General features: G+C 39.4%; 2 long non-coding RNA genes across 2 annotated transcripts; both read right to left on the minus strand.

The window, feature by feature from the left end:
• Window positions 1-14,907: 14,907 nt before the first annotated feature.
• On the minus strand, window positions 14,908-15,732 carry LOC131402719 (uncharacterized). The gene is made up of 2 exons (XR_009218922.1): window positions 15,668-15,732; window positions 14,908-15,355 (listed from the first exon to the last, which is right to left on the minus strand). It is a non-coding gene; the product is annotated as an uncharacterized LOC131402719 (long non-coding RNA).
• A 1,390-nt stretch (window positions 15,733-17,122) lies between these two features.
• Window positions 17,123-43,246, minus strand: LOC131402717 (uncharacterized). Its single transcript, XR_009218921.1, has 3 exons — window positions 43,147-43,246; window positions 31,125-31,220; window positions 17,123-17,431 (listed from the first exon to the last, which is right to left on the minus strand). It is a non-coding gene; the product is annotated as an uncharacterized LOC131402717 (long non-coding RNA).
• Between the last annotated feature and the right edge of the window lie 28,843 nt (window positions 43,247-72,089).

Raw genomic sequence — 72,089 nt, forward strand, 5'->3', positions numbered from 1 at the left:
TTTATCTACTTTTGGCTTTTCGTAACAGGAAAACTAAAAGGTGTTTTGGGTCTATTGGTAAACGTGTGTCTTATTAAAAGATTGTACTATAAAGTAACATATTTCTAGAAGTTATGATGTCTTTATAAATTTTCCTAGCCACAAGATCCTAGTGTAAAAGAAAGTTTATAATTGTTTACTTTGTTTTTACTTACAAATTGGGCTTTCTAAGAGTTAAAATTTCTAATTAGTATATGTGAATGAAGCTACAAAATATTAAGAAAATTATGTCTGTGTACAAGGAAAGTAAGATGTATAAAGAAGGAACAAAGAATGGAGATATTTTATTTGATTGATTAAGAAAGATAAATTTGTCTTCAAGTAGTAGGAGGGAAAAGAAAGACATGGGACAAATTCTGAATGTAAAAAGAAAGTTATAGGTTTGTGGAAGAGGAATTCTGGAAAAGGTGTTTTTGTATGGTCAAGTTGGCTCAGATTGAAATGAATTTAATTAAGTAAATGAGTTTTAATATCAGAAGGAAGCAGGTACAAAATTATAATATGGTCTTATTTCTCTTAAAACGATAATTCTCTTGAACTTGATAAAGAGGTTATAAAACATTTTTCGTTACGTTTGTGTAAGTCTACCTAAAAGACAGAAAAAAAAAACTGTTAAAATAATTTCCTGTATTCAAAAGACTGAGGTCTCTCTATCAAGGTTTTTGGACTGTCAATGCTCTCTTTGCTTTAACATTTTATATTTTTGACAAGCTCCCCAAAATTCATATAAATAAAGTCTTTTTTTTTACTTTTTTTTCTTTGAGAATTTTCAAAGGGTCCTGGAACTTCTCAAAGAAATTTGCTCTCTTCCTATAAGGGGAAAGATAGTAAATTTATTAGGCTTATTCAGTATGTTAAATTACATGGAAAGCATTGTCAGACAAGTGATGATAAGTCTGCTTAGGTGCTGTTATGTGGGCAAATGTTATTGACATAGGTGTTTTAAAATTGTATAACATTACTGAAGTTCTGATCTGTCCTGATTGTCAGTCATATTTCTGGTTATTATTATTTTAAAGTGTTGTATGTCACAAAATTAACCAAATTTCTCTGTCCATTGCCATTTTGAGGTCTTGTTGTTTACAGACTTATTTCTGTGCTCTAATGCTTTTCAAAATGTTTCCACTTCAGAAAAAATCATAGAAAGTACTCTGACATTTACGCTGGAGTACAGGTTTCTGACAAACTTTCTGATCATAAAACTGAACTTAGTAAGAAATTACAGAAATCTGATGGAAAGACTGATAACTTCATGAAGCTGCTAACAAAAAGATTGGGATCAAGAATGGATTACACAGGACTGAATGAACTGATAAGGATAATTATAATTTTTATGATTTTTCGTTTGAAGTATTACTGAATTTTTAATGTTTTTTTTTTTAGATTTAAGGAAAACTTTTTCTCTTTTCTCCTGAGCTAGCTATAACTTATAACAATTTGGTAAATGATATTTTTGTAAGTAAAATTGAAGTATTTTTCTTTCTCTATCTGATCCCTCGAATTTGGAATCTCTTAGTAAGTGAGTATTGTTTTCATGGCAATATAGTTATTTGCATAAGTTCAATAAGCATCTGTTCTCCTTATAACAGGACACAATTGGAAACACTGGTTATATTACCAAGGTTGTGACTGGAACATCATATTTGCGATATAACCATACAGCTTTTGAGGAATGAAGATTGGACTTTATGGAATAAAGCCACGTGGAAATATTGGCCTGGTACCTTATGTTCCAAGCAGCACTTACCAGGATAAGTAAAGAATGTCACTTATCTGGCAAACACAAGGAACCTCGAAATATTTTGGGGGAACCTCGGAGGAGAGGAAGTCACCTAAATCTGTAGGTATTACAGGCAAATTCTGATAACAAAATCCTTGGCTTGGCTTTCCTGGCCTGGAGAGGCCTTTAAAGTTCAATCTGAGATTCCTTATAAAAAGTTCCAGCAAATCAGATTTAAAAGAGCCTATGTGATCAATTGCTACTCTTGCTGTACTTATGTAAATAATTGTGCCAACTCTATTGGAACTAGACTTATTTTGCAAACTACTTAGTTTTAATTTGTCTATCTTTGATAAAAATGCGGGTGATTTTAGAAAGAAAAATTATATTTCAGTAAAAACTATAGTGTACATTTGCGGATATTAGATCCTAGTTTTGTTAATTGTATTTTAACGTTTTTGTTTTATATTGTTGACTCTACTGGACCCTGATTTCTTCTAGTCTCCTCAAATATCTGGCTACACATGTCCAAACTAACGTTTTTCATTTTTTCCATCATTTTCATTTCGAATCACTGAAAACTGAACCTGCCCTTTTTCCTGAAACCTTACAAACAGAAGCTGATGGACTTCATATAAACTTAAGAGATTACCCGATGACATCATCAGAGACATTTTAAACTCAAAAGCTGCTTTGACGTTGACATCTAAAAATCTTATCTGGCTGTCCTCTAAACTCAGAAACTGCTTTACAACTTGCTTCAACCATTAACCTTGTTTTTCTTTTGTTTACATAGAAATGTTTCCATTAAATACTTGATTTCTTGCCTCCACAATATAGGTGTAACCTTGAGAACCCACCTGCATCACCACCTTTTGAAATGTACGTAATTGAACTATCTATTATCAGAACTAAGAAATGTGCTCAGTGAGATGAAACAATCTACCAACTCATCTTATGGACTATGAAACTTCTTTAATTTTCAAAAGGACTGTGAAACTTCTAGGGAAGTTTCAGGGGAAGGAACTGACGGTGCTCCAGGCAAGTTACCCCAGGAGGCACCACTCTGGTATGCAGATTATTTCAAGATAAAGACAATAAGGAATCAGAGAACTCAGGAAGAATATTTGAGTTTCCCCTTCCAAACTGCCTAAAGAATTTAAAACAAAAGATCTGTTTCAGGAAGGAGTTATTATCATGATGGCTGTAAAGATAACATAGGATAGAGGTTACAACAGGAAAGACACCAAGCCCCTTATATCAAAAACTCTATCTCTCCCTGACCACATTATCTATAGATGACCCTGAGAGGAGTTGTCAGGCAAACATTTGCATTTCTATCTCCATGTGAGTTGCCTCTTGCTCTCTGAGGTCCCAGACCACTACCCACACCCAACACGTTCCTCGCCTTTAACTGCAATACTTAAGTAGGCAGCTTAGACAGAGGGATGAGTTGCTCATTTCTGAGTTTCTCCCATGTATACCTGTTATTAAACATGGTTTTATTTTCTCCTGCTAACCTGTCTTGTTAATTATTTGGCCTGCCATAAGAACCTTAAGGGAAAGGGCAGAGGGAGATTCTCCCTCTTCCCCCAACAACAAGATTATCTGATTCCCAGAAAAAGAAAACATTACTATAAGATTAAGGCTACAACTGTCAAAATGAATCCAAGATACACTCAAGTCAAGCTTTTGCTCAAAAGTTAATTGGCTCCTCTTTGAAACTTTATCATGTTTATTATGTAAGCATAATATAGAGCCTAGAATATAGAAAGTGCTTATTGGTAAGTTAACATTGTGATCATTTATTTTGTAAATGTTAGTATGAGAGATGTAATTTATTTTCTAGTCTATTCAGATTTTCAAGTTCTGCTAAACCTAAAGCCACATTACTGGCAAGTGGGATACCTCTAGCCATCTGAAAAATATGAATCCTAAACAGAAGCATATAAATTCTCTAGTCATCAGGTTTTAAGTTCTAAAACATTCTAAAGTTTTGGAACAAATCAATGGCATTCCAAATTACAGTAAGGCTACATGTGCCACACAGGATCCTACAGGAAGAGAAATCCAGATTTTAAATAGAGGAGATTATGCACAAAAATAAAGTAGGTTTTCAAGTCTGAAAGGGGATTTCAAGAAAGAAGAGACTCTCAGAACATGTGGGAAGTGGTAAATAACTTACCACGGGCTCTCTAAAGGACAACATATTGTGGACAAAAGAGCTTCACACCAGAGAGCTAAAATGGCATCTCAGGAATCCTTCCGATGAAACAGATGCTGAACTACTATTTCCTGAAAATTAAAATGCACCTTGGCAGGCCCCGTGGCTTATAGTTTAAGTGTGCACGCTCCGCTACCTGCGGCCCGGGTTCGGATCCCGGGCGCACACTGACCCACCGCTTCTCTGGCCATGCTGAGGCCACATCCCACATACAGCAACTAGAAGGATGTGCAACTATGACAAACAACTATCTACTGGGGCTTTGGGGGAAAATAAAAGGAGGAGGATTGGCAGTGGATGTTAGCTCAGAGCTGGTCTTCCACAGCAAAATGAGGGGGATTAGCGTGGATGTTAGCTCAGGGCTGATCTTCCTCACAAAAAAAAAAAAATAAAATGTATCTTATCCTCCAAACAAATACCACCTCCCTGCCTTGCAGCTTACGTGGACATAGTGATGTGTTGGAATCGTTTTTCTAATTCATTGGTTATTTTTTTTTTTTTTGAAGAGGATTGGCAGATGTTAGCACAGGGCTGATCTCCTCACAAAATTAAAAAAGATAGGTCTTGGCTCAAGCACAGAGTCTGCAGGTGGAGGAGGCCAGGAGGTGGGAAGCAATGCTGGGTTCCTGCAGGAGGAAACTGAGATGCCTCTCAGTCACAGGAAGACTGTGCCTGTCATGGCCCCCCCACCCCCATGCCCAAATATCATGTTCCTTTCTACTTCTATACCTTTCCTCTCTTCTCCCATTTGAAATCCTCACTCTTTCTTCCCTCCACCTGCTCAAAAGTGGTCCCTTTGAGGACTTGATCTAGTCCACATCTCCTTAGAAGCTGTCCTTAATTACAATTTTTCGATAACTTTCTCATTTTTTTAAGGTTCTGTAATACAACATACACTAAATACCTTGAGAGAATCAAATTATATCTTGCAAACAATTTCATGTATGTGGAGGAGCTTGGAACCTTATAATTCGTTATATTTCCTTCAATACCTATCACAAATAACTTGCACATAGAGGTCAATGGATGTCCAGTAAAGTTAAATAGAGTTGAAGCACACTTTATAAGCTAAAACTTTTATGAGTTCAGTTATTTCTTTAGATCAGCTGCTTGAACCATTTGTTTTTCTCCACAGGTCAACAGTGTTGCCTAGCACAAATGAATTTTACACCTTCTCAAACTCAATAGAGCAAAGATGGAACTTCATTCCCCTTGCAAGCCTTACTGCCCCAGAGAAAAGCAAAAACATGTGACGTCTAATACTTTCTTCACATTCTCATCTCAAATTGTAACTGTTTCCCAGTTGCTAATTGGTGTTCATTATTAAAACTGACAAAAAAGAGTGAAGTTAGCATCACGGCGGAGTGAGCTTTCCTGTGAACTCTTCCCCCGACAAGATACAACAAAAGCAACAGCCACAGACCAACAATGGAATCCCAGACAGTGAAAACCTAGAACGGAGTTATTCACACTGCCGCACATCTGAGAGCAGAACGTGCTGGGCCCCCGGAGGAAGTGGAGAGAGGTAAGGAGAACTCCGCTCCCTCCCCATCAGATCAGTGATCCCGGTCCGTGCGGCTCCCAGAGAGGGGGGAGGGGCGGCCCTCGACGGGGAAACCGTGGCTCTTCAGACTCTCTCAGCCAGTGGGAAACTCCCGCACAGAGGACTCAGAGGAGCCACAAGGCTACCATCAACATCTGAGCACCCCAGAGAGCGGATAAAGTGGGACAAGCGAGAAGCCTCCCACGTCAGGAACCCAGAGGGCAATAGAGAGAGCTCCCCCCTCCCCACAACCCGGAGTCTGCAGCTTGACCAGACCAGACCTAGCGATCCGAGACAGACCTGATCAAGCGACTGGACCCGTGGATCGCAGCGGGAAAAAAAAAACAAAACTGTGGATCACAGCAGAAAAACCGGAGCAGAGTGCAGGAGGCTTAGACTACACAGCCCTTTACCACCAGACAGTGGCGGCAGGTAGAAATTGCAACCAGAGACTTCCAGGATGAGGAAAAACAAAACCAACACAGGAACCGCAATGCAAAAATATATGAAATCACCAGACCAGAAACAAAATGACAAGCACCCAGAAATCAACCCCGAAGACACAGAAATCCATAAACTAAATGACAGAGATTTCAAAATAGCTATCATAAAAACACTCAACGAAATACGAGACAACACAGACAAACAATTCAATGAGATTAGGAATTTCTTCACAAAAGAGATTGAAATCATAAAGAAAAACCAATCAGTGCTGATGGAGATGAAGAACACAATGGAGGAGATAAAGGAGAATCTGGAATCTTTAAAGAACAGAGCTGACAATATGGAGGAAAGAATTAGTACTTTAGAGGATAGGAATACAGATATACTCCAGATGGAAGAAGAGAGAGAACTAAGACTAAAAAGAAATGAAGAAAGACTCCGAGAAATATCAGACTCTATTAGAAAATGTAACATAAGAATTATAGGTTTTCCTGAGGGAGAGGAGAGGGAAAGAGGAACAGAGAGCCTATTCAAGGAAATAATAGCTGAAAATTTCCCAAATCTGGGGAAGGAGCAGGAAAAACCAGTAAGCGAAGCCAACAGGACACCTATATATATTAACAGACAAAGGCCTTCACCACGACACCTAGTGGTAAGGTTAGCCAGGGTCAACGACAGAGAAACAATATTAAGGGCAGCTAGACAAAAACAAAAAATAACGTACAAAGGAACTCCCATCAGGCTCACAGCGGATTTCACAACAGAAACTTTTCAGGCTAGAAGAGACTGGAATGATATATTCAAAATACTGAAAGACAAAAACTTTCAGCCAAGAATACTCTATCCAGCAAAAATATCTTTCAAATATGGTGGAGAAACAGTAACTCTCCCAGATAAACAAAAGCTAAGGGAGTTCATGGCCACGAGACCTCCACTACAAGAAATACTCAAGAAGGCCCTCAGGCCTGAAAAAAAAGAAGAGAAAGGGAACACAAAGCTTGAGGAAAGAGAAAAGTAGGTAGACAAAATCAGAGAAATAGTAGATCTTTACCGGAATAGGTTAGCAACCACTTAAATACTAAACTCAAAGATCAAAGGAAGAAATTCACCAAAAATAAATTTAACCTCATCACTGTAAACACACAGCCACAACACAAGATAGAATAAGGTATAACAAGAGCAACTTAGAAGGGGAAGAGGAAAGTGACTGAAGTGACTTAGTATAAGGAAATAGGACGCTATCAGATAATGGACTATCTCATACACAAGATTTTTTGCCCAAACCTCAAGGTAACCACTAAACAAATAATCAAAGCAAAACCACATATGATAAACAAAGAGAAAACTAGAAGAATCATAAGACAGAACAACCAAACTGAATTGGCAGTCCAAAACAAATGGGACAAGAAACAAAGGAAATGCAAAAGAACCAGAAAATAAGTGACAAAACAGCAACATTAAGCCCGCATATATCAATAATTACCCTAAATGAAAATGGATTGAACTCTCCAATCAAAAGATACAGAGTGGCAGGATGGATTAAAAAGCAAGACCCAACAATATGCTGCCTTCAGGAAACACATCTTAGCACTAAAGACAAGCACAGGCTCAGAGTGAAAGGATGGAAGACAATACTCCAAGCTAATGGCAAACAAAAGAAAGCAGGTGTTGCCATACTCATATCAGACAAAGTAGACTTCAAGATAAAACAGGTTAAGAAGACAAAGAAGGGAAATATATAATGATAAAAGGGACATTACATCAAGAAGACACATCACTTATAAATATATATGCACCCAACATAGGAGCACCAATGTACATAAAGCAACTATTAACAAACCTAAAAGGAAAAATCAACAACACAATAATAGTAGGGGATCTTAACATCCCACTTACAGCAATGGATAGATCATTCAGACAAAAAGTTAATAAAGAAATATTAGACTTAAATGAAAAACTGGACGAAATGGACCTAGTAGACATATACAGAGCACTCCATCCAAAAACAGCTGACTACACATTCTTCTCAAGCACGCATGGAACATTCTCTAGGATAGACCATATGTTGGGAAACAAAGCAAACCTCAATAAATTTAAGAAGATTGAAATCATAACAAGCATCTTTTCAGACCATAAGGCTATGAAACTGGAAATGAACCATGAAAACCAATCTGGGAAAGTGACAAAAATGTGGAGATTAAACAACATGCTACTGAACAACCAATGGATCATTGATGAAATTAAAGGAGAAATCAAAAACTATCTGGAAACAAACAAAAATGATAACATGCCATATCAAACCATATGGGATGCAGCAAAAGCGGTCCTGAGAGGGAAACTCATAGCGATACAAACCCACCTTAACAAACAAGAAAAAGCCCTAATAGGCAACCTTAAATTACACCTAACAGAACCAGAAAAAGAAGAACAAACAAAGCCCAAAGCCAGCAGAAGGAGAGAAATAATAAAAATCGGAGCAGAAATAAATGATATTGAGACCAAAAATCAGTAGAAAGGATTAATGAAACAAAGAGTTGGTTCTTCGAGAAGATAAACAAAATAGACAAACCCTTAGCCAGGCTTACTAAGAAAAACAGAGAAAAGTCTCAAGTAAATAAAATTAGAAATGAAAGAGGAGAAATTACAACGGATACCATGGAAATACAGAGGATTATAAGAGAATACTATGAGAAATTATATGCCAACAAATTGGACAATCTAGAAGAAATGGATAAATTCATAGACTTATACAACCTCCCAAAATTGAACCAAGAAGAAATGGAGAATCTGAATAGACCAATCACAAGTAAAGAGATTGAAATAGTAATCAAAAACCTCCCAAAAAATAAAAGTCCAGGACCAGATGGCTTCCCCAGTGAATTTTACCAAACATTCAAAGATGATTTAATACCCATCCTCCTCAAACTAGTCCAAAAAATAGAAGAAGATGGAACACTTCCTAAATCATTCTATGAGGCCAACATCACCTTGATACCACACCAGACAAAGACAATACAAAGAAAGAAAATTACAGGCCAATATCGCTGATGAACATTGATGCAAAAATCCTCAACAAAATATTGGCAAACCGAATACAACAATACATTAAAAAGATCATACACCATGATGAAGTGGGATTTATACCAGAGACACAGGGATGGTCCAACATCCGCAAATCAATCAACGTGATACATCACATCAACAAAACAAAGAATAAAAACCACATGATCATCTCAATAGATGCAGAGAAGGCATTTGACAAGATACAACATTCATTTATGGAAAAAACTCTCAATAAAATGGGAATAGAAGGAAAGTACCTCAACATAATAAAGGCCATATATGACAAACCCACAGCTAACATCATACTCAACGGAGAAAGACTTAAAGCCATTCTTCTGAGAACAGGAACGAGGCAGGGCTGCCCACTCTCACCACTCCTGTTCAACATAGTACTGGAGGTTTTGGCCAGAGCAATTAGGCAAGAAAAAGGAATAAAAGGATTCCAAATAGGTAACGAAGAATTGAAACTCTCACTATTTGCAGATGACATGATTGTATATATAGAAAACCCTAAAGAATCTGTTGGAAAACTATTAGAAACAATCAACAACTACAGCAAATTTGCAGGGTACAAAATCAATCTACAAAAATCAGTTGCATTTCTATATGCTAATAATGAACTAACAGAAAGAGAGCTCAAAAAGATAATACCATTTACAATTGCATCAAAAAGAATAAAATACCTAGGAATAAATCTTACCAAGGAGGTGAAGGACCTATACAATGAGAACTACAAGACATTATTGAGGGAAATCCACGATGACATAAAGAAATGGAAAGATATCCCATGCACGTGGATTGGAAGAATAAACATAGTTAAAATGTCTATATTACCTAAAGCAATCTACAGATTCAATGCAATCCCAATCAGAATCCCAATGACATTCTTCACAGAAATAGAAAAAAGAATACTAAAATTTATATGGGGCAACAAAAGACCCCGAATAGCTAAAGAAATCCTAAAGAAAAAGAACAAAGCAGGAGGCATCACAATTCCTGACTTCAAAACATACTACAAAGCAATAGTAATCAAAACAGCATGGTACTGGTACAAAAACAGACACACAGATCAATGGAACAGAATTGAAAGCCAAGAAATAAAACCACACAAATACGGACAGCTAATTTTCAACAAAGGTGCTAAGAACATGCAATGGAGAAAGGAAAGTCTCTTCAACAAATGGTGTTTTGAAAACTGGACAGCCACATGCAAAAGAATGAAAGTGGACCATGTGCTATCGACATACACAAAAATTAACTCAAAATGGATCAAAGACCTGAAGGTGAGACCTAAAACTATAAAACTCATAGAAGAAAATATTGGCAAGACACTATTTGACATTGGTTTTAAAGGAATATTTTCGGATGACATGCCTACCCAGACTAGAGAAACTAAAGAAAAAATAAACAAGGGGGACTTTATCAGGTTAAAGAGCTTTTATAAGACAAATGAAACCAGAATCAAGATGAACAGACAACCCACCAGCTGGGAGAGAATATTTGCAAAATATACATCTGCCAAGGGGTTGATCTCCATATTATATAAAGAACTCACACAATTGACAACAACAAACAAACAACCTGATCAAAAAATGGGCAGAGGAAATGAACAGACACTTCTCCAAGGAGATATACAGATGGCCAATAGGCACATGAAAAGATGCTCAACATCACTAATCATCAGGGAAATGCAAATCAAAACAACACTAAGATACCACCTCACGCCTGTTAGAATGGCTATAATCACCAAGACAAAAAACAACAAATGTTGGAGAGGATGTGGAGAAACAGGAACCCTCATACACAGCTGGTGGGAATGCAAATTGGTGCAGCCTCTATGGAAAACGGTATGGAGATTCCTTAAAGAATTAAAACTAGAGATGCCCTATGATCCAGCCATCTCACTACTGGGAATCTATCCAACGCACCTGAAATCAACAATCCAAAGAGGCTTATGCACTCCTATGTTCATTGCAGCATTATTCACCATAGCCAAGAAGTGGAAGCAACCTAAGTGTCCCTCGACTGACGATTGGATTAAGAAAATGTGGTATATATATACAATGGAATACTACTCAGCCATAAAAAAAAGACAAAATCGTCCCATTTGCAACAAGATGGATGGGCCTGGAGTGTATTATGTTAAGTGAAATAAGCCAGAAAGAGAAAGACAAACACTGTATGATCTCACTCATATGTGGAATATAAACAAACACATGGACAGAGAAAACTGGACTGTGGTTACCAAGGCAGTGGGGGTGGGGGGTGGGCACAAGGGGTGAAGGGAGTCATATATGTGGTGATGGACAAACAAAAATGTACAACCCACAATTTCACAATGTTAGAAAACATTAAAACATCAATAAAAAAAACTGACAAAAAAGTTTCTCATTATTTCTTTCATTCTTTTTTTGTTTTATGAGAAAGATCAGCCTTGAGCTAACTTACAATGCCAATCCTCCTCTTTTTGCTGAGGAAGATTGGTCCTGGGCTAACAATTGTGCCCATCTTCCTCTACATTATATGGGATGCCACCACAACATGGCTCGACAAGCGGTGCATTGGTGTGCGCCCGGGATCCAAACCTCTGAACCCAGGGCTGCTGTAGCGGAGTGTGCTCACTTAACTGCTGCACCACTGGGCTGGCCCCTCTCTCTATTTCTAAAGCTAAAATGTCTAAATCTTTCTCTGGGCTAGTTGGAGTTTCCATAAAATGAAAATGTACATTCCAGAAAAATCCTTAACTTTTCCAGAATAATCTTTAATATGATAAACACCTTGGCAAAAATGTCACTGATTTTCAATGTCAGTGCCTCCACAAGGGTATCCTTGCATTGTCTCCCCTCCCAACCACCTCTCACTTTGGCCCTCCCAGCCTCATGGGATCAAACTGTTTACTGAGCACTAAGAATGATCAGAGTCTTAGGGAGACTTCACGGATGACTAAGCCATGGTTTCTGACCCCAACAATCACTCTCCATCTCTGCTTTAACCTCTATTTTTCTTACTCTGGTTTCTACTTTAGTTGTTTACTTGTCTTGTGAATTGTTGTTTTGTGGTTTATAATTACCATGTAAATTCATATTACTTGTTGCCTTAGAATTTAGAAAGAACTTACATTAAACAATATTTTTTTCCCAGCCCTTTGATGTGTCTAATACCTTTCAATGAAATTCAAGTGGCTTCTTGTTTTTACGTCTCCATCATTATTTAGAATTATGTTCACCCCACATTTTTTAACTGACCAATGCTGCTTTACTCTTTAAACTTTTCTATGACAAGACTCACGTGAGGAATCCCTGAAGCACCATCAGCTAGGCATCCCCACATTCCTCACATCTGATTCCTTGATTTGTTCCTAACTAAAGGTGTTTCTGAAACTAATACTGAATTGTACCAAGTGGTCATTGCATAAAAAGCACTATCACAGATACCTTAAAGAGAACAAATGGAAAAGAATATTCAATTCCTCAGATAAGTTTACAATCAAATGAGGCATTGAGGGGACCTGGGGGCACTGATCAGAGCAGGAATCTAAGAGAAGAGTTTTAAGTCAATTTCAAATGAGGTTAAAACTGGAATGAGATAGTATTTTAACAGTTATCTGAAATCATAAACATTTTTCTGACCTTTGAGAATTTATTTGCATATAAACTGTACGTGTGGGGTAAGAGAGTGCTGATATTGTTTAATTTCTTTTTATTATTCACCACTTTGTAATAGATGTGGCTATTCACAATTAATAAATATCATAAAGTAGAGAGACCCTACTGCCTCTTGTTATCAATTCTTACACAAAGCTAAAGTTTTAAAGATCAAACTTCATTCTAGTTACCTTTCCACTAGTCTATTTATATCAGAAAGATGCTGAGTTTTAGGAAAATACTTCAAAACACAAATTTTATATGTAATTTCAAAAGCAAAATATGAGTTAAAAATTGGTGGTAACTAATTTTGCTGCTATATATTAATCTTTAACATGGGAGCAGACATTTTTAGAGAATATAATTGATATTTGCCTATTTATATATTGTAGAATGTTAAAGGATTTACAGTTTTAATAGTATTTCAAATACCGGAGAATAAAAAACAGAACTGTTTCAGTTTTATGAAATAGCTTTTAGACATAGCAGATTTTCAGAGCATATTACTTGAAAATAAAACAATCAGTTAGTGAGGTTTAAGACATGTGGTTTTATTTTAAACATGCTCATTCCATAGGAGCATCAATAAAAGCCCTCCAGCAGTAGCTGATGCTCTTTCCTTCCACCTGAGCACCAGCTGTATTTTCTTTAAGCACCAAACTCCCGGGCAACACCATAGCCCTCAACTCTGTTTAGTTGAGAAAAGACTTTATGTGTCATGTGTTTTTTCTAGTGGTATGGTGCTCCCAGACTTATTAAATACAGGGAGAGAGTAAGAGTCTGAACACATTCAATAAACTCCAATGTGCTCAGGTGAGAAGACAGGTGCCTGAACTGACATCTGAAGAACTTAGAGGATGCATTCTGACTCTGCTTTGTGCCTCTGACTAAGCAGTCCTGGACATCCCCGTTACAGCCACAAATAACACAGGCAGCCTTGATGGACCAGAAGTCCTCCTATGTGCATCATTTGTACAGAGCAAACTGGCTTAAGACATTTCATTTCCTGCTGAAGTGGTAATTTACAGAGATACAGAACTGCCCTCTAGTGACTAAGAGAGCAGCAAAATGCTTTACATGAAAAGTGAAATTCTGAGTTTTATAAAATAGAACAGTGAAGCACTAAAGTTGGTAAAGTTGACACAATGTGGCACACGAAAGTTATAGTAAACCTGAAAAAATGTGTAGGTGAACTAATAAGTTGCTCTCTATGCCTCTAAAACATGTCTTGACATCCGACTCATAAATAGTAGAGTTTAAATATTATAGAATAACTTTGGAAACAAACTTCTCATCTCATCTCATCCAATGCTGTCGGCAGGAGCCGATATTAAATAGCCAGATGGTGAGTACCCATGTTGAAGCACCATTTTTATCACAGTGGAGAGAATATGAGGCATAAGACCAATGGACTGATGTTCAGATCTTCCCTCTTACCCTTGATCAATTTTGTAAACATGGTTTTCTTTATCAGTTAAACATGAATTAACAGTTACTTTAAAGGATTACTGTAAGAATTGCATAAGGGAATACAGTAAAGGAACTGGCGCACAGTAGATTGAGTTAATTCTCCTTCCCTGTCTCTCTTCTAAGAAACATACTGAAATAATCTAAGAATAGAACCCGTGTATAAAGTAAACTTATAACAAAGAGTCAATTGCTCCTGGAGTAAGGGACATCATTGTTGAGTGCTTAACCTCAACTGCCTCCAAATACTGTTAACTCTCAATTAATTTTATGTGTTTTCTGTTTTCCAGACACTTCACTGGCTACAAGGAAAGGAGAAGTGTGAAATTAATTTCACCCTTGAATGGCCTAGCTGTAACAACAGGTGTTTTAAATCACCTAGTTCTTCAGGTTTTCTGCTTATTACTATATAGTTTAACATGGTTCACAGCTGGAGAAAATAAGAAAATCATTATAATTTTACACACACGAATACGTCGACTACTACAGCTGAATTCTTAATATATAGAGCAATGTTGTGCATGTTTTGTGCTTGTTGATAGTACAGAATACTTTTCTCCAGGTTTTCTTTAATTTTACAGAAAGGAATACTACATTCCAGAGAGCCTAAGTACGTTGTCACACACTAACCAGAAACAGACCTGGGCTTAGAACTCAGGTCTGAGTCACCTGACTTCTACTGGACCACACTTAAGGGAGCACACCCTCTTCTTACTGGTAATTTCTAATACTAAGCTATTTTCAAAAGCACAGTTGAGAGAAATTGTAAATAAATAAAACATGATTTTATATAAAATTAAAAGCTGTGACCCACAATTTCTATTCCATATGAGTGTTTCCTTTCTTGTAGGTTTCTTGTTTTTAATACTAAGTCCATTTTGGTAACAAAAAAAAAGACATAATGTTTAGTTTCTTTAGTAACATAAAAAAAGCTTCTGTGGAAATTAAAAAGACACTAGCTAATGTCTCGTCTACTAAAGCAACTGAAGAATATTATTTGATTTTAGGAAAGCTCTGAGAGATTTTTTTAAAAATCATATCCACGTGACTATTAGTCCAGCCAGGCACATCTCCACATGACATCTCCTAGAGTGTCCAGTTTTCTGCTGGATCCAGCTATTGTCAGGCCCAATGCTCTGGCTGAGTAGAGAATGATGCCGCTTCTGAAAAGCATGTACTCAGTTCCACTTCAACGCTGATTGATGGAGACACTAGGAAAGGAAAAGATGAAAATATTACCCTAACCAATGATGTAAAACACAAGCTATGAACAACCGTTAAAAGAATTTTCTATGAAATTGATCAATTCTACTATCACTACACCGGGCTATTTCCTATCAGTAATTTGACACATAAACAAATAGAATAGCGTATTTAATGATATCAATTCTTTTAGTTGTGTGCTTTTCCTTTTAAAACTACATATGCTTATATGTGTTTGCTTTATTTTCAGGTGGTGTCACCGTGTCAAGTCCTCGCGGGCAGGTGGGGCCTTCACTGAGGACTCCCAAAGACCCCCCTACCCCCGGTGGCTGTGCATGTGCCCTTGGCCTCATGGGTTAAACCCAAGGCCACAGGGCTCCCATAGAGGCCAGAGAAAGAAGGGCCCATGAGAGAGGTATGCGAAGGCCTCAGGCTGTGCCAACTTCCTCTTCTCAGGTCCCTGAGAGAGAGAGACAGAGAGAGAGAGAGAGTGAGAGAGCGAGAGAGATCCCTGACCTCTGCATTGCTGACTCCACCACTGGTGCCATGTCACACACCATCCCCCTTCACCCAGCATCCCCATGCCACCCCTGGGAAGGCACCACCACTGGGAGGCCTGTTTCTGGTCACCTCCTTGTTGTCCCTTCAGGACCAGAGCCCAGTGCAGGGGATTTGGTTCAGACAAACATTTACATGTCCCTCTCCATGAGAATTTTCTTCTGCCACTCTCACATCCCAAACTCCACCCCCAACTTTCTCCTTTCTCTTATCTGAAGATAGTATTTAAGAGAAGCATCTCTGCCATTCTTTTGAGAGACTCCATTTCTCATGTGTCTCCCATGTATACATGTTATGAACCCAATTTAATCAGGCATGGATTCTTTTACTTGCCTATTTGCATCAGGAACATAATTACTAGCTAGAGAATTAATTAGAGAATATTCATGGTGAATGAAAGATGTCATTTCTAATAACATAATGGAATCCTTGAGGCTTTATTCTTGGGACATGTGTAGGATTAAGTCAGGACACACTGTGAGAGTGATAAATAAGTTCTATATATTTTTTTCTTCAAGACCATGAATTTCAGCCACAGTTCATACCCATCTACTTTGCAACAATGAAAAACAATTAAACAATGATCTTGAATATTTTGCCCTCAGATTCATTAGTCTTTAAATTATTAATTGAACAATTTAAATCTAGATGAGTGAAAGACTATGTAGACTTCTAGAATGTCACGTTAGGTCCTTTAGAAGTGAAGAATTGTTTTTATAAAACATTTCTATTCTTTCTTATACCTTGACAGTAATGTTACTCTGAATCTGTTTTAAAGAGGATAATGGCAGATTTACTTTAATTTGCACCCTTTTTTAAGTATATTTACCTAATATTTCTCAGTCTCTTGAAAACTTTTATCTTTAGCTCAGCCTTCATTTAAATCACCAGACCTATTTGATGAAGGTGACATGAACACTTACTCGAAAACTCCTCAGAAAATTACTAATTTAATCTGTACTCTGGACAATCCATTGTAAAACTCAAACTGGATTTGCCAGGCCCCTCAAAACGGCTCATAACTCTGTTTGCACATTTATCTGGGAACATACTAGCTGAAGGTAATTGTTCACCCCAAATGCTTTCTTTAACTCAATCAGCCATACTTCCAAAGTTTTCATGTAAATGTGACCAATTTGGTGAAATCCAAGTGACTTTTTTTGTTTTTGCATGCCAATGAGATTAAGAAAATAAGTATTTTAATTCTTGTTATTGATTTTAAAAATCAGAGATGAAGAAAACAAACTTCTTTGTCCACAGACATTTCTGCAAATGAAATTGTCTGAAAAACTGACAGCTAGCCCCCCGTTTTAACCACTAAACCATAAGAAATGTAATACTGTGGGCAAACACTTGAGCGTTGTCACCTGCAGGAGTCCCCAGCGCTGTTGCCCCATCAGGGCCACGGATCAGGGGAAGGATTCAGTGGAGGGGAGTCAGCTGTGCCCTCAGCATCCTTCCTTCCTTGGTCAGAACCCGGTCCCAGCTGCTCCCTGCCTCATCTTCTGGGGAAGCAGAGAATTCTTCTGGAGACACAACACATTGGGTGTTAAGGATGTCATCGTTCTTTTATAAACAGATGTTAGATCGTGTAATGGGCTTCTCAGGACAGGAGAAACCACCTCAAGGGAAAGCAGAACTTCTCCAGGAGCTGAAGGTCATCCAGCGAGAGCAGAGTCAAGGGCTGCACAGCATCAGCCTGCTCCTGCTCTCCATCTCATGGACACCTCTGTCCCCAATCCCCGACACCCCTCCCAGTGCCCCCACAAGGGTTCCCATTGTATCCACAGAGTCCCGCGCAAGCGCAGGACTGGTGCTCAGAGTGGCAGAGGGGCCGCTGACCTGGAGAGCCCCAGGGCGCATGCACTGGGGGCGGAGTCCCTGATGCGGAATTGGTGGCCACTGGAGTTTGTGTGGGGGGGCTCGGGCAGTTTCTGGATCCTTCCTCCAGGATTTTCAGCGCGAGGAGCTCTCCTTTCTGCAGTGTGGAGGAGCGCTGGGCAGGAGCGGCGCTGAGGTAGGTGGTGGGCAGCGGGCTCGGCGTGGAGATCTCCGCCGCATATGGCGGGAGCGTGGTGTCCAGGGCGGCGGATGGGACCGGGCGCTGGGGCTGCTGGCAGTCTGCTCCAGGCGGGGGAGCCCAACCTCTGTCCCTTGGAGGAGCAGAAGAGCGCCACTTGGCCAGCCTGTCCCTGTGCCTTGGCGGCGCCCCACCCCAGCGGGGCCTCACCTCGGCGGGGCCTCCTGCCCACCCATCCGAGGTGCAGGGGGCGGCAGGGAGTCGCCTGCCCTGTGAGCCCGCCCTTGAGTTCGCGCCCCCTGGGACCCCGTCTAGGCCAGTTCGCGACATCTCTGGGTGAACGCTTTCCTTCGGAAGAGGGCCTGTGGTCAGCGCTCCTCTGCCTGACTCCGCTCAGGCTATTGGGCTCCTCATTGCCTTCATTAAACAAATGAACGGTTTCTACATCCTTGGGACCACCTTTATAGAAAAGCCTGATTGCATTCATGGTTTCTGATAATTGACTCTATATTTGCAAGTTGAACTTTGAAGCCTGTGAATTGTTGTAAACTGCATTTAATGAAAGGGGCTTTAAACAATCTTTGGTGCAAATTGTGCAGCTTCCTAATACTAACTCACCTTCTGTTAACATAGACTGATGACTGATCAATTGATGATTGACGTAATGTGTATGGAATTTTGGTTTCAGTTGAAAAGATTTTCTTGGCAGTTGGTGCTAAAATTAAAATCGGATAAAGAGGAGGATTTTGGAAGTTGTATGTAGTGTCTGTTTTGTCTCCATACTCATTTAGAATTGTAAGAATTTAGATTTGGAAAGCCCATAGAACAAGAAGTTTTAAATTTTGATTTGACTGACAAGGGAAAAGGTCAAATATGGTAGGATTTCATTTATGTAATATTCTAGAAAAGATAAACCATAGGGAAAGACAACAGATCGTTAGTTGCCATTAGTTTTCATATTTAGTTAATCATTTAGTTTAATAGTTTAATCATTAGTTTTAATTTTTCTTATTAAAAAATACATTTTAATGATAGCATCCTAATTATGCTTTTGGATGATACCAGAAGTTAATAACCTATTAAATTCTGCAGTAGGAAGAAATGACATGTTGGTTATTGGTGTCTTTGAAGTGTAAGTATTGGCGGTAATGAAACTTTTAAATGAGCTTTTTTGGATTCTAAACTACTGATTTTTTACTAGATCCTGTTGGGCATGGCATGTTACAAGTTTTAAAAGGCTCTTTAAATTATTGTAGCAGACTGAAGCTATTAAATTATAATGTAAGCTCTTTATAGATGAAACAGGCAGAAATACAAAAAGCTATTCATCAATTTATCTTTGTTAAAAAATCAAGTATGTCTTACCATACACATGAATGACTTTTGGCTAGACAGACCTGATGTTGACAAGATGGACTCATTGGTATGGGGAACTTCTTTTGGAATGTTAAAATGGGAGAGGATATATAAATTTTACCTGAGGGTGACTCAAGTCGATATGGCATGTTCAGTTGCTTTTACACTCTTTCTGAATTATGATCTTGATTAAAAACCTGGTCATAGGCATTCCAAGACAATTAGACCATTTTATGTATCAATATATTAAAATGTCTTATTTCTCTGATACTTTCTGATTTCAGGGTGTCTGGGAAAAACAGTTTCTCAACATAGGTACTTTGGAATATAATTTTTGATTGTTGACTTATTGAATCATAGAACTGTTGAGTTGGAAATAATTTTAGTGGTTTAGAGCCTAAACTCTTCAATTTCCAGGAAATGGAAAGTGAGGTCTCTTGAGTTGTCGTTCACAGTCAGACTGCTACTTTAGTGGCAGAGTTGGAACTAAATGCTCAGATGCTTGTCTCCAGATTCCTAGTACAGTGATTTCTGTGCTACGTATTATTAAGTAGACAAACCAATGAGTTACCTTCTCATATCATATACGTAGCCAGCAGCGTTGATTATTTCCCATATGCATTTCTTTCCTTTCTTTTTTAAATAACTTCTAACAACAATTAATTTATTCCCATGCCATATTTAATGACTATCCTTGTGTGTGTCTCCTCGAGCACACGTGTGAACTCCTTAGAATGGACACCTGCCTGTGATTGGATTGTTGGGCCAGAGGATGATGTGCATCTGCATCTTGACGAGCTGCAGCCAAATCATCCTCTGAAGTTTTAACAATTTCCATTCCCTCCAACAGTGTTTGAGTCATCCTTGCCCTGGGAATTGTCAGATTGGCATTGTCAGATTTTTAAATTTTTGCCAATCTGATGGGTGAGAAATGAAGTATTTGTTTTCCTCTTTTGACAAACGCATAGAGCTGTGTAACACCCAAATCTGAGACACAGAACAGTTCCAGCACCCAGAACTCCCTTGAGCTGCTCTTTTGTAGACAACTCTTCCCCTAACCTTAACCACTGGTGGCTAATGATCTGTTGTCTTTCTCTATGGTTTGTGTTTTCTGGAATATCATATAAATGGAATCTTACAGTATTTGGCCTTTAGAATCTGGTATCTTTCATTTAGCATGATACATTTATTTGAGTGTTCATCCATGTTGTTGACTGTATCAGCAGTTCTTTCTGTTTTATAGCTGAATGTAGTATCCATTGTATGAATTTACCACAGTTTATCCATCCACCAGTTGAAGGACATTTGAGTTATTTTCAGTTTTGTCTTTTTTTGACTATGAATAAAGCTGCTATAAATCTTTATGATTTGAGAAGGCAAACAAGTTTTTGTATAAACTTGTCTTCTTCTCCTGGGTAAGCACATAGAAGTGGAATTGCTGGGTCATATGGTATGTGCATGTTTAACTTTATTTTAAAAACTCTTTGTGGTAGCAAAGTCCTGGCCCACAAAGATGTCCTAATCCCTGAACCTGGGAATACATTAGTTTACTTGGCAAAGGTGAATTAAATTTGCAGACGGAATTAAGGTTGCTGATCAACTGACTTTAAAATAGGGAGATTATCCTGGATATCCAGGTGGGTCCAGTGAATCTCAAAGGCCCTTAAAAGGGAAAGAGAAGCAGTAGAGTAGAGAAAAAGATAGAACAAGGGAAGCAGGGCCAGAGAGATGCCGAGTTCTTGGTTTTGAGGGTGGAGGAGGGGGGCCATAGGCTAAGGAATGTGGTGGTCTCTAGAAGCTTGAAAAGGCTAGGAAATGGATTAAGCTTTAAAGTCCCCCAAAAAGAACACAGCTCTGCCAACACCTTGATTATAGAACAAAGAGACCCGTGTCAGACTGCTAACCTACAGAACTGTAAAACGATAAATCTGAGTTGATTTAAGCCATGAAATTTGTGCTAATTTGTTACAGCAGCATAACAAACTCCACTTTAAAACTGTTTTCCAAAGAGGCTGAACCACTTTGTGTTCCCACCAGCAATGTAGGAGTGTTCCAGTTACATTCCATCCTCATTAACACTTGGTATGGTCAACCTCTTTAATTCTAGTCATACCAATATGTACATAGCAGGATCTCAGTGTGGTTTTTATGTGCCTTTTTCTCATGATTAACGACCTTGAGCATCTTTTCATGTGCTTATTTGCCATCTGTGTATCTTCTTTGGTGAAGTGTCCAAACCTGTGACCATTTTAAACTTGGATTTTCTTATTGCCGAGTTTTGAGAGTTCTTTATAGTCCTGTCAGACATGTGATTTGCAAAGGTCTTCTCCCAGTCTGTGGCTTGCCTTCTCCAGCCTCCCACGCGTGTCTTTGTAACGTCTGTGTAACGTAACTCGAGAGGTTTCACATGACCTTATCTTCCCTCAGATACAGAAACAGAGTGAAGTTGGAGCACCTGAGTCCAATCAGACCTTGATCAGATTTGGGTCTGAGTCTCAGTTTTAGTAAACCCAGGCCTTCCACTTTCCCCCTGTTCTTGTTTGCAGTGCTTCCCTTCCCCGCACAGGGTTCTGGTACAAAGTCTGGTAGATCTCTGTCTCCTCAGGTTTGGGAGCCCACAGAAAACTTAGTTACGCCCTTCAGACATTTCAGCGTAGCTCTCCAGCCTCCTACCTTACATTGTTCACAATATGGCAAATTCCCAATAGGTCACACTAGCAGTATGTTGGACTTAGGCTACTTCCACCACTTCTGGAGGTTTCGCTTTGCTTTGTGGAAGCTTTTGGCCTATTTCCCCAGATTCCTGTGTGGCACCAAAACTTAACAGAGATGCTGTGAGGAAGAGCAGTTGTGTGTCTGAGAGCCTTCAGGTTTCCTCTGCCACACCAAACTAGAAGTTTGGCTAGTTTCTCTTTTCCCTAGCCGAGGCTCTGACTGAGCAAGCCAGATCCTCGGCAAGCACTCAGAATCAGAATATGCCTGCAGGAGAAAGAAAGATAAAAATCCCTGCTCACATAAAAGAGTTTTCTTCTTTCTGGAATATTAGTTGGTTGGTTCTGAAGTTCTCTGATGCTCTAAAAATATATTTATAATTTATCTGGCTTTGTCCAGTTTTGCAGCAAGAGTGTTTTCCTGTCTTAGTCTCCTCTAAACCAGAAGTTCCCTTGTCATTAGTTTTTAACTCCATCAGTTATACCCTGTCAATATTATTATTGTTAGGTAAAGTCATGTTTTCAATGATTTATTCAGACGTTTACCCTTTTTTATTCTCACGATCCATTTTTACATCTTAGCATTTCTTCTTCGATCAATTTCTTCTTGAAGTACATTCTTTTTCACTTTTTAAATTTTTTCCTTGAGGAAGATTAGCCCTGGGCTAACATCTTTTCCTATCTTCCTCTATCTTGCATGTGGGTCACCACCACGGCATGGCTGATGAGTGCTGTATGTCGACACCTGAGATCCAAACCCATGAACCCAGGCAACCAAAGTGGTGCGTGGTGAACTTAAACCACTACACCAGGTGGCTGGCCCCCTTAAAGTACATTTCTTCGATGTTCCTTAATGAGCATTTGTTGGTGGTAATACTCTTAGTAAATGTTTGCATAAAAATATCTTTAATTCACCCCAGTTCTTGAGATATGGTTTGATTGGGTATAAACTGAAAGTTATCGTCTCTCTGTACCCTGAAGAATTAATCCAACTCTCTCTTGCCTTCCATTGTTAAGAAACGTATCATCGGACTAAATGTAAGTCTCCATAAGTGTTCTGTCACTCTGCGGGGCTTTAAATATCTTCTTTTGTATTTGGTGTTCTTTGGTTTCCCTGGATGGATCTGACTCTAGATTTATTTTTTAAATTCTGCTTGAGATGTATTCAGCTGCCTGAAGCTAGAGTAGAAGAATTTTATCAATTTTGGAAATTTCTGTTATTATGTCTGAATATTCCTTTAAATCATATATACATTTATATTTTTTAATTCAAATATATATATACACATTCTTATTTATACACATTCAATATATATTCATTAAATATATATTTATATTATTTAACACAATGTATTATATTATTCAATATAATGATTTATGTTATTCAAAAAAATACATATATTATTCATATATATAGTTTCCTTTACTTGACCAAACTCAAGCCAGGCTCCTTTGAGCCCTCTTCTTCACTAGGCCTTGATCTTGGCCTATAATAACTACAGCCTCTCAGCACTAATGGTTTCACCCCACACACACACATTAAAGACTTAAACACTGACATAGTTTCTAACAGCTCATATCCACATCCTTACGATGACATCTACCCCCTTATAGTGCCTGCCTGAGAAAGCTCAAGGCAGCCAAAAGAATTGACTGTTTGTTCTGGCCAACACTTGATCATTGGCCCCTGACATCCCTTTCTTAGAGCATTTACCCAAGAGTGCTTACAACTGTGAATCTTTCTTCTGTCTTTTTGAGTTGTGTATGTGTCTCCTATAACTGCATTTCTCAAGGACCTGAGAGCCATTCCTTTAGATGAGGACAGGGTGTCTGTCTCCCAGAATCTGTGAGAGAAGAGAAGTTAAAATTTGATCATTTCCAACTAGCCAACACAACTGGCCAGATCACACTGAACTGACCAACACTCTGTAACTTTTCCCTCCCTGACTCTACTGAGCCCCTGCTCACCCCTCTGCCTGCTCCCTCATTCTCCCTTTCAAATGCCCAGTCACCTATGTACAAATCAAATTGAGTTCAGCCCTGTTCCCTCTTCCCTACTGCAGTGGTATATTACTGATTAAAATCTGTTCTGATCATTTTAACTAGATTCTGACTTTGTGTATACTCTACATTTAACACACATTCTGATAATCTCATGCATATGCATATATATGCATATACCAACACAACCAGGTGCCCTCCAGGACCAGTTCAGCTGAGCCCATCTTATCAACAGAGTAGTTCCGCATTTTCTTTCAGGAACTGACACCCCTCGTCCAGTTCAGGCCAGTTGAGACCACCAACCCATCAACCGGGCCTGCGCACATGCTTGATAAGTGACCTTTTTGACATCGAGCTAAAAGCTCCATCCTCAGATCATGGTAACACTGCCAGTTTGTGAACACACATCTGATGAAGAGTCATGAAGCTTGACTTTGCTTGTGCAGATCATCAATTACCTCACTTCTCCTTACTTCCAATCATCTACCTCCACACATCAGACCACCCTGCCCTTCATCCCATAAATTGTAACCCAAGCCCTGGCTCAGGGAGACAGATCTGAGACAAACACGTGCCCCCGTCTCCTTACAGATCAATCTCACAAAATAAAGCTACAATTCTATCCCCAAAAGCTAATGCCAGAATAATTGCGTTTTTTAATGTAGATTGGGCAAGAGAACCTCAATATTGTGCGGTAACATCAATACATATATATATACTTAATGGATGTTTTATCTTCTTTTTCTTTTTCTTTGCTGAGGAGGATTCACCCTGAGCTAATATCTGTTGCCAATCCTCTTCTTTTTGCTGAGGAAGATTCACCGTGAGCTAACCTCTGTGCCAACCTTCCTCTATTTTGTATGTGGGTTGCCACCACAGAATGGCCAACTGATGAGTGGTGTAGGTCCATGCCAGGAACTGAACCTGGGCCGCTGAAATGGAGTTTTCTGAATTTAACCACTAGGCCATGGGTCTGGCCCATCTCTAATTGTTTTAAAGATGTTATTAGAGATGTAATTGAAGTTTCACTATGATCTCTGAATTTCCTTGCTGCTCCTTTAGTCCCTCACTTCAGTGTATGTGTTTCTTGCTCCATATTTCATTCTAGAGGAATTCCTCAAATATCTAGTGGTCCTTGGCTACCCATTAATATTTCTGTGATGAGGAGGAAACAGCTGAGTATTATCTCTGTGGGCCTGATGGGGCCTGTGTCTGTCTGGACTCAGTGTTTCTTCAGGGGTGTAGAGTGTTGACATAAACAAGCAAACAATGTTGGTACCCACGCTCTCTGTCTTTTTGTGTTAAATAAGTTAACATACTTATTCCACACATTCCCACAATGACAGACATCCTCTGAACACTTGGAAATGCTGACATCACACACACACAGACACACACAAACATACACACTATTTGCAAATGACCAGCAGCATTCAGACTGTAAACTGCACCTGATAATGCACACTGATAATCAGAACATACACACAAACTCACACTCATACAGACCACTCACTGTCTCAGAGCCCACAGTGACTTGAACTCTCTAAACACACACAGACATCAACAAAACACACCTTCACAGAGATGCTATAATAGCCATGCACCCTGTGACCATACAGAATTGCTGAACACACACATCCACACAACCAGGAACGTGACCGTGCACGTGTGGGCTTGATCAGGGGATTTTTCACACCTCAGCATCAACATGGACACCCCGGGGTGAGAGAGAGAGGCAGAGGGAACAGGGAGAACATGTGGGGAGCAGAGAGGAGGCACTTGCATAAAGCAAATATGATACCTGCAAAGCTGGTTGCTAAATGACATATGACTCAAAGGTATGAGGAGCCAAGAGGATCTGAAATGGTACAAAGGAGGTGACTGATACAAACCCATCACAAGATATTGAAATGTAAGGGACAGTGATATTTTAAAAGGCACTGAGGAGAGTTCATCAAAGCTTAGGTATAATTCCAGACAATGAGTGACATGGAATTCTGGCCAAAGAACAGCCATTATTGCTGTTAAAATTCCTATTTAAATGTTTCTTATTAAATTATACTCCTTGAAAAATGACAAATATTCATTGGTTTAAAACGTTTAAAACATTTCAGGATAAAATTACTGCAGGTTCCACTTTTATTGAGTAGATTTCCTTGGTCAACTATAAAAGTTGGACAAAGCACACAGAACAGCTTCTTGAAGGGTCAGAGAACATCCTGTGCAGGCAGGACTTGGGGGTCTATAATCTCTGAGATGAGGGAAGCACAAGATTGTGAGCATCAGCTCCATGCAGCTTCTCCCCTAAGGCATTTGCTATTTCAACAGTGAGAGAAGAGAGTCTGAGTAGAAAGAGGAGGAAAAATGAAATGAAATTTGGTTCCAGCAAAGTCCAGTAACTTCTGCTTCCAGTCAGATGTGGTAAAGGCAGAGCAACAATTAAACATTGATTTAATAAGTACAGTATGTTTGAAAACACCAAAGGGATGTGGAAGAAACAGGACTAGATGAAATAAAATTTCAAAAAGGGAAGAGCCTTTTTAGGTGAGATTGCAAGACACGCCCTCACCAGGGGGAAATTTGCGTAATCTGGACTGTGGCAATCAGACTTGTGTTAGCAGAAGACAATAGTAAGTATAATCTGTCATAATTGATCTATGTTAGCATTTTAATATCACAAGCTTTGTTTCCCTGTTAAATTTTATTGCCTCCACTAGAAGACTCTGTGAAGGGAAGGACATTGTATCATTTGCCATGTGATCTCCAGAACATTCTTCAGTTGGGGCTGTATGACTACTGTAAATATTTGTTAATTGTTGGTTTCATGAATGCTATGGACTGAATGTCTATGTAACCCAATTTCATAAGTTAAAATCCTAATCCCTGAGGCGATGGTATTTGAAATTGGGGCCTTTGGGAGTTAATTAGGTTAGGTGAGGCCATGAGTGTGAAGCCACCATGATGGGATTAGTGCCCTTATAAGGGGATGGAGGGCCAGAACTCTCTCTGCCAGATGAGGGTAGAGCAACAAGCTGTCCTTCTGCAAAACAGGAAGACAGGTCTCACCAAAAACAAATCAGCTGGAACCTAGATCTTGAACATCCCAGTCTAGAGAACTGTAAGGAATACATTTCTGTTGTTAAAAGTGTCCAGTCTAAGGACAGCCCAGTGGCGCGGCTAAGTGTGTGTGCTCCATTTCAGCGGCCTGAGGGTTTGCAGGGTCGGATTCCGGGTGCACACTGATGCACCGCTTGTCAAGCCATGCTGTGGCAGCGTCCCATATAAAAAGTAGAGGAAGATGGGCACAGATGTTAACCCAGGGCCAATCTTCCTCAGCAAAAATGAGGAGGATTGGCATCAGATCTTAGCTCAGGCCTGATCTTCCTCACACACACACAGACACACAAAAACCCAAAAGTGCCGAGTCTAGGGGCCTGCCCCACCACCTAGTAGTTAAGTTCAGTGAGCTCCTCTCTGGTAGCCTGGGTTTGGTTCCTGGACACAGACCTACACCACTCATCAGCAGCCATGTTGTGGGGGTGACCAACATACAAAATAGAGGAAGACTGGCATGGATGTTAGCTCATGGTGACTCTTCCTCAGCAAAAATATAAATAAAGAACCCAGTCTATGGTATTTTTGTTACAGCATCCCATACTGACTGGGACACTGAGTGTGTGAATAAGTTCATCTAGATCAATGATCCTTCTTCCACATGACACATTATTGCCAATGATTCCTAATTTGGTGTGAGTCAAATTTCCCTTAAGGATCATAAAGACGTTAGGACACTTCTCTGTAGTTATGCACATATTGATATGCATGAAAACGTTCATCAAGTGCTTTATCGATGCCTTAGTCTCACACCTCATCCCATTAGCCTTCAACGAACCTCAGTGTTACAACCAGTGCTTTGGGAAATAGAGGAAAGTACCTGGACACAAGAGGGTCTTGTATCCATCGTGCAGCTCCTGTCCTCTACCCAGCCATCTCCAGTGCAGGATCAATTTATAAGATGGGCTTTCCTCCAGGCAGTTCTGTCTTTCTCCCAGCCTGTTCTCATTTAGGATGATCTCACCAAGAGCAATGAGTGGAAATTGGAAAGGAAGAGCTACAGAAGGCATCTGTCAGGAGAAATTCTTTGTGGTTACATGATCTAGAATATGGACACTTGGCTGGTCTAAGGTGTCCCGAAAATGGAACCCTTCCCATGTCTGCAATATCCCTCTATGTCCTCTTTCCCCACCATCTCTCTGTTCTTGGTCGTAAAACTCCCTTGGCAACTACAATATAAAAATGCAAATAGAGAATGGTCCATTTCCAGTCTCAGAATTCTGTGAAATTTTACTGCCTATCCCCAGTCTCCCAGGACTAACACCCTTTCCACTGTTTTAAGATTAGATCTCATTTTAATCTCCTTGAATCAGAGTTTTCTCTCATCCTTGTTATGTATATACATTTTCTAACACAGAATATTGAAAACATTATTTTTGGCCCTACAATCTCCAGATTAATTCATAGCTATATTCTGATGGATGCATGCCTTTTTAATTATGCTTATAACTCCATTAACTATAGAAATTGACTAAATGATGAGTAGTAATGTACTAATACAGGAAAATGGCCCATTTTTATTCATCATAAAGTTTCATGTTTTCATCAAGACAAATACACGAATACTTAATTATTCAGCAAAAACTCTTACTGTGTATATGTAAGCAATTATAAATCTATTGGAGTTGGTTTACCTTGTCTATTATTCCTTGTTTCTGCATTGTCCCTTCAGCATTTCTACGAACCTTTTAGAATCCTGCATCTTTATCCTACTATTTTAAATACTGGGTCATTGACAAAACTCCACATAACTTATCCAGTTGTGTGCCAATGGGTCCTTTGTAGGGTGTCTTTCCGGGTACGTTTTCCAATGTGAACTCCAGCTGATGGCCTTGTGACACTGATGTAAATACTGGTGTCTCCACATATCATGGCACCAGTGGTGTGTGGTTCTTTACGGAGTCATATATAACCTAGTACTTTTCATTCAATCAGTGTAAACAATTCTATGGAAAGTAGATTGGGGACAATTAATAAAAGAAGATTGATTATGAACATGCTGTTAGGGAGAAAAATTGAACCTCTGGCTATAAAGTTTTATGTTTATGCAATTAATCAGCCACCCTAACAAATCTCGTTCATAGGCAGGGCTATATACATATATATATATTAGATTAAGATTATATCATTCATTAGTTTGAATAAGCTTTTGTAAAGTATGCCTTGTTTCTCTTGCCCTTTCATACTGGGAGAAATACGGAATAGATAGAAAACGACTGGCTCACTCTGGTCCTAACTCAGAGCACATAGGGCTTGAATCGTTGAACAAATGAGCCATTACCGGTGGCTACACCACTGGAATTTCCTGATCCAACATCGGTTATACATCCTATTGTGGATATGGACTCTAGAATAAGATTGTGCTGTTATCCTCACGGTAACTTGTTCTGTTGATCAATATTTTGGATCAATAAGTGATAAAATATTTTGACTAGCTGGTCTAGATTTTAATCACTCGGTGGTGACCAGACCTTGCAAAGGCAACATCATCATTTGTTGTCTAAATGAGAACTTGTATAAACGGCCACTCGAGGGTTTTACTCTCTCTTACATTTAAACAGTGAAATTGACCTTTGTCTGAAGAAGCGGGAATGACAAAATAAGACGAGAAAACCCTATGGAGCTTCAATGAATTAAAAAAAAACAAAGGTAAGCCAAATCAAGGGATAACAAAACTTAAATGGACTAACAATTTTGTTTGGGGTGACCTCAGAGAAGAAAATAACCTCTGAGTGATTAAAATCTAGACCAGCTAGTCAAAATATTTTATCACTTGTTGATCCAAAATATTGATCAACAGAACACGTTACCCTCGGGATAACAGCACAATCCTATTCTACACTCTGAATACACAATAGGGTGTATGTCTGTGATGTTGGATCAGGAGATCCCAGTGGTGTAGCTGTCATTATTTGCTCATTTGTTGAATGATTCAAGCCCTACATGATCTGAGTTCAGACCAGAGTAATCCAGTCAGTTTCTATCTATTCCATATTTCTCCCAGTATAAAAGGGCAAGAGAAACAAGACATACTTTACAAAAGCACATTCAAACTAATAGATGATATAATCTTAATCAAATATATATATGTATATAGACCTGCTTATAAACGGGGTTTGTTAGGGTGGCTGATTAATTGCATAAAAAGTAAACCATTATACCCAGAGGTTCAATTTTTCTCCCTAACAGCATGTTCATAATCAATCATCTTTTATTAATTGTCATCAATCTACTTTCCATAGCATTCCTTACACTAATTGAATGAAAATTATTAGGTTATATATGACTCTGTAAAGGACCTGTCTTGACGTGAGTACAGCCATGTTTGGCTGCTCCATCGACATATAGCCACCAGCACACAAAGAAATACAAAGCTGCTTTCTGTGTGGTGGGAACTGGCCTTTTCCTGACAACTGGCCTTTCTCCCATGGAGAGAGTTGAAAGTTGTAACATTTCAAGGCTCTTGGAGCATCGTGGCGTGGGATGGACTGGCTATCTGTGCCGGGCTAAGACGATAACCAAAGAGAACAATGCACGTACACAACTACTGAGCTGGGACGTTAGCTAAGGGGCTCAGTGCACGTACGCCACAGATAACCATTTTGTGCATGGGAACACTAGATGTGTGCTCTGTAAACTCTGTAACTGCTTATATAAACTGCTGGAAATTGAGACCTGGTGAGAGTTCCACCTGTGGAAGGGACACCTTGTCCAGGACGTGTGATCCTTGCCCAGCCGCGTTGATTGACAGGGCTTTCCCGGCAGTGGGGCGTGGATGTTGTGAGTAATTGATTTAATGTGAAGTAATTGATTTGATATGAAGTAATTGATTTGATGTGTTCTCTTTTCGGTCAACCTGGTGTTTCTCTTTCCGGTTGATTTGTGTCATTTCTCTTCAGCCGATGTGGATGTTTTCCCTTTCCAGTCGGGCTGATGTTTTTTCCCTCTTAATATTTGACCTATTCGGGTCTGTTTGCAGACTCTCGCCTTTACTATCGTCTATATAATAAAATATACCTTCAGTCCATTTGTTTGGAGTGGAAAGTGTCTTTTACATCTCCGATCGAATCCCTGAACCTCTCATAACAGACCACACATCTTTGGCCCCATGATCTGTGGAGACACCAGTATTTATATCAGTGTCACAAGGCCATCAGCTGGAGTTCACATTGGAAAATGTACTCGGGAAGACACCCTACGGAGAACCCATTAGCACACAACTGAACAAGTAATGTGGACTTTTGTCGATGACCATGTGAAAACGTACCTAGGAAGACACCCTACAAAGGATCCACTAACACACAACTGAATGAGTAATGTGGACTTTTGTCGATGACCTAGTATTTAAAATGGTAGGATAGGGCCGGCCTCGTAGCTGAGTGGTTAAGTGCGTGCGCTCCATTGCTGGTGGCCCGGGTTTGGATCCCAGGCTCGCACCGACACACTACTTCTCTGGCCACGCTGAGGCAGCTTCTCACATAGAGCAACTAGAAGGATATGCAGCTATGACATACAACGATCTACTGGGGCTTTGGGGGAAAAATAAATTAATAAAAATTATAACAAAAAAATAAAATGGTAGGATAAAGATGCAGAAATCTAAAGTGTTCATGGAAATGCTGAATGCACAATTCAGAAACAAGGAATAATCGACAAGGTAAACCAACTCCAATAGATTTATAATTGCTTACATGTACATAGTAAAAGTTTTTGCTGAACAATTAAGTATTCATGTATTTGTTTTGATGAAAACATGAAACTTTATGTTAAAATAATGGGTTATTTTCCTGTATTCGTACATTACTACTCAGCATTTAGTCAATTTCTATAGTTAATGGAGTTATAAACATAATTACAAAGTCATGCATCCATCAGAAAATAACTATGAGTGAATCTGGAGATTGTAGGGCCAAAAATAATGTTTTCAATATTATATATCAGAACATGTATATACATAACAAGGATGAGAGAAAACTCTGATTAAAGGAGATTAAAATGTAATCTAATCTTAAAAGAATAAAAAGAGTGTCAGTCCTGGAAGACTGGAGATAGGCAGTAAAATTTCACAGAATTCTGAGACTAGAAATGGGCCATTCCCTACTTTCATTCTTTTATTGTCATTGCCAAGGCAATTTGGCCACCAAGAACAGAGAGATGGAGGGGAAAGAGGACATGGAAGGATATTGCAGACATGGGAAGGGTTCCATTTTCAGGACAACTTAGAACAGCCAGGTGTCCATATTCTAGGTCATGTAACCACAAAGAATTTCCCCTGGCAGATGCCTTCTGTAGCTCTTCTCTCCAAATTTCCACTCATTCCTCCTGGTGAGATCATCCTAAATGAGAACATGTTGGGAGAAAGACAGAGCTGCCTGGAGAAAAGCCTATCTTGTAAATTGACCGTGTTCTAGAGCTGGCTGGGCAAAGGACAGGAGCAACACGATGAATACCGACCCTTTTCAGTCTAGGGACTTTCCTTTATTGCCCTTTGGGGAATAGACTGACTGCAACACTGAGGTTCACTGAAGGCCAGTGGGATCAGGTGTGAGACTAAGGTGTCAATAAAGCACTTGATGTAACATGTTTTCATGTGTATCAATATGTGCATAACTAGGGATAAGGGCCTTAACATCTTTATGATCCTTAAGGGAAATTTGACTCACACCAATTTAGGAATCATTGGCAGTAACGTGTCATGTAGAAGAAGGATCGTCAATCTAAATGAACTTATTCACACATTCAGTGTCCTAGTCAGTATGGGATACTGTAACAAAAATATCATAGACGGGGTACTTTATTTATTTATATTTTTGTTGAGGAAGATTCACCATGAGCTAACATCTGTGCCAGTCTTCCTCTATTTTGTATATGTGTCACCCCCACAGCATGGCTGCTGATGAGTGGTATAGGTCTTTGTCCAGGAACTGAACTCATGTTACCGAAGAGGAGCTCATTGAACTTAAAAACTAGGCCAAGGGGCAGAGCCCTAGACTGGGCATTTCTGGTGTGTGTGTGTGTGTGTGTGTGTGTGTGTGTGTGTGAGAGGAAGATCAGCCCTGAGCTAACATCAGATGACAACCTTCCTCTTTTTTTCTGAGGAAGATTGGCCCTGGGTTAACATCTGTGCCCACCTCCCTCTACTTTTTATATGGGAAGCTGCCACAGCATGGTTTGAGAAGCAGTGCATCGATGCATGCCTGGGATCTGAACCTGTGAACCCTGGGGCCACTGAAACGGAGCACCCACATTTAGCCACTGCACCACCTGGCCATCCCTAGACTGGGCACTCTTAACAACAAAAGTGCATTCCTCACAGTTCTGAAGACTGGCTTGTTCAAGATCTAGGTTCAAGCTGATTTGCTTTTGGTGAGAGCTCTCTTCCTGTTTTGCAGAAGGACAGCTTCTTGCTCTACCCTCATCTGGCAGAGAGAGCTCTGGCACTCCATCTCCTTGTAAGGTCACTAATTCCATCATGGGGGCTTCACACTCATGGCCTCATCTAAGCTAATTAACACACAAAGGCCCAATTCCAAATACCCTCAGGTCGGGGATTAGGATTTTACCGTATGAAATTGGATTACATAGACATTCAGTCCATAGCATTCATGAAACCAACCATTAACAAATATTTATAGAAGTCATACAGCCCAAACTGAAGAATGTTCTGGAGATCATGTGGCAAATGATACAATGTCTTTCCCTTCATAGAGTCTTCTAGTGGAGGGAGTAAAAGTTAACAGCCAAACAAAACTTGTGATATTCAAAAGCTAACATAGATCAATTATGACAGACTGTACTTATAATTGTCTTCTGGTAAGACAGGTCTGATTATCAGAGTCCAGATTAAGCAAATTCCCCCGGGTGAGGGCATGTGTGGCAATCTCACCTAAAAAGGCTCTTTCCCTTTTGAAATTTTCTTTCATCAAGTCCTGTTTGCTTCCACATCCCTTTGGTGTTTTCAAACAGACAGGATTTATTAAATCAATGTTATTTGTTACTCTGCCTTTACCACACATGACTAGAAGCAGAAGTTACTGGACTTGGCTGGAACCAAATTTCAGTTCATTTTTCCTCCTCATTCTGCTCAGACTCTCTTCTCTCACTGTTGAAATAACAAATGCCTTAGGGGAGAAGCCACGTGGAGATCGTGCTCACAATCTTGTGCTTCCCTAGTCTCAGAGATTGTAGACCCTCAAGTCTTGTTTCCACAGGATGTTCTACAACCCTTCAAACAGCTGTTCTGTGTGCTTTGTCCAGCTATTCTAGCTGGCCAAGAAAAGCTACTCAATAAAAGTGGAACTTGAAGTAACTTTATCCTGAAATGTTTTAAACATTTTAAACCAATGGCTATTTGTCATTTGTCAAGGAGTATTTCTATAATTTTATGAGAAACATTTAAATAGGAATTTTAACAGCAATAATGGCTGTTCTTTGGCCAGAATTCCATGTCATTCATTGTTTGGAATTATGTCTAAGCTTTGATGCACTCTCTTCAGTGCTTTTTAAAATATCACTGTTCCTTACTTTTAAATATCTTGTGATGGGTTTGTATCAGTCACCTCCTTTGTACCATTTCAGATCCTCTTGGCTCCTCATACCCTTGAGTCATATGTCATTTAGCAACCAGCTTTTTGGGTACCATATTTGCTTTATGCAAGTGTCACCTGATTGCTGCCCACATGTTCTCCCTGTGCCTTCTGCCTCTCCCTCTCGCCCCGGGGTGTCCATGTTGATGCAGAGGTGTGAAAAAACTCCTGATCAAGCCCCGATGTGCACGGCCACGTGCCTTGTTGTGTGGATGTCTATGTGTTCAACAATTCTGTATGGTCACATGGTGCATGGCTATTATGGCTTCTATGTGAAGGTGTGTTTTGTTGACGTGTGTGTGTTTAGAGAGTTCAAGTCACTGTGGTCTCTGAGACAGTGAGTGGTCTGTATGTGTGCGTGTTTGCGTGTATGTTCTGAGTATCAGTGTGCATTATCATGTGTAGTTTACGGTCTGAATGCTGCTGGTCATTTGCAAATAGTGTGTGTGTGTGTGGGTGTGTGTTGTCAGCATTTCCACGTGTTCAGAGGATGTCTGTCATTGTGGGAATGAGTAGAATAAGTATGTTGTTAGAGATCAGTGTGGGCACCAACATTGTTTGCCTGTTACTAGTTCAACTCTCAACACCCCTGAAGAAACATTGAGTCCAGACATTCAGAGACCCCATCAGGCCCACAGAGATCTTACTCAGCTGTTTCCTTCCCATCACAGAAATATGAACAGGTAGCCAAGGACCACTTGATATTTGAGGAATTCCTCTAACATGAAAGATGTAGCCAGAAACACATACACTGAAGTGAGGGACTAAAGGAACAGCAAGGAAATCCAGAGATCATAGTGAAACTTCAGTTGCATATCTAGTAACATCTTCAAAGCAATTAGACATGGGTTGGTCCCATGGCCTATTGGTTAAGTTAAGAAAACTCCACTTCAGTGATCCAGGTGCAGTTCCTGGGCATAGACCTACACCACTCACAAGTGGCCACGCTGTGGTGGCAACCCACATACAAAATTTAGGAAGGTTGACACAGGTGTTGGCTCAGGGTGAATCTTCCTCAGCAAAAAGAAGATTGGCAACAGATGTTAGCTCAGGGTGACTCCTCTTAAGCAAAGAGAATAAAAAAAATAAAACAACCAGTAAGTGTATATACATGTATTGATGTTACCGCACAATATTGAGGTTCTCTTGCCCAATGCACATTAAAAAAGCCAATTATTCTGGCATCAGCTTTTGGGAAATGAAGTGTAACTTTATTTTGTGAGATTGAGCTGCAAGGAGACCGGGGGCATGTGTCTGTCTCAGATCTGTCTCCCTGATCCAGGTCTTGGGACACAATTTATGCGATGAAGGGCAGGGTGTTCTGACATGTGGAGGTAGATGTTTGGAAGTAAGGAGAAGTGAGGTAATTGATGACCTGCGCAAGCAAAGTCAAGCTTTGCAGCTCTTCATCAGATGTGTGTTCACAAATTGACAGTGTTACCATGATCAGAGAATGGAGATTTTAGCTCCTTGATATCATAAAGGTCACATATAAAGCATTTGTGAACTCCCAGTTAATGAGTTGGTGGTCCCAACTTGTCTGAACTGGAAGAGGGGTCTCAGTTCCTGAAAGAAAACTAACTACTCTGTTCATAAGATGGGGTCAGTTGAACTGGTCCTGGAGGGCCCATGGTTACATTTGTATATGCGCGTCTATGCATATGCATGAGATTATCTGTATGTGTGTTAAATGTGGAATATACAGAAAGCCAGACTCTAGATAAAGTGGTCAAGACAGATTTTATTCAGGCATATACCACTGCAATAGGGAAGAAGGAACAGGATGAACTGAACTCAATTTGATTTGTACAGATGTGACTGGGCATTTGAAAGGGAGAATGAGGGAGCAGGCAGAGGGGTGAGCAGGGGCTCAGTAGAGTCAGGGAGGGAAAAGTTACAGAATGTTGGTCAGTGCAGTGTGATCTGGCCAGTTGTGTCTGCTAGTTGGAAATAATCAAAGTTTCACTTCTCTCCTCTCACAGCATCTGGGAGACAGACACCCTGTCTTCATCTCAAGGAATGGCTCTCAGGACCTTGAGAAATGCACTCCTGAGTTATAGCAGACACACCTACAACTCTAAAGGACAGAGGAAAGATTCACAGTTGTAAGCACTTTTGGGTAAATGCTCTAAGAAAGGGATGTCAGGGGCCAATGATCGATTGTTGGCCAGAACAAATAGTCAATTCTGTTGGCTGCCTTGAGCTTTCTCAAGCAGGCACTTTAAGGGGGCAGGGGTCATCCTAAGGATGTTGATTTGAGCTATTAGAAACTGTGTAAGTGTTTAAGTCTTATAATATGTGTGGGAATGTGAAACCATTTGTGCTGAGAGGCTGTAGTTATTATAGGCCAAGTTATTATAGGCTCAAAGGAGACTGGCTTGAGTTTGGCCAAGTACAGGAAACTATATATATAAATAATACTCGTATATTTTTTCAATAATAAAAATCACTATATTGAATAATATCATATATTGAATTAAATAATATAAATATATATTTAATGACTATATATTGAATGTGTATATGTATATATATTTGAATTAAATAATATAAATATATATATATGATTTAAAGGAAAATTCAGATATAGTAACAGAAATTTCCAGAATTGATAAAAGACTTCTACTCTAGATTGAGGCAGCTGAATACATCTCAAGCAAAATTAAAAAAAAAAACAAATTCTAGAGCCAGATCCATTCAGGGAAACCAAAGCACACTAAATACAAAAGAAGATATTCAAAGCCCCTCAGAGGAACAGAACACTGACAGAGACTTACATTTAGACCTATGATACATTACTTAACAATGGAAGGCAAGAGAGAGTTGGATTAAATCTTCAAGGTACAGAGAGAAAATAACTTTCAGTGTATACCCAATCAAACCATATCTCAATAACTAGGGTGACTTAAAGATATTTTTATACAAACATTTACTAAGGGTATTACCACGAACAAATGCTCATTAAGGAATTTCTAAAGAATGTACTTTAAGGGTGTCAGCCACCTGACGTAGTGGTTTAAGTTCAGCACACTCCGCTTCCCAGACCTGGGTTCATGAGTTTGGATCCCAGGCGTGGATCTACACCACTCATCAACCATGCTATGGTGATGATCCACATAGATAATAGAGGAAGATTGGCATAGATGTTAACCCAGGGCTAATCTTCCTCAAGGAAAAGACTTAAAAAGTAAAAAAGAATGTACTTTAAGAATAAAGAAACTGGGACAGCCTCGTGGGTAAGAAGCTAAGTGTGTGCGCTCCGCTACTGGTGGCCTGGGTTGAGATCCTGGGTGCGCACCGATGCACCCCTTCTCTGGCCATGCTGAGGCCGTGTCCCACATACAACAACTAGAAGGCTGTGCAACTAAGACATACAACTATCTACTGGGGCTTTGGGGGTAAAAAAGAAGGGAGGAGGATTGGCAATAGATGTTAGCTCAGAGCTGGTCTTCCTCAACAAAAAGAGGAGGATTATCATGGATGTTAGCTCAGGGCTGATCTTCCTCACAAAAGAAAAAAGGAAGAAGAAACAAACTGATAGAATAAGAAATGGTAAGAGGTAAAAATGGATTGTGAAGATAAAAAAGGGTAAACATCGGAATAAATCATTGAAAGCATGATTTTTCCAAACAATCATAATATTGACAATATATAACTGATGGAGTTAAAAACTAATGACAAGGGAACTTCTGTTTTAGAGTAGACCAGGACAGGAAAGCACTCGCTGCAAAACTGGACAAAGCCAGATAAATTATAAATATATTTTTAGAGCATCAGAGAACTTCAGAATCAACCAACTAAAATTCCAGAAAGACGAAAAAGTTTTTTATGTGAGCCCTGCAGGCGTTTTCTGATTCTGGGTGGTTGCCGAGGATCTGGCCTGCTCAGCCAGATCCTCGGCTAGGGAAAAGAGAAACTAGCCAAACTTGTAGTGATTCTGCAGGACTGGTATGGCAGATGAAACCTGAGGGCTTTCAGACACACTACTGCTCTTTCTCGCAGCACTTGTGCTAAGTTTTGGTGCCACACAGGAATCTGGGGAAGTAGGCCAAAAGCCTCCACAAAACAAAATGAAACCTCCAGAAGTGGTGAAAGTGGCCTAAGTCCAACATACCGCTAGTCTGATCTGCAGGGAATTTCCCATATTGTGAAGAGATATCAGGTAGGAGGCTGGAGAGCTGTGCTGAGATGTCTGAAGGGTGTAGCTGAATAGTCTATGGGCTACCAAACTTGAGGAGACAGAAATCTACCAGACTTAGAACCAGACGCCTGTGCGGGGGAGGGGAGCACAGCAAACAGGAACGGGAAAGTGGAAGGGCTGGGTTTACTAAAAGTGAGACCCAGCCCCAACTCTGATCAAGGTCTGATTGGACTCAGGTGCTCCAACCTCACTCTGTTTCTCAATGAAGGAAAATAAAGTCATGTGGAACCTCTTGAGTTATGTTACACAGACCTTCCAAAGACACTGGTGAGAGGATGGAGAAGGCAAGCCACAGACTGGGAGAAGACCTTTGCAAATCACATATCTGACAGGACTATAAGGAACGCTCAAAACTCGGCAATAAGAAAATCCTAGTTTAAAATGGGCACAGGTTTGGACACTTCACCAAAGAAGATACACAGATGACAAATAAGCACATGAAAAGATACTCAACGTCATTAATCGTGAGAAAGATGCACATAAAAACCACATTGAGATCCTGCTGTGTACCTAGTAGAATGACTAGAATTAAAGAGGTTGAGCATACCAAGTGTTAATGAGGATGGAAAGTAACTGGAACACTCTTACATTGCTGGTGGGAACACAAAGTGGTTCAGCCTCTTTGGAAAACAGTTTTGTTTATTTACTTTTTTGTGTGGAAGATCAGCCCTGAGATAACATCCATGCTAATCCTCCTCTTTTTCTTGAGGAATACCAGCTCTGAGATAACATCTATTGCCAATCCTCCTCCTTTTTTTTTCCTCTCCAAAGCCCCAGTACATAGTTGTATGACATAGTTGCACATTCTTCTAGTTGCTGTATGTGGGACATGGCCCCAGCATGGCTGGAGAAGCGGTGCATCGGTGTGCACCCACAATCCAAACCCGGGTCACCAATAGCGGAGCAGACGCACTTAACCACTAAGCCACGGGGCCAGCCCCTGGAAAAACAGTTTTAAAGTGGAGTTTGTTATGCTGCTGTAACAAATTAGCACAAATTTCATGGCTTAAAACAACACAGATTTATAGTTTTACAGTTCTGTAGGTTAACAGTCTGACATGGGTCTCCTTGGGCTAAAATCAAGGTGTTGGCAGAACTAGGTTCTTTTGGGGGGACTATAAAGTTTAATCCATTTCCTAGCCCTTTCAAGCTTCTAGAGAACACCACATTCCTTAGCCTATGGCAACCCTCCGCCACCCTCAAAACCAAGAACTCGGCATCTCTCTGGCCCTGCTTCCCTTGTTGCAATTTTTTCTACTCTACTGCTTCTCTTTCCCTTTTAAGGGCCTTTGTGATGCACTGGGCCCACCTGGATAATCCATGGTAATCTCCCTATTTTAAAGGCAGTTGATCAGCAACCTTAATTCCATCTGCAAATTTAATTCACCTTTGCCAAGTCAACTAACGTATTCCCAGGTTTAGGGATTAGGACATCTTTGTGGGACATGACTTTACTACCACAAACAGTTTTTAAAATAAAGTTAAACATACACATACCATATGACCCAGCAATTTCACTTCTAGGTGCTTACCCAAGAGAAGAAGACGAATGTTCACACAAAAACTTGTTTGCAAAGATTTATAGTAGTTTTATTCATAGTCAAAAAAGACAAAACCGAAAATAACTCAAATGTCCTTCAACTGGTGGGTGGATAAACTGTGGTACATTCATACAATAGATACTACATTCAGCAATAAAACGGAAGGAACTGCTGATACAGTCAACAACATGGATGAACACTCAAATGTACGTATTGTGCTAAATGAAAGAAACAAGACTCAAAACGCTGAATACTGTAGGATTCCATTTATATGATATTCTAGAAAAGACAAACCATAGGGGAAGACAACAGATCATTAGCCATCAGGGGTTAAGGGTGGGGGAAGAGTTGACTACAAAATAGCAGCTAAAGGCAGTTCTGGGTGCTGGAACTGTTCTGTATCTTGATTTTGGTAGTTGCACAGCTCTATGCATTTGTCAAAATTAACGTACAAAGAGGAAAACAAATACATCATTTCTCACTCATCAGATTCGCAAAAATTTAAAAATCTGACAATGCTGATCTGACAATTCCCATGGCAAGGATGACTCAGACACTGTTGGCAGGAATAGAAATTGTTAAAACTTCAGAGGGTAATTTGGCTGCAGCTGGTCAAGTTGCAGATACACATCAGCCTCTGGCCTAGCAATCAAATCACAGTCAGGTGTCACTTCTAAGGAGTCCACGTGTGCTCGAGGAGACACACACAAAGTATAGTCATTAAACATGGTAAGGGAATGAATTAATTGTGGTTAGTCGTTACTTAAAAAAGAAAGGAAAAAAATGCATATGGGAAAGAATCAACCCTGCTGGCTACATATATGATCTGGGAAGGTAACTCATTTGTTTGTCTACTTAATAGTATGTAGCACAGAGAGCACTGTACTAGGAATCTGCAGACAAGTATCTGAGAATTTAGTTCCAACTCTGTCACTAAGTAGCAGTCAGACTATGGATGACTTAACTTGAGAAACCTCACTTTCCATTTCCTGGAAAATGAAGAGGTTAGGCTCTACAACCACTAAAATTATTTCCAACTCCACAATTCTGATTCAATAAGTCAACAATCAAAAATTATATTCCAATTTACCTATGTTGAGAAACTTTTTCCCAGATACCCTGAAATCAGAAACTATCAGGGAAATAGGACATCTTAAAATATTGATACATAAAATGGCCCAAATTTATTGGTACATCTATGACTAGCTGTTTAATCAAGATCGTAACTCAGAAAGAGCATATAAACAGTGAAACCTACCATATTGACTTGGGTCACCCTCAGGTAACACATATGTCCTCTCCCATTTTAACATTCCAAAACAAATTCACCATACTAATGAGTCCATCTTGTCAAGTTCAGGTCTATCTAGCCAAAAGTCATTCATGTATATGGTAAGATTTACTTCATTTTTTTAACAAAGATAAAATGATGAATGGCTTTTTGTATTTTTGCCTGTTTCATCTATAAAGATCTTACATTACAATTTAATAGCTTCAGCCTGCTACAATAATTTAAACAGCCTTTTGAAGCTTGTAATATGCCACGTCCAACAGGATCTAGTAAAAAAATCAGTAGTTCACAATCCGAAAAAGCTCATTTATATTCATTACCAACAATACTTACACTTCAAAGACACTAATAACCAACATATCATTTGTTCCTGCTGGAGAATTTAATAGGTTAAATTCTGGTATCATCCGAAAGCATAATTAGGATGCTATCATTAAAATGAATTTTTTAATCAGAAATATTAAAACTAATGATTAAACTAAATGATTAAATATTAAAATCAATGGCACCTAACGACTTCTTTTCTTTCCCTATGGTTTATCTTTTCTAGAATATCATATAAGTGAAATCCTACCGTATTTGGCCTTTTGACTTTTCACCCTATCAGTCTAATCAAAATTTGAAAATTCCTGTTCTATGAGCTTTCCAAATCTAAATTCTTACAATTGTAAATGAATATGGAGACAAAACACACACTACATACTACTTCTAAAAACCTCCTCCTTATCCGATTTTAATTCTATCACCAACTACCAAGAAAAATCTTTCCACTGATACCAAAATTCCCTACACATTATGTCAATCATCAATTGATCAGTCATCAGTCTATGTTAACAGAATGTGAGTTATTATTAGAAAGCTACATAATTTGCACCAAAGAGTGTTTAAAGCTCCTTTCATTAAATGCAGTTTGCAATAATTCACAGGCTTCAAAGTGTGCCTTGAAAATATACAGTCAATTATCAGAAACTATTAATGGGATTAGGCTTTTCTATAAAAGTGTTCCCAAGGAAGTAGGAATATTTATTTGTTTAAAGAACGCAATGAGGAGCCCAATAGCCTGAACAGAGTCAGACAGAGGAGCGCTGACCACAGGCCATCTTATGAAGGGCCGTGTTCACCGGGAGATATCCCGACCTGGCCTAGACAGGGTCCTGGGTGGCAGGAACTCAACGGCTCGTACAGAGGGCAGGCGACTCCCTGTCGCTCCCTGCACCTCTGCTGGGTGGGCAGGAGGACCCGCTGTGGTGGGGCCCCGCCAAGGCAGAGGGAACGGCCTACCAGGCTGCTCCTCTAAGGGACAAAGTTGGGCTCCTCCACTTGGAGCAGCCCGCCAGCAGCCCCGGCCCCCGCCCCCGTCACTGCGCTCCCGCCATCTGCAGCGGACATCTCCACACCGAGCCCGCTGCCCACTGCCGACCTCGGCGCCGCTCCTGCCCAGCGTTCCTCCACACTACAGAAAGGCAAGCTACCCAGCGCTGAAAATCCTGGTGGAAGGATCCAGAAACCACCAATACCCCCACACAAACCTCCGAGGCAGCCCCGTCCACACCAGGGACCCCCCCCTCCAGTGCACACGCTCTGGGGCTCTCCAGCTCGCCAGCCCCTCTGCTGCTCTGAGCGCCAGTCCTGCGCATGCTCGGGCGTCTCCGAGGATACAATGGGAACCGCTGGGGTGGGCGCCAGGAGCGGTTGGGGACTAAGATGTCCTTGAGAGGGAGAACGGGAGCGGGCTCTCCCTCTGCAGCTCTTGACTCTGCTCTCCCTGGATGACCGTCAGCTCCTGGAGAAGATCTGCCTTCCCTTGAGGTGGCTCCTCCTGTCCTGAGAAGTGCGTCACATGAACTAACATTTGTTTCAAAAAGAACGATGACATCCTTAACACCTGATGTGTCGTGTCCCCAGAAGAATTCTCTGTTTCCCCAGAAAACTAGACAGCAAGCAGCTGGGACCGTGTTCTGACCCAGGAAGGAAGGCTGCTGAGGGCACAGCTGTCTCCCCTCTGCCGGCTCCTTCCCCTGATTTGTGGCCCTGGTTGGGCTATAACGTTGGGGACTCGTGCAGGTGACAACGCTCAAGTGTTTGCCCATGGTATTACATTTCTTATGATTTAGTGGTTAAAATGGGAGGCTAGCTGTCAGTTTTCCCAACGATTTCACTCGCAGAAATGTCTTTGGACAAAGAGGTTTGTTTGCTTAATTTCTGGTTTTTATAATCAATAACAATAATTAAAATACTTATTTTCTTAATCTCATTGGCATGCTAAAACAAACAACTCACTTGGTTTTCACCAAATTGGCCACATTTTCCTTAAAACTTTGGGAATATTGCTGTTTGAGGTAAAGAAAGCATTTGGGAAGAACAATTACCCTTAGATAATATCTTCCCAGATAAATGTACAAACACATAGTTATGAGCCATTTTGAGGAGCCTGCAAAATCCAGTTTGAGTTCTACAATGGATCATCTGAAGGTTAAATTAGTAATTTTCTGAGGAGTTTGCTAGTAAATGTTCACGTCGCCTTCATCAAATAGGTCTGGTGATTTAAATGAAGGTTGAGCTTAATGATAAAATTTTTCAAGAGACTGAGAAATATTAAGTAAATGTACTAAAAACAAAAAGGTGCAAATCAAAGGAAAGCCTGCCATTATCCTCTTTAAAACAGAGTCACAGTAGCAGTATTGTCAAGGTATGAGAAGGAATAGAAATGCTTTATAAAGTCAATTCTTCACTTCCAAAGGACCTAACGTGACATTCTAGAAGTCTCCACAGTCTTTCACTCATCTAGATTAAAATTGCTCAATTTATATTTTAAAGACTAATTAATCTGAGGGCAAAATATTCAAGGTCAGTGTTTAATTGTTTTTCATTGTTGCAAAGTACATGGGTATAAAGTGTGGCTGAAATCCATGGTCTTGGAGAATAAAAATATATAGAACTTATTTATCACTCTCACAGCATGTCCTGACTTAATCCTACAAATGTCCCAAGAGTAAAACCTCAGTGAATTCCATTCTGTTCTTAGATATGACATCTTTCATTCGTAACGAATATTCTCAAATTAGGCTCTAGTTAGTAATTATGTTCCTGATGCAAATATGCAATAAATAAGAATCCATGCGTGATTAAATTTGGCTCAAGAGGACTACTTAGAGCCCAAATTTGTTTTTTGCTCTGTTTTTCTTTATCGATTTCTTTCTTTCTCCTCAGCGGAGTCGGCAGATAGATGACACAGAATGTTGAGAGACTGGAGGGCAGAGTCTTGAAGAATGTTGGATTTCCTAATCTTCCAGATCTTTTTTGTCTTTAAAATTCTACGATTTTTCTATTTATATAGGGGTTCATTTTTTTCATTATTTCTAATAGTGATCATAATAGTGAGACTAACAAAACTTAGCATTTGTGGAACATTTTTCATCATAAAAATTTACGTTATTCTGACAATTGTTAATATATTAAAAAGCCACTGAGAACTAATCTGATGCTCAGAGGATTTTTAGGTTAGTGAGACTGTTCTGTGCATAATGGTGGTTACATGTCACTATATGTGTGTCAAAACCCATGGAAATGTACGACACAAAGTGTGACCCTTAAACTAGAGACTGTAGTTTATAACAACGTTTCAATATTGTTCATTCATTATAACAAACGTATCACACTAATGCAAGGTGTTAATAATAGGGGAAACGGGGCTTGGGAGAGAGGAGAGAGGCAGTGTGGTGGGTGTAGGGAGCTCTATGTACTATCTGTTCAATTATCTGTAAATCTAAAACTGTACTCTTAAGAATAAAGTTTTTTAAAGTTTTACTGAAAGGCACCGAAAGATAAGCTAACACTGTAGGGCATCTATTTTATGCAGAAGGACAAAGAAGAAGTTGAAATGATTTAAAAAGTTCACCTTGTGAAGGTTTGAATTGTGGTGTGTTTCTGAAGCCTTAGACAAGGGCAGGACATAGAATTTGAGACATGGATGAAATAAATGAGAAGGAAGACATCAGAGTGATCAGAGCTGATCAAATAAATTTAGGACAAATTACTAAATCGGATGGATTTGTTTTTATTTTCTTTGCTTTTTAGAAATCTTACACCTTTCTATGAAAGCCACACGTGCACAGTGTCCACAAGTGTGTTTCCTACTGAGAGGCACCTGCTTCTCTCCCTCTGCATCTTCTATTCCTTTCCCCCTCCTCTCACTACCTCTGACTGATGGTCCCTGTTTCTATCTCCCTTCCTTACTCTCCCTCTCTCCTGTTTGTTTGTTTGTTTTATCCTTTATCTTTGTGTTTTCTTTCTCCTCTTACACATCAGACTAACCATAACCTTCCTGGTCATTGTTTAGTTCCACTGAAAGATCTCAGTATTTTCCATCAAGAAATGACAGATCAGTGTTCTGGGAAAATTTTCTCTATTTCAGCTACTTCACACTCAATCTGAAGCAGGAAAATTTCTTGAAAGTTGAATCAATTGTTTATATTTTTTTCTTTTTTGAATCCAAATTTCAGAGCTCCTGGTCATATTGGAAAAATTCCTGAAGACGGCTGCCTGGAGTTGAGCCATAGGAGTTCTTCCTATGGCCATAAAGGGGAATCCTTATTTTGGCAATGTGGCCTCAGAAGAAGCCCTCGTGGGAGAGGACTCTTTGCTAACCCTATGTTGTACCTAGGACTGGCTTCTCTTAAGACAGTGGTTCCTGAACTCCAGTGTGCATTAGAACCGTGTGAAGGTCCCCTACAACACAGAGAGCTGAGCCCATCCCAGAGTTTGTGATCCAGCAGGATGGGGTGACACGAGAATTTACGTCTCTGACCGTTTCCCAGGTGATGCTGCTGACCAGCCACACATTGAGAACCACCGGCTTAGAAACCCTAGGTTTCAAAGGATGCTTTGCTTGAGCAGACAGTCAAAAGTATCAAAATCGTAATCACGATTCACCAACAACTTGAATGTGTTGGCATTTGGATCTAAAGGCTCCTGAATTTTTAGGGGCTAAAGCAAATATTACTCTGAGTTCAGGGTTTGTGACTCTCCTAAGTGTCACACAATTCCTTTGCTTGCTTCCCTTGAGCCCTACCTGGCTAAGAAAGAATATTAAAAACAAAGCCAGCTTTGATTATTTAATCCTCAGTCAATTAAGACATTTTTGAGTGAGGTTTTTTTGACAGAATAGCTAACTTTATCTACACTATTGGAAACAAATTATTACTGATAACAATGGTTATTTACTAAGGTCTCAATATGTCTCAAGCCCTTTACATACTTTTATTTCTCTGCTTCTCAGAACCCTACGGGATCCCAGGTGTGTTTACTCTTTCTCCACAACTCCTCTAAGGAACCCCCCAGAGCACACTCATAATTGACCTCACCATGTTTTCTCTCATTTAATTTAGCAGTAGATTAAAATTACTGAAGAAACTTGAAGGGATCTTGAGCTCCAGCAGGAGAAGGTCTAAAGTCTACCCAGGACAAATGGCTTAGTGTTTGTTTCTGACAAGTTTCCAGGGACAAAGACTCCACAACCTTCAGAAACCAGTTCTGTTGATTATTAATATCTCTAATCAATGATATACATTAATTGTCTTTTTATTTATTGGTTGATTGTTTGCTATATTACTTTGCCATATAATAAAAGTTTTCTTTGTGTTATTTAAATATTTTTCACTTTATATCCACTTTTTAAAATTCGCCTTCTCTGGACTTCCTCATACATTGAAGATGGGAATTGTCCCCTATTAGCATTTTCCTCTTCAGTTTAGATAACCTCAGTTTCTTTACTGTGTTAAAAATATTTAATAAGTGTAGTGCTTTTTTTTCTCCAGTTCTTCTCTAGGTTCAACTTATTAGGTAGTGTCAGGGGAAGAGGGAGAATCTCCCTCTGCCCTTTCCCATAAGGTTCTTATGGCTGGCCAAATAATCAACAAGACAGGTTAGCAGGAGAAAATAATACCAAGTTTAATAACATGTATACATGGGAGAAAGCAGGAACACTGCGTTTCTCAACACAATAGCAGAAATTTTCGTCTTAAATACCATGTTCAGCCAATGACAAAGGAGGATTTTGGGGGTGATGGGAGTCACTTACAGGAGATTACCACTAAAGCACAGTAAACAAGATTAAGGTTATTATGCAGCTTTAAGGCCTCAACTTCCACATTGATAAGCCTCTAGAAATGAGGCCATCCCCCTCTCTTCTCAAAACAGAGAGGGAGATACCTTTACAAATGGAGATTTCCCTTATAAATGTAAATGATTGTCTGGCAACTCCTCGCAGGGTCATCCAGAGAATGTGGCCAGAGAGACAGAACATCTGATAAGAGGGGCTTGTTGGTGCCTTTCCTATTGTAATCTCCACCCTACATTATCTTTATAGCCATCATGATAGATCTGTTCCAGGAAGGAACCACCATGTCAAATTCTTTAGGCAGGTAGTGGCGGAGGTCAAATGTCCTTCAGAGAAAACAATCAAGGTAAGAGATATATTTCAGGGTGGCCAAATCTTGATCTCCCACAGTCCCACCTTTGAAACTAAAAGTTTCACAGTCTTTTTGAAACTTAAAGAAGTTTCATAGTCCAGAAGCTGAGTTGGTAGATTGTTTCATCTCACTGAACGCATTTCTTAGTCCTGATAATAGATCAGTTCAATTAAGTTCATTTTGGAAGGTGGTGATGCAGGTGGGCTCTCAAGGTTATGCCTATTTTATGGAAGCAAGCAATCAAGTATTTAATAGAAGCATTTCTATGGAAACAAAAGAAAAACAAGGTTAATGGTTGGAGCAAATTGGAAACGTGTTTCTGAATTAGGGGACAGCAAGTTAAGAAGATTTTTAGATATCAGCGTCAAAGCAGATTTTGCAGTTTAAAATGTCTCTGATGGTGTCGTCAGGTCATCTCAAGTTTATATCAAGTCCATCAGCTTCATTTTGTAAGGTTTCAGGAAAAAGGGGAGGTTCAGTTTTCAGAGATTTCAAATGAAAATGATGGAAAAAATCAAAAATGTTAGTTTGGACATCTGTAGCCAGATATTTTAGGAGACTAGAAGAAATCAGGATCCAGTCTAGTCAACAGATATAAAACAAAAACCTCAAAAAACAGCAAAATTAGGATCTAATATCCGCAAATGTATACTAGAGTTTTAACTGAAATATAATTTTTCTCTCTAAAATCACCCTCATTTTTATTAAGATAGCCAAATTAAAAATTACTAGTTTGCAAAATAAGTCTAGTTCCAATAGAGTTGGCACAATTATTTACATAAGTACAGCAAGAATAGCAATTGATCACATAGGCTCTTTTAAATCTGCTTTGCTGGAACATTTTATAAGGAATCTCGGATTGAACTTCAAAGGCCTCTCGAGGCCAGGAAAGCCAAGCCAAGGATTTTGTCATCAGACTTTGCCTGCAATACCTACAGATTTGGGTGAATTCTTCTCCTCCGAGGTTCCCCCCAAATATTTCGAGGTTCCTTGTACTTGCCAGATAAGTGACATTCTTTACTTATCCTGGTAAGTGCTGCTTGGAACATAAGGTACCAGGCCAATGTTTCCACGTGGCTTTATTCCATAAAGTCCAATCTTCATTCCTCAAAAGCTGTATGGTTATATCGCAAATATGATGTTCCAGTCACAACCTTGGTAATATAAGCAGTGTTTCCAATTGTATCCTATTATAAGGAGAACAGATTCTTATTGAACTTATGCAAATAACTATATTGCCATGAAAACAACAATACTCACTAAGAGTTTCCAAATTCGAGGGATCAGATAGAGAGAAAAAGATAAATATTTCAATTTTACTTACAAAAATATCATTTACCAAATTGCTATAAATCATAGCTAGCTCAGGAGAAAAGAGAAAAAGTTTTCCTTAAATCTGAAAAAACAAAACATTAGAAATTCAGCAATACTTCAAATGAAAAATCATAAAAATTATAATCATCCTTATCAGTTCATTCAGTCCTGTGTAATCCATTCTTGATCCCAATCTTTTTGTTAGCAGCTTCATGAAGTCATCAGTTTCTCCATCAGATTTCTGTAATTTCTTACCAAGTTCAGTTTTATGATCAGAAAGTTTATCAGAAGCCTGTACTTCAGTGTAAATGTCAGAGTCCTTTCTATGAGTTTTTCTGAAGTTGAAACATTTTGTAAAAGCATTAGAGCAAAGAAATGAGTCTGCAAACAACAAGACCTCAAAATGGCAATTGACAGAGAAATTTGGTTAATTTTGTGACATACAACATTTTAAAATAATAATAACCAGAATTATGACTGATAACAAGAACAGATCAGAATTTCAGTAATGTTATACAATTTTAAAACACCTATATCAATAACATTTACCCACATAATAGCACCTAAGCAGACTTATCATCACTTGTCTGACAATGCTTCCCATGTAATTTAACATACTGTATCAGCCTAATAAGTTTAGTATTATCTTTCTCCTTAAGAGAGCAAATTTCTTTGAGAAGTTCCAGGGCCTTTTGAAAATTCTCAAAGAAAAAAGTAAAAAAAAGACTTTATTTAAGATATGAATTTTGGGGAGCTTGTCAAAAATATAAACAGTCAAAGCAAACAGAGCATTAACAGTCCAAAAAGCCTTAATAGAGAGACCTCAGTCTTTTGAAAGTAGGAAATTATTTTAACAGTTTTTTTTTTTTAGGTAGACTTACTCAAAGGTAAAGAAAAATCTTTTATAACCTCTTTATCAAGTTCAAGAAAATTATCCTTTTAAGAGAAATAAGACCAAATTATAATTTTGTACCAGCTTACTTCTGATATTAAAACTCATTTACTTAATTAAATTCATTTCAACCTTAGCCAACTTGACGATGCAAAAACTGCTTTTCCAGAATTCCTTCCACAAACCTTCTATAGCTTTCTTTTCACATTCAGAATTTGTCCCATGTCTTTCTTTTCCCTCCTAGTACTTGAGGACAAATTTATCTTTCTTAATCAATCAAAAAAAATATTTCCATTCTTTGTACCTTCTTTATACATCTTACTTTCCCTGTACACAGACATATTTTTCTTAATATTTAGTGGCTTCAATCACATATACTAATTAGAAATTTTAACTCTTAGAAACCCCAATTTGTAAGTAAAAACTAAGTAAACAATTATAAATTTCTTTTACATCACTATCTTGTGGCTTGGAAAATTTATAAACACTTTATAACTTCTAGAAATATGTTACTTTATAGTACAATCTTTTAATAAAACACATGCTTATCAATAGACCCAAAACACCTTTTAGTTTTCCTGTAATGAAAAGCCAAAAGTAGACAAACGTACATTTAGCAATAAATGTCTAATATCTTATCTTATTTGGAAATGATCTAGATACTCAATTGAATTTTTATCATAAACTTTAGCAAAACTCTAAAGTTTTAAGTCACCAAAAAGAGTGTGGAAGCTGTAACCACCATAACACATCATTATTGTTTAAAGTTCATCTAACATTCATCTTTTTCACAACTATTTAGTTACTTGTTCCAAATAATTATTTAGATTGCCTACAAGACTTCATAAGACTTCAGATAAAATTAGCCATCATTTAAATTACTATTTTTGTTAACCAATTCTGTAATAGAAATAACATCAGTTTTTTTTCTACAAAATTTCATGTAAATTTCATCACCTCTTATATCTTTAAACATAGTTATCATTAAGATTTTTATCAATAGGTCTTGGTCTTCTAATTTTGGACAAGGGAAGCATTCCCACTCAGACATTTTAAAACATACTCTGGCAAAGCTGATGTAACCTCTTTATATAAAATTAGCTGAAACATTCCAAGCTTTATAATCTTATCAACACTTAACATGTTCTCAAGTCAATTGTAACCTGAGTCAAGGTCTTAAGGCTAGTCAAATGTTTTCCTTCCTTTTTCTGGCCTTTTCTTAGGTACCAAATAAATAATTATGTGAGAGCTCTCAAAACATTTTTTTTTCCCCAATTTAGAAGTTTTTCCAATTCAAAGGATCCGTCGTCTGGCCATTGACGAGTAGGATCTTCATTTGTATATTTATTCCAATAGTGACTTGAACCAATATGCCTTTTTAAGGAAAGACCCGGGGGTAAATTTCTACGCTTAGAATAAATCTTTACCATGGACGCAAGAGGCATCCCTGGTGAGGGCGCAGATGATGTAGCCCCCATGATCCACAGAATTCACTCCCAAAGATATTCAGAGACAGTAAAGACCTTCGTTGCACAGGTGGTAAGGATGGTGTCTCCGGTCTCCCACAATAGTGTGGGACGCCTCCAGTCATATACCCGCTAATCTGTGACACTGGGCAGGCGATACTGGAATGAGATTTTTCCAGCACTAACAAGCAACAAAGGTTAAGACGACAAAAGCCCTAATGGACTGGGCCCTTTATGACAAACTCCCCTGAGAGCTTGGCACAGCCGGACAAAGAGAGTTTGGAACCCCAGTCTACTTGACTGACCACCAAGGGGCACCCCGGTAAATGCACCTTCCGTATGGTGGAGACCAAGGAGAATATTCTCACTGGTCACAAAGCCAAGTTTTCAGGACACAGAACAAGACAAAGACCACTCTAGGAGGAAAAGGGATCAAGATCAAAACCAAGAGTACTCTACCAAATTTAAACTAAGAGTCACTAAAAGCACAAGAAACTAGTTTCCCAAATATTTTCTCTTGCCAATCTAAATTTAGAAAGAGAAAAAATTCTCACCATTTCCTTCCGCCGGACTCCGCAGATAGAGATTCCAGGAGGCTGACGTGGTAAGAAGTCTTACCTTTTTGCCAGCTTTCGTCAGGCGTTCCCGTATCTCATCATCTGCAGTAGTCCAGGGAGAAGGCAGGTCTTCCAGCCAGAGAAGGCAACTTGCCAGCCAGTGAGGCTCCTGGCGACTTCGCCAAAACTCTCAGGGGAAGAGGGAGAATCTCCCTCTGCCCTTTCCCTTAAGGTTCTTCTGGCTGGCCAAATAATTAACAAGAGAGGTTAGCAGGAGAAAATAATACCAAGTTTAATAACATGTATACATGGGAGAAACTCAGAAATGAGCAACTCGTCCCTCTGTCTACGCTGCTTGCTTAAGTATTGCAGCTAAAGGCAAGGAATGTGTTGGGGGTGGGTAGTGGCCTGGGACTTCAGAGGGCAGGAGGACAATTCTTTTCAGGGTCATCTATAGATAATGTGGTCAGGGAGAGATAGAGTTTTTTGATAAAAGTGGCTTGGTGTCTCTCCAATTGTAACATCTACCTTACATTATCATTACAACTATCGTGATAGAAGATCTGTTCCAGGAAGGAACCACCATGTCAAATTCTTTAGGCAGCTAATGGGGGAGGTCAAATGTCCCTCAGAGAAAACAATCAAGGCAAAGAGATACATTTCAGGGTGGCCAAATCTTGTTCTCCCACACAACAAAGGTTAAGACGACAAAAGCCCTTATGGACTGGGCCCTTTATGACAAACTCCCCTGAGAGCTTGGCACAGCCAGACAAAGAGACAGTTCAGATCCCCAGTCTACTCGACTGGCCACCAAGGGGCACCCTGGTAAATGCACCTTCCGTATGGTAGAGACCAAGGAGAATATTCTCACTGGTCACAAAGCCAAGTTGTCTCAGGACACAGAACAAGACAGAAGGAAAAACCTCATCCGTTTTTTTTCTTATGTGCACAATGACAGCTTTAGCCATGCCTTAGGTCTCTTGGAGTCAGAATAATACCTAGGGGGGGAGGTGCCACGGGGTTGGGGACTGTGTGGTTTGCAGAGTACCTCGTCGTTGCATGGACATTTTCTTGCAGTTGGCGGGAGACCTGTGTCATCTACCCTGTTCTGTGACACAAATTATCCTGTCACGGGAGCCTTCTGAAAGTGGCGAGCGCCCTAATGGCTCTTAACTGCTCGACCCATGCCCACCAAATTTGCGGCCTTTTTGGCTTCCAAGATGCCCCTGGCAATGGCCTTAACTTCATGTGCATATTAACCCACAGCAAAGTTTGTCTAAATAGATGCCACTCTGCTGAGACCCGCAAACTCACCAGTCTGTGGGGCCGGCCCGGAGAGTAGGCTCATAGGGCCTATGCCTGCATCCTCTCCTATAGTATTTCCTTCTTATGACACAAGATACAAAAGACAGAGACAAAAGAGAAAAACAGAGACTATCTCTGGGAGGAAAAGGGATCAAGATCAAAACCAAGAGTACTCTATCAAATTTACCAGAGTCACTAAAAGCACAAGAAACTAGTTTCCCAAATATTTTCTCCTGCCAATCTAAATTTAGAAAGAGGAAAAAATTTCTCACCACTTCCTTCCACCGGACTCCACAGGTAGAGATTCCGGGAGGCTGACGTGGTAAGAAGTCTTACATTTTGCCGGCTTTCATCAGGGGTTCCCGTATTTCATCCGCTGTAGTAATCCAGGGAGAAGGCAATTCTTCCAGGCAGAGAAGGCAACTTGCTAGCCAGTGTAGCCCCACCTTGGGCACAAAAATTCTTATTTGATTTCTGATACTGGTGATTTGTGTTTCATTTCAGTGGTTTATTAACTTTATTAATATTTTTAAAAATAACTTTTAGCCTGATTTGTTTCTTTAATATTTTTCTATTTCATTGATTCTTATCATTATTATTGTTTCCATTCTGTACTTTTTCCAGTGTGATTCTCTTTTAATTCTTAAGACAGAAGCTGAGATTATGGATTTCCTGTCTGTCTTCTATATTCATACATTCATTTAAGGCTACACACCATTGTCTTGCAAGCACAGATGTAGCTAGTATCTCTTGTCTTCTCTAGTATATTTCTAAACTCTGTGCTGTAAGCCATGTCTGTCCCATAGGATCTCCAGCCCATGAGCCTGCAGCAATGCCAGCCTTCGTGTGTCTCCATCCCTCTACCTGAAGCTGATATCTTCTGTCCAGTGTCACCCTCTCATATGATTGCAGCCCACGTCTGACCTTTTGTGTTGTCAAGGTTTTCTCTCCCCTCTGTCCATACCACCTCTCAGAAGTCTCCATTCCTTGTTCCTGTAGTCCAAGGCAACCCATATGAGTCTCCATTCCATCTCTCTAAAACCCACGTCAGACACCTAATTTCATTCTCTCACATACTTGCAGGGGATATCTTTCCTCGAGTGTCTCTATCTCCTGTGCCCACATTTCATACCAGACCTCACATGTCTCTCTCACTCCATGTGTCTGCATCCCTTTCCATCCCTGAGTGTGCCTCTCAGCTGTGCTTCAGCCCATGCCAGCTCGTGTTTGTCTGCGTTCTCTATGCCTCCAGCCCATCTAGACAACCATTATTTTCATTTACTGTTCCTCTAGGCCCTGTCTGAACTCGTGTGTTTCCTTACCCTGTGCCTGTAGCCCATGTGTTCCTCAAGTATCTTCACCCAGTGTCCCACACTTGGGTGTCATTCACCCAAGGGACACTGGTTCCTCCTAGGTTTTGGTCATTGTGAATAAAGTTGCTTTTTAGATGTTCTTAGGGGGTCTGTGTGTGGATGTATATTTTCACGGTAGTTGGAGAAATACACTGGTGCACAATTGGTGCATCATATAGTGACACTGTACTTAGGTTCACAATAATTAGCAAGATGTCTTCTTAAGAGGTTATACTATGTGTATTCCCATCAGCAATGAATGAGATTTCCTATTGTCCCACATCCTCACCAGTAATTGGTATTGTCAGTTTTGAGATTTTAGCTATTCTACTAGAAGAGTAGAGTATCTCATTGGTGTTTTAATTTGCTTTTTCTTAATGCACAATGGATTTTATTTTCCAATAATTCCTTGTTGTTGAGCAATTTATATATGCTTATTTCCCATGTATATATATATTTTTTTGGTAACTTGTCTATTCATAATTTGGTCTATTTATTTTAATTTGGGGGGTTTGTTTTCTTGTTGCAGCGTTTGACTGGTTCTTTGAATAATTTGCATGCAAGGTTTTCTGCAGATATGTTTTTTACAAATGTATTATCTTAGTCAGGAGTTTGTATTTCCACTCTGTGAATGCTGTCTTTCCCAGATTGGAGAATTTAAATTTAACCAAGTCCACATGATTAATTCTTTTCTTCATGGATTGTGTTTTTTGTGTTGTATATGAAAACAAATCATCAAACTATAAATCATGAAGATTTTCTCTTATTTCCCAGCATGAATTTTATAGTTTTGTATTTTATATTTAAGTTGATGAGTGAATTTGAGTACATTTATTTCTAAGGTGCAAAATTTGTGTCTTTGTTCATTTATTTCCATAGGGTCGTCCTTTTGTATCATCACCATGGTTGATGATGACTAGAGACTAAAAGACTAAAGACTAAAAATCTATTATTTTTTATGTTGGAGTGCATTTATTGTCATGACCAAGATCAAGTTGTCTGTACTTGCAGAGGTCTATGTGTGGACTTTCCGTGTTTTTTCATTTACCTCTGTGTCTATTCATTTTAAAATATCACTGTCTCTTGATTATTCTAGTATTGTAAAATAGCACAGTCTCTTGACTTTGTAATTAATCTTGAAATTGAGAAGTGTGAGTTCATCAATTTGTTCTTCATCAGGATTGTCTATCTGACAAAGAAAGTCTGTATGTCTGTGTTATATCCAATGCTGAAAACTAACAAGCTTAAATAAGCTTTTATTTACCAAATATTATTTCATATCATGTTAACTGGAAAAACATTTGGATTTAGAAATAACTTTTCTAAGCACTTACTTCAAGTTAACTGAATAGAGCTCTTAATTTTGACCATACCCTCCAGAGGTAAAATACCGTGCACATATAACATACATGTAGACAGACACATATGAAGAAGAGACAGATTTTGGCGCTGACCCTGTGGCTTACTGGTTAAGTGCGCAAGCTCCGCTATTGGCGGCCCGGGTTCATATCTCGGGCAGACACTGACGCACTGCTTCTCTGGACATGCTGAGGCTGCGTCCCACATACAGCAACTAGAAGCATGTGCAACTATGACATACAACTATCTACTGGGAGCTTTGGGGAAGAAAAAAAGGAGGAGGAATGGCAATAGATGTTAGCTCAGAGCTGGTCTTCCTCAGCAAAAAGAGGAGGATTAGCACGGATGTTAACTCAGGGCTGATCTCCCTCACAAAAAAAAAAAGAAAAAAAGAAAACCGGTACTCAATTCTGCCTGTCAGTGGCAGTTTGGTGAGAAACTGAAGAGCCAGATTGTATGTATAACTGAGATCAAATGGTATTTGTCTTTCTCTGTCTCGGTAATTTCACTTAGCATAATGACCTCAAGGTCCATACATGACATTGCAAATGGCAAGATTTTCTCTTTCTTATTGCTGAATAATATTCCATTGTAAATATGTACCACATTTTCTTTCCTTTTTTTGTGAGGAAGATCAGCCCTGTGCTAACATGTGCCAATCCTCCTCTTTTTGCTGAGGAAGACTGGCCCTGGGCTAACATCCGTGCCCATCTTCCTCCACTTTGTATGGGACTCCATCACAACATGGACTGACAAGTGGTGAGGCAGTGCGCTCCCAGAATCTGAACCCCAGGCTACCACAGCAGAACACATGCACTTAACCACTACGCCACCAGGCCGGCCCATACTACATTTTCTTTATCCATTCATCTATTGATGGACATTTAGGTTGTTTCCATATCTTAGCTATATAAATAATGCTGTAATAATCACAGGGGTGCATATATCTTTTCAAGTTAGTGTTTTCATTTTTTTCGGATAAATACACTGAAGTGTATCTATTTTTAATTTTTTCAGGAACCTCCACTGTCTTTTCCATAGTGGCCCCACCAATTTAAATTCCCATGAACAGCGCACAAGTGTTCCCTTTTCTTCACATCCTTGCCAACACTTAGTATCTCTTGTCTCTTTGATGATCACCATCCTTACACGTGTGAGGTGATAGCTCTTTGTGGTCTTGATTTGCATTTCCCTGATGATTAGTGACATTGATCTCCTTCTCATGTATGTGGTGGCCATTTGGATGTCTTCTTTGGACAAATGTCTACTTAGTCTTTTGCCCATTTTTCGATTGGATTGCTTTTTTCTTATTGGGTTGTATGAGTTCTTTATAAATTTTCTTATGGGTTGTAAAAGCTTTTTATGAATTTTGGATATTTAACCCTTTATCTGATACGTGGTTTGTAAAATTTTTATCCCAACCTTTTGATTTTGTTCATTGTTTCTTTTGCTGGTCAGAAGCTTTTAAGTTTGATGTAGTCCCATTTGTTGATTTTTTCTTTTGTTGTTTGCGGTTTTGGTGGGCTAGCCACAAAATCATTCCCAAGACCAATGTCGGGGGACCTCTTCACCTATGTTTTCTTCTAGAAGTTTTACAGCTTCAGGTCTGAGAATGCACAAAAGGCCGGGAGGAGCAATGTCCCTTTTTTTCACAGCTGAACAGATTCAGTCTCTCATTTCTCTATCAAGCAGTTTTGTTCAGAACTTATAAAAACAATTCTTTCAAATTTTAAGCCAAATTAAAAAGGTCAGCCTGCCCCATTCACTCCAAAAGTGCCCTTTAGGATCCTCTGGTATAGGAAATACCCCTTGGGTTTCTCTTTCCTAGGAATGCTCCCCTGGGGTCCTCTGACCTAGGGTATGTACCAGTACCCCCTTAAGACACCTAGCCTTAAGACTTGAAAACAGCTCAAAGAAACTCTGAACTGTTGACTTACAATAAGGAAGTCCGAGTTTCAGGAGAACTCACCGGGATCACCTGAAGAATGCAGTGATCTGGGGGGCCCAATGGGCCCTTATTGGTACCCAATGACAGTTCAGTGTAGATTCTAGGTGGTCTCTGGTAGGTTTCTCTGAAATCCTGCCATGACTACACCAACAAATGTCTACGTCAATAATCCATAATCAATATATAAATCAAAATTGGAGTGAGTTTATTATGAGCAAACGTTTGAGGACTGTGCCCCTGGGCCTTCCTTTCCTAAGGAAGGAAGGGCGCCAAAGAATTGGGGTGTACAGAGCGGTTATATACCATCAAAGAGCATGTATCACATAGGATTGTAATGTCCCTTTTACTATAGCGACAAGATCACCCTGTCAGATTGCCTGGCCAGAATAGCTATTGATGGACACAGCAGGGAGCAGGTCTGCTATCTCGATGGGCTTGGCTGGATCAGGTCTGTTGTCTCGAACTGGGTGGTCACAGGATGACTGCAGCAACCAAATCCTAGCTTAGGGAGAAATGCTCATCCTTAAGGTAATGTCAATGAGGGGGAAGTTGCATCCTTATCTTAAGGGCATTTACTTTTCTCTTTCGGACACGGGAAAGCTGATACACAATGCAGGAGACAAGCCATTTTGGAAAAACAAACTCTGGCCAAATTAGTTTTACCCCAAATGGCTTCCTCATGTGCTCCAATATATCCTATTGCCTGCCATTTATTTATCAGTTCCTTAGTACTCATTGTGTGTCTGTTATGTATATAGAATATGTAATATCCTGGGGAAACAGGAGTCATACCATATGGTGCCTGGAGGCAGGGAGCATATAACCCTACTTGGAAAATAACTACATTTCTGAAATGCTAAACAGAAATACAGCAGAGAAAAAGACATGCCTCGATGGTCGAGGAAACGCCACAGCAAAGTTATTAATTGAATGCAAAACAGCGACAATCAGCACAAATGCCAAAAAAGCTCTGGAGACTCAAGTTTGCTCAACTAGCATCTCATAATAAAGCAAAGATTCAGCACTGGTTCTGGAGAGACCTTGATGTGGACATATGGTGACGACATTGAATTCTTCTGAGGAGGATTTTTTAATTTTTTTTTTTTGTGAGGAAGATCAGCCTTGAGCTAACATCCATGCTAATCATCCTCTTTTTGCTGAGGAAGACCAGCTCTGAGTTAACATCTATTGCCAATCCTCCTCCTTTTTTTTCCCCCAAAGCCCCAGTAGATAGTTGTATGTCATAGTTGCACATCCTTCTAGTTGTTGTATGTGGGACGTGGCCTCAGCATGGCTGGAGAAGCGGTGCGTCAGTGCCCGCCCGGGATCTGACCCCAGGCCGCCAGTAGCGGAGCACATGCACTTAACCACCAAGCCACGGGGCCGGCCCTGAAGAGGATTTTTTAAACACAGGAAATAATGTGTGATTATTCTAACTAAACATAGATTTTTAAAATCTCAAAACAAGTGGTACTCCTGGTGGGTTATTTCTGAATAACAGCTGTCATTGTCTTAGCTCTTTCCACATAGTAGTTGCCCCTGCGTCACACCAGCCCTACGAATAGGACCAAGGCGAGTATCATTCCTGATCTCCTGGTGAGAACACTGAGGACTTGTAAAGTTAGGACACCTGTCTGGGCCCCAGTGTTGATGATATCCTATGATTTTTGTCTACTCCCTATTTTTATTTATCTTCTGTAATTGCCATTATGTTTCGATATAACTGATAACTTGTTACCTTGGCTTTTCAAATGAAACCCACAAAGTTTTTCGGTGTCTTTTGGTACCTTTTAAGCAAATGAGGAAAATGATATTACCAGCTACAGCTGCTGCTCATATTGACAAGTCATTTCATTTATTTTTCTACCTGACAAGCGTGTTCATTCAATAGACATTAAGCGGCTGTTATGTAGTCATCGTGACATTGTCAAGAGTGGGTGGATTGACAGGACAAGTGTGCACACTTCTCGTGCTGAAGAGGCTTTCAGTGCATTTGAGGGAAGATGAAATACACTCAGGAAAGTGTTAAGCTGCCACCCTTGCAGACAGCACAACATTGTTGTCAAAACGAGGGGTGCAGGTGTGCCGTGTCTGTGTGCTGATTCCGGAGTGGTTCACGTGAGCTGGGGCTTCAACTTGACTTTAGTGATTGATGAGACTCTGTGAGGGGAGGACCAGGGAGGGCCTTCTAGTGGAGTGGAGCTTGACTCAGGAAACAGGGAGAGACGAATTTGGGGGGTGGACGAGAGGCATGTAGAAAAATTTAAGTGATAGTCTGGTTGAAGAGATGGCATGTGTAGACACTAAAAAACCATGAAAGAAAATGTGTTTTCCTTATTTGCTGCTACTGGATCCATTAGGTGAAGGAGAGGTTTTGAGATTACATCACAGCACTGCAATATGTGAGAGTCCTGGGGTGTGGCTGAAAGCCTGGAGGACCAACTGAACTTTCCATATATATATAGTTTATATGGGGTTGTATAGAATGCTTATAGAATACATTGTATTGGGGTGAACATGGAATCTTAAGTGAAACCGTTTATCCCTTTGGCTGTTGGTCTTGCCTGTTTTATATGGAGCCAGTGAAGTCCAAGACTGAATGGCATTGTGTTAGGATGATGAAGCGCTCTAGGCAAGAGTCCCTTAATCGGGGGATGTGCAGCTCGCTACCCGGATAGATGCCCGGCTACACCTTCCATGAAAGTTTCACATGATACAGATGTGAAGGAGGCAGGATCCTGTGCCTAAAGGCTGGCAACAGACAAGGAGACATTTTCCTAAACCAGCAGCTGGTGCAGCACTGTCAGGACATCACCCCTGACATCCTCTCTTGCTCGACTCTTACCTTCTTCCTCTAAGTATGAGGATATTCTCTGATGTTTTGGCCAATCCACATATACGGAATCCCTTCAGTTTCACCAATGAGAGCTCATTTCTAAATTCATGCTAATTAAACGAACCACTCATTTCACCAGTGAAAAGCTATTTCTGATATTCAGTAAGCTAAGTAGTGAAGCCTCTGGTGCTTATCAAGATATGACTAGCTTAAAGAGACGTGAATAGCTGAAACGCACAGCCAGGTCTGAAATGTGACACTTTCTGATACAAGACTAGCTGACTCCTGGAATCTGAATTCTCTATTATGGTCAATGACTCTCCCTGAAGGTAAAGCTTGAACTAACTGATCTATGCATTGTATATTACCGTCAATGCTGAAGAATATTTTATGAATTTTTTAATTTGTTAAAACATTTCAGAAAGAGCACCTCCTGTCCATCAGTTAATTCAGTTTACTTTATAGTCTCAACATGATGACTACAGTATGATTTTTATTTTTAATTTGCTCTTTACCTCTGCCGCACAGTTATTGTCTTCGCTTTGCTTTATAATCAACAAAGGTTTAGTGAAATATACATATAAGTAAGTAAAATATCATGAGGAGAAACCAGGAAATGCATATATTGAGCACACACATCCTAAATATGTTGTTGTTCTGAAATCCTAATGAGTAGTTTTGCAAGGTTTTTATAGGCCTCAAAGTGGCCTCCCTTGTGAGATTTCCACTTTACTTCCTGGTGCCAGATGTAGTTATGAGCCTTCTCATTCTGTCCAGATTCTATTGGTCTGTAGCTGGGAAAAGTATTCTTTGCCATCAGATGCCTGTCTAATTCTTTTATTCTTGTCTGGTTTATTTACTTTTTCACTATAATCCTCCCAAATAGTTCCCAACTTGGACCCAAGATAAGACAGTTTCCTGGACCTTTTGTTGTTGAAGGCAGGGAAGTTATTATCATCCTGTGGTGCCTAGTATAGGCTGTCCTTTGACTTGGCCACACGTATTCAAACAGATGTTAAAGGTACAGCATATTCGAATGTATTAAAGATGCTAAAAAGTTGCTTAAAAGATGCTTAAATTTCAGGGAGTTCTCCGATTGAGTGTCTGGATTTTCTGATCTTATAATCTCTGCCCATATGCCATCTCTACCTGTAAAGAACGAGAATTATCTTCCCAAAGACACAGCTCTTAGTTTCATTGAACGTTTCTATTCTTTTTCTAGCCTCTCTTTCATCTACTTCTGCTCTGATTTTTGTTATTTCTGTCCTTCTACTGACTTTAGGCTTTGTTTATTCTTCTTTTTCTAGTTCTTTTAGGTACCGTGTTAGATTGTTTATTTGGGATTTTCCTCGTTCCTTGACGTAGGCTCCTATTGCTATAAACTTCACTCTTAGTACTATTTTTGCTGCATCTCATAAATTTTCATATGTTGTTCTTCATTTTCATTTTTCTCTAGTAATATTTTGTTTTCTCCTTTGCTTCATTCATTGATCCAATAGTTGTTCAGTAGCATGTTGTTTAGTGTCCAAATATTTGTGACTTTTCCAACTCTTTCTTGTAGTTGATTTCTAGTTTCACACAATTGTGGTCAGAAAAATGCGTGATATGATTTCCGTCTTCTTAGAATTATTGAGGCTTGCTTTGTTCCCCAACATATGTCTATCTTTGAGAATGTTCCATGTGAACTTGAGAAGAATGTGTATTCTGCTGTTTTGGGATGAAATGTTCTCTATATATCTATTAAGACCATCTTGTCTGATGTTTCATTTAACGCCACTGTTTCCTTGTTGGCTTTCTGTCTGGATGATCAATCCATTGATGTGGGTGGGGTGTTGATATCCCCTAAAATTATTGTGTTGCTGTCAATTTCTTCCTTTAAGTCTGTTAATAGTTGCTTTATATAGTTTGTTGGTCCTGTGTTAGGTGCATGTATATTAATGTGTTATGTCTTCTTGGTGGAATGTCCCTTTTATCTTTATATAGTGACTGTCTTTGTCTCTTGTCAGGCAAGGGAAACAAAAGAAAAAATAAGAAAGTGGGACTACATCAGACTAAAAAAATTCTGCAAAGCAAAGGAAACTGTCAACAAAATGAAAAGACAACCTACCAACTTGGAGAAAATATTTGCAAATCATATGTCTGACAAGGGGCTAATTTCCAAAATATATAAAGAACTCATACAACTCCACAAAAAAAAAATGAACGACCTGATCAAAACATGGGCAGAGGATATGAAAAGACATTTTTCCAAAGAAGCTATACAGATGGCCAACAGGCACATTAAAGTTGTTTAACATCACTAATTATTAGGGAAATGCAAATCAAAACTACAATGAGATATCACCTCACACCCATCAGAATGGCTATTATTAAAAAGGCAAGAAATAACAAATGTTGGAGAGGATGTGGAGAAAAGGGAACCCTCATACATTGCTGGTGGGAACGGAAACTGGTGCAGCCACTAGGGAAAAATGATGGAGATTTCTCAAAAAATTAAAAATAAAAATACCATAAGATCCAACTATTCTACCTCTGCATATTTATCCAAAGAATATGAAGTCAGCAATTCAAAAAAATGTATGCACCCTCATGTTCTTCACAGCGTTATTCACAATAGCCAACACTGAGTAGCAACTCAAGTACTTATCAATGGATGAAAGAATAAAGATGTGATATATATACATATTTACCATAAAATACTACTCAGCCATAGAGAAGACAACCTCATGCCATTTGTGACAGTATGGATGGACATTGATGGTATTATACTAAGCGAAACAAGTCAGATAGAGAAAGAAAAATACTGATTGATTTCACTCATATGTGGAAAATAAACAAAAACATAGATAAGGAGTACAGATTAAGGTTAACAGAGGGAAAGAGAGAAAGGTGTAAAGGGGCACATATGTATGGTGATAGATGAAAACAAGACTATTGGTGGTGAACATGATCCAGTCTATACAGAACTGAAATATAGTAATGTAGACCTGAAATTTACACTTATAAGCTATATGACCTTAATAAAATTAAAAAGAAATTTATTTTTAAATATAGCAAGACCCACTTTACACCTGGGCTGCAGGCAGCCCACACACTCACTGAATTACAGAGAGGGGCAGTTTCCCAGGTGAGTCCTGTCTGTTTTGTCACCATCGGAACCTCCTGATGAAGAACACAGGCCCAAGGATGCTGAGGAATGTGGGACCCCTGGAGCAGGGAATGGTCTGAGAGTGTGTGACACAAAGTATCTGTGCAGTGCATACTAGGTTGTGAGTTTGTGCTTCTCTTCAAGGTATGTCTTTGATCATAATCTGCAGGTAACTCAAGGAAAATCACTGGTAGGCTTGTTAAATGGAAAATTCTCATGTCCCAACTTCAATGCTGCTGAGTTAGAATTCCAGGGAAGGGGACACTGGACTTGTCCATTTATTACCGTGTAGACTGAAGTCTGAGAAGCACTGCTGCTGGCGTCCAGCTGTAGCCACTGCCCGAGGTCAAAGCTCCACATCTTGTGAGGCCTGAGACGGCTCCCAGGGGAGATTTCTGTCTGTCGTCTGCAGAGGGGCGGCCACCTTACCTCTTCCCACTGACTCGCTTCCCTAACTGGCTTCCTTGTGCCTCTCTTAGTCCTTTTCTTTACCTTCAGAGATAACTGGGAGAGGCAAGATAGAGATACAAATTTTACTAAATCTAACATTTAAGTAATCTTTAAAAAATTGTACAGCGTTAAGATGTAATATTTAATTTTATTTGGGGTTGTTTTTTGTCTTTGTGCCTTTTGTTGTTTTAAAGTATTTTGTGTTATTGGCTGGGAAGATAGCATGAGATTAACATCAGCTTTATATGGAACCGTAAACCAGGAAAGCACTTTATATTTGTCACACAAAATTAAGAATCACATTTGTGTAATGATGTATAAAGGAATTTGGTTGTTTTATTATTTGTTTTTTCTTCTTTTTGGCATAATAAAGTCCCAGTTTCTTCTTGGTGGACTGAGCAGGACTGTTGATGTCTGATCTATAAGTGAAGAGTTAATAGAAGGGCATTGTTACTATTCAGAAATCTCTCCTTCACCAACTTTTCTTAAATGGTAGCATGGGTGTTAGAGTTAAGAATTTTGATGTTTCCCCCATTGGATTATAGAGAGAAATATAGTCATTAGAGACTTAAATTGGAGTTGTAGTCAAAGAGCATAACATAAGAGCACTGAGCTTGGGCTCTGCCATTTATCAGCTTTGTAATCTGGGTGAGTTTTCTAGCCACTCTACCCAGTCTCTTCATCTGTAAAATGGTAAGAAGAAAAACATCTACTAAATCAGGATATTTTGAGGGATATAAGAGTTCATGTATGTTTAAGCACAGAAGTAACATTCAGATTGCCGTGCCTGGTTCAGTAGAAGTGTTTGCTGCTGTTATTATAATTATCATTATTTTATCTCCTTATCTTCCTCATGAGTTCCCTGTAAAACCAACAATGATCCACAGTGTCAACAGTTTTATTCTTGGTCCCTGCTTAAAGGCCTGCAAAGGGAGCCTCGTGCTTATAACCTCCTGTTTTATCCCAGTCTCTGGAGGGATGCATTGACCTCTTTCTTCTTTGCACTAGGCACTGAATGGGGGCCCACACCCAACCCCGCATGTCCTCCTTTTAGTATCCGATGGTTTTGAAACACTGCTTGGTGTTTACTTGGTGGACTATACTCCTTGACATGAACAACTCATGGGAGATAAGATGTAGGAAACATTGTTCTATGTAGGTCTCTGAGTTTATCATATAGCAGAGTACAGTTGATCAAGGGCCAAGGTAGAGTTCCTTAATGCAAAGATCTTCAGAGATGAGGGTGTTCTAATGTGACACCACCTGAAAATAAAGTAAGAACATAAAAGCATATGCAGTTTTACAAGGAAAAGCACACAACTAAAAGAATTGATCCCATTAAATACACTATTCTATTTGTTTATGCATCAAATTACTGATAGGAAATAGCCACGTGTAGAGATAGTAGAATTGATCGATTTCATAGAGAATTCTTTTTAACAGTTGTTCATATCTTGTGTTTTACATCATCGATTAGGGTGATATTTTCATCTTTTCCTGTCCTAGTGTATTTATCTTTCTCAATTTTTCTAAGAGATATATTTATAATATCGTGTAAAATTCTAGGGCAATTTAAAAAAAGTTATGAAACATTTTAAGTTGTTGATATTGTATATTGGAGGAGCACTAGATTTCAAGTGAATTAGTGATGATTAGAGTTTTAGTTTGGTGAAAGATGGTAGTTGGAATTGATACCAGGATGTTTGTAACCCAGTTTTTTCTTCATTTTTTGATGTAGTTTTCAAAATGACAGAGCAAGTAATTTTTAATATAATAACTTGTCTCATTTTAAAATATGTGTTCTTGGAGAGGGTGATGGAGGTAGGTAGAAAATAGTTTAATGTAGTGATTTGTTTTTCTCCAGTTGATCTGTTATAAACCCAACAGCCATATAGCATCCTTTTGTCCAAATGACCTGATGGCACTTTCTTGACTTTTCTTACTGTGACTCTAGTAATCTGAGGTCACACTATCTTCTCCCTCCTAGTCATGTTTTCAGTAGTAAGATTGACATTGTCAATAATATAGTGACAACTTTGCACACAGTCTACTATTTACTAAAATATATATATATATTAATTGCAAACTTTGATAACATAATTGTTAAGTTTGAACTATTTGCAGTGCACTTGACAACTGATTGTTGCACATGATTGTGTAGTGACATCATAGTTAAAATCATTATTTGTAACATGTGACCCCTTTCAATTTTATTTTAAAGGAAAGGGTTCAATGACTCTTTTCTTTTTGAAGAAGAAAGACTTGCATTTCCATCTTAGAAAATTGAGTACTGGTTTTTTGCCTTTATTTTTTTGTCTTCAGCTCTTTTTCCTACTGGTTACTAATTCACATGTCCAGTTACTTCAGATTCATGGTGCTACCTTCTCTGCCTTTTTCATGGCCCTCACTTTAATTTTTCCATAATCCCTTCTGTGAAAGAGGTTTCTCTCCATCTTCATAGATCAAGGAAGGAACCAACCCTCCTTTGTATGAACTTGGAGACAGAGGCCAAAGTGAAGCCTTGGTGCCCCTCCCCACCAGTGAATTGCAGAAGGGCTGCAGATTCCTGTGAATCTTTTGCTCCCCTCCTGGCTCCCTACATAGTTGGCATTGTCTCCAGGGAGGAGCTCAGATTGGTACAATCAAATTTTTAAGTCTATAGAAGCCTGCTGAAAGATAAGACTGGCTAGAAAGGACATCCGCAAGCAGTGTGTTCCAAAAGTTGGTAGCAGAAACATTAAGAAGAAGAAAACATTTCCGTTTATCCTGTTTTCTCTTTATCTTCTCTCCCTTCCTTTTCCTTTACCTAGATGGTACAAAACATTTCCACCCCCCATGGTGGTTGTTTTTTTCCTAAAAGCCCCAGTACATTGTTATATATCTTAGTTGTATGTCAACCCATGGTGGCTCTTTTCCTGGAGTCCCATGGCATTTTATTCATATCTCTTTCATTCAAATTATTTCTGTAGTGTAATTTATCTGTTTATACATATCTGTCTTACTTGCAGACTGCCAACATTTCAAGACCTTTGGGCTCATAGTATATACTTAAATATTTGAGTAAATAAATGAAGCTCTTTTGTTGAATAAGATCTAAATAAATAAAGTACCTACTCAGCACATGAGTGCAAGCATTTGAAAGGGAGTTTTGTGGCTGCTAAAGCAGACTGTGGATCAGTATAGGGACTCAATGCCAAAATTGCTCAATAGATTTAGATAAAATGAAAGAGATAATTAACTTTAGTTTTAAAATTCATGGAGAACAGGAGCAGGATATCTAGGTGTGAATCAGGACTTGATCATTCTTGTTGCATCTTTGGAAAATCCAGTCCTTTATGTTTCTATGAAAATGTCACTGGCCAATAGAATGAACAGAGGACTGATTTTTAGAAAGGCAATTTGGTCACAGGAAGTCCTGGAGGAAAATATATGGAAGGAGAGCTGGCAGAAACATGGCAGAAACGTTTTGTGTATAAACTCTAAAAATTGGGTTTACATGCTGTCTGAAAGTACTGTAACCCAACATTTCTCCAATATAGATTTGAGCAGCTTTTAAATACCTAGGTATACAAAAGGATTACAAAGGAAAATAGATCAAACTGAAAGGAGTTTAGAATGGAACAATGCAATGAAGCTGAAGTAAGCCAGCACACTGAAAAGTGTTTCGGAAAGACCTGCAGTTTTCTTTCTTTTTTTTTCCTTCTTTTTATTTATTTTTTCCCCCAACACCCCAGTAGATAATTGTATGTCATAGATGCACATCCTTCTAGTTGCTGTACATGGACACAACCTCAGCATGGCCGGAGAAGCGGTGCTTTGGTGCGCGCCCGGGATCCGAACCCTGGCAGCAAGTAGCGGAGTGCATGCACTTAACCACAAAGCCACGGGGCCGGCTCAGAAGGACCTGCAGTTTTTAAAGGTAGTTGGAAATGTATCCCTCAAGTTTAAAGTAGAAAGGGTAATGGGAACAATTCTCTATCATCTCATGTCTATGAGATTAAAAGCAACAGTCTCTCAGAGAAGCAAAACTTTTCTGGTCTCTAATGTCCCAAAAAGTGTTTTGAATGGTGCCTAATGAAAGAGATTCTGTGTGACATAATGCAAATACGGTATCATCAACTCATTTCCAAGTTTAGTTCAAACATTTTAAGACATGTTCAATTGAGGTAATGCAGAATTCTATAAGGGACCAAGTAAGAGGCCGACAGCATTCTCTCTCAGCTTTTCACTTGACCAAGTGAGAAAATGTTCTTGAACAGATTGACCACGTCTCCTCAAGGCAATGCTCCATTTTCAATTTTTCTTTTTGTAAACTCAGCCTGCGTTTCCCATTACATATGCAAGCTAAAGCCTGTTTGTAGACATCCTTCGTTGGCAATGAGGAGCAGATCCATACTATTAAGTAATCAAATAAGCAGAACATCTGGTTGGAACTTTTTAGGAAATTGACAGGTTTAAGCCAACCTTCATTGGTGGAAGGACATGTTATATCAGAATTAAAATATCTACCATTTATTATGCAGCTAATCATAAGTCGTGCTATTTAAATGAAACTGAATGAATTCTTCTTCTATTAAGTTGACTAGATTTTAGTCAAACTGATGTGTAATTTTATATAGGTGCATTTTTACTTAAAATGTAAAACTCTTTAGAGACCTCTTCATTCAGTTTTAGAGGCATATTTTATATATTTTGGTGATTTTATTTATTTTCCTTCATAGCAGAGAGGCACATCCTACTCTTTTTCTTGCTGCCCTCTCTCTCCAAGATAAAACTCATCTAAGTTTATTTTGTTTTATAAGGCATAGGCTTACATTGTGATGATAAAGAGATCATTTCTGAAACATATTTGGAACTGTAGGGAGTCCAGAATTTTAGATTATGCTCAGAATTTTGTGAGGTAACTTCAATAAAGATGGAACATTTAAAGTTTTGCCAAGAAAGTTTTCTCCTACTTTTCTTCACAGTAATTAAAAAAAAAAGGTTAGTTTCTTAATTCTTCAGATGGGTGATTGTAGGAGTTGGCAGGATTATATGTACCCTTGAGAGATCTCTCTGAGTTACTCTTTCAAAACAACCATCCTGGGCAGGCCCCATGGCTTAGCGGTTAGGTGATCACACTCCGCTGTTAGCGGCCCTGGTTCAGATCCCGGGCGCGAACCGACGCACTGGCTTCTCCGGCCATGCTGAGGTCACATCCTACATACAGCAACTAGAAGGATGTTCAGCTATGACGTACAACTATCTACTGGACCTTTGGGGGAAACAAATAAATAAATAAAATTAAAAATGTAATTAAAAAGAAAAACACCATCCTACTTCATGAATATTTAATGGGGACTCTGTCAGTCCCAGAGCTGCTGAGAGAAGCAGTTCCCAAAGCTCCAGCAGGTCCTGGGAGAGGAGAGCGATGTAATCAGTGTCATCAGAGTTTGGATGAGCAGTAGTCATTCTCTGGATGTTAGAACTGAGTGGAGTTTGCAAGCGCAGCCCAGTGACTCTAGACCTGAGCCCTGCTCAGAAACCAGTTGACTTGTCATTTGCTCTGAGCATGGTGTCTTCACTCTGCTCGTGCCCCTTTTTGTCATTTCTCATGATCCTCCTGACTCTTTCTCTTTCCTACACCTACTTTCTTCTTTTTCTCTCTTTCTTACTCTTACTCTATTATATTCCTTCTCCTTAGCCTTTTTTTCTTCCTTGTCTTATTGTTCTCATTCATTTTCTTTTTATTTTGTAGTACAGATACTCTGTACATCACTTTCATCTTAAAATCTTGACCCTCTACAATTCTTATACTTCAGTTAGCTATTTTGAAGAGAGTATTTTGATAAATTTCTCTTAGAAGTTATAACATGCTGATTCAAGGAGATAAAAACTATCACGAAAGGGATGGGGATAGAGAATGAATTCAGTTCAGGTAGCCATGGAATTAGACAGAGGGAAACTGAGAGCTTAGGTGTGGGTGTTCAAAATATTTCCTGATACATCTTTGTAGTTCATTGTTGTGGTAAACTGCACACAGTCTTATTTACTATTGGAGCCTAGAAGTTTGCTACTCTGGGCAGGTCAGGTCTCGGCCCGTAGAAAAGAAGCTAGGAAACACTGTATGCATTTCTAACGTAAAGAACTGTTAGTGTTCCACCAGGAGACACTTTGGGCTCTTCCCTGCACTATCTGAATAGAAAAAGAGGAAGAGAAGCTTTTCTCCATCTGCACAAAACCAGCACTTTATCTTGAGTTGGAGAGAGTTTGCATGTGACTGAAAACAAAAGTTTTCCTGAGTTTGGATTTGCTTTAATAGGATCTATTGGCTGGCTTTGATGTTAAAGGTCTTTATTCAAAATTGGCTACCTCTAGTGCTAAGTTCAGAGTGGAGATTTGTCAGTATAAGTGAGAAGAATCCCTTTTGGATTAACTCAGTGAAATATAGTATTTGGGAAAAAGATTATATTTGAAGGCCACTTGTTAATATTCTGTCGCCACAGTGACATCTGTTGGTAAGTGACTATTTCATGCTATTCTCAATGATTTCTGTTTGAAAGACACACCCTGAGCTTGATAAATAAATGGCAAGGAATAGGATATATTGGAGCATATGAGGAAGTCATTTGGGGTAAATCTAATTCGGACTGAGTTTGTTTTTCCAAAAGGGCCTGTCGCCTGCATTGTGTATCTGCTTTGCCGTGTCTCAAAGAGAAGAGTAAATGCCCTTAACATAAGGATGCAACTTCCCCCTCATTGACATTGCCTTAAGGATAAGCATTTCTCCCTAAGCTTGGATTTTACTGCTGCACTCATCCTGTGACCACCCAGCTCCAGACAACAGACCTGACACCAGCCATGCCCAACGAGACAGCAGACCTGCTCCACGCTGTTTCCATCTATAGCTATTCTGGCAGGGCGATCTTGTGGCTATTGTAAAAGGGACATTACAATCCTATGTGATACTTGCTCTTTGACGGTATATAACCACTCTGTACACCCCACTTCTTCAGTGCCCTTCCTTCCTTATGGAAGGAAGGCCCAGGGCCATGGTCCTCAAAATTTAGCTCATAATAAATTCACCCCAATTTTGATTTATACATTGGTTATGGATTATTTATGTAGACATTTGTTGGTGTAGTCATGGCAAGATTTCAGAGAAACCCACCAGAGACCACCTGGAATCTACACTGAACTGGCATTTGGTACCAATAGGAGCCCATTGTGCTCCCCAGATCACTGCATTCTTCAGGTGACCCGAGTGAGTTCTCCTGACACCTGGAC

Source organism: Diceros bicornis, unplaced genomic scaffold (assembly GCF_020826845.1).
Source record: "Diceros bicornis minor isolate mBicDic1 unplaced genomic scaffold, mDicBic1.mat.cur scaffold_240_ctg1, whole genome shotgun sequence".
In the NCBI taxonomy this organism is placed as follows: Eukaryota; Metazoa; Chordata; class Mammalia; order Perissodactyla; family Rhinocerotidae; genus Diceros; species Diceros bicornis.